The following is a 52,326-nucleotide window of genomic DNA, read 5'->3' on the forward strand; positions in this document are numbered from 1 at the left end:
CAGGTTGTAATGATGTGAGACTAACCATTTCCATGGGTGGATGACCACCTAGCAGCTCACCACAGTCATTGGGAGGGTAGATGAAATAGTGCGTCAAAGACTCACTGTCTCCATGGTAACAACGGCCCCAACTTAAGAGGCTCCACTCACAGGTTTAGAAGCGCTTCATTTATTCCCGCTGAACAACGGGCATGTCCCCGAGGTCACAGGGGCATCCATCACTTTAACTTACCAGGGCCTTGAGCAAATTCAGGCTCATCCACAGAAGCAGACTGAAGTTTGTGACTAGATGGAAGACTGCTTGTGCTAGCTACTTTTTATGTCAACTTGACACAAGCTAGAGTCTTTTGAGAGAGGAACCTCAATTCGAAAATGCTTCCATAAGATGTGGCAGTGGGTAAGCCTGTAAGATATTTTCTTAATTGGTGATTGATGGATGAGGGCTTAACTCTTTGTGGGTGGTGCCATCCCTGGGCTGGTGGTCCTGGGTGCTATGAGAAAGCAGGCTGGGCAAACCATGGGGAGTAAACCAGTAAGCAGCACCCCTCCATGGCCTCTGCATCAGCTCCTGCCTCCATGTTCTGGCTCTGTGTGAGTTCCTGCCTTGACTTCCCTCACTGATGGAGTGTGACCTGAGAGTTGTAAACTGAAGTAAACCTTTTCCTCTCTGACTTGGTTTTTGTCATAGTGTTTCATCACAGCAACAGGAACTCTATCCAAGACACCACTCAAAAATTCTTTCATGAGCTATCACACTTGCTTGTCCCATCTACCTTCTGGCTCGCTTCAAGCATGCTAGCAAGCCTTCTCTTCCTCAGGGTAGCCTTTTCTCTCTTCCCATCCAACACACCAGGAAGCTGTGCCTCCCTAACAAGGGCTGTTCTTTCTTAGAGGGATAGCTGATGATGCGTAATCACTCTATCCTCTGTTTCCCAGTCATATTAGTTACGTCTGGCTCTGTGGACCGCTAGATTATATGTCTCCATTGCAGACATCATGACTTTCTTATGTTTACATTTCCAACACCGACCGCAACACTGACCACATAATCAGTTAATAATGACTTGGAGAAATGATTGCAGTGATGGCTGGGGGTGGGGTGGGGTGTGCAGAGAAGAGAACACTGATAGTGACCATAAGGACTTTTATTCTGGTGTTTTTTATAACAATAAAATGCTATGCATTGGCAATGAAAATGTACCAGAACCCAACCCTTTCTGAACACTAGTGAAGGGAATGAGAAAATTCTGTGTAGGAAATATTTGTCCTACAGTTGCTTGAGGACAAGAGAAAAATCTGGTTTAAATAGGAGAGGATGAGGAGGGACCACCGGAAGAGAATCCAGCTCAGGCCAGTGAGATGGCTCAGTAGGTAAGAAGACTTTCCACCAGTCCTGGCAACCTGAGTTTGATCCTCAAAACTCACATGGTGGAAAGAGAGAATTGACTCTCCAGACATGGTGTGTCCTTGCACATAGGCACCCATCTACACACCCCCACACAAATAAATACATAAATAAAATAAATGAAATAAGCTTTTAAAAGTAGAAGCCCATATCCTAAGTGATTTTAGGCATTCGTTGCTCACACCTTTATCCAGGTATGGCTGAATTTCAAAGCACATGGCTTCTTGCTTCTTCCATGTTCCTACCGTAGATGAGGTCCTGACACAGGGAGGTGGAGAAGAAGCAGAGGCATAATGAAGATAAAAGATGTCTCAGCATGTGTGCAGTTTGGAAGAAGATGAAATGAAGCTGCTGTGGGTTGAATTGTGTTTCCCCAAACTCGTATGTGGAGGTCCTAACCCCCTGCACCTCATCATGTGGCCTTATGAGGTCATTTGGGAGGACCATAATCCAAGAGGAGGATCACCTTAATAAAAAAAGAAAATTTGGACATAGTTATAAATATAGAAAGAAAACAACTTGATTATGATGAGGGTCGTTGATAATCAAGGAGGGAAGCATGGAGCAGATCCTCCCCTCAGGATGGTGGGAAGGAACCAACCCAGCGATCTCTGGCTTTCAGGCTCCTGCCTCCAGACAGGAGACAAAACCGTCTTCTGTGGTACTTTGTTAGGGATGCTCTAGCAAATGAAAAGAGGAATGGAAAAGATCTGTGAGCATGTGAAATAACGACTTCCTGAGACGAAGTCTTTGAATTATGTAGATGTATCTGAAGGTGAGAGAGAGGGCATTGAGTTAGTTCCTGGAGCTAGCCAGCAGGTGGGGCTGTTGATTGGAACAGTTTTCTGTGGCAGAAGGGCAAAAAAAAAAAAAAAAAAAAAAAGTTAGTCTGGGTGGATCTTTCCAACCTGTCAAGTGTTCTCAGGTGAGAGAGCCAAGGAACCAGGATGTAATAATCACGGAGCATGTAGACTATTGCGAAGCTGTGGTTCAGCATCTCTCTGTGATTCCCGGAAGGCTGGAAAAGCAGGGACAGAATTTAAACGTTTGCCATCTCCAGCTAAAATGTAAACCGCCAAAGGGATTGCGGCCAGATGTGCTGTTCTGTTTGTGTAGCATCTTAGACAAGGTTGAGAAATGGTCTTTCTGGTTTGGCATGGTGACACATGCCTGTGATTTCAGTACTCGGAAGGGCAGGGGAAAAGGGTTGCCTGTCTGAGGCCTGCTTGGGCAAATTTCTGCATGCATTTTTTTTCTTTCTTTAAAAGGCTAATAATGTTATCCTTTTAATCTTACTTAAAGGAGATGTACTGCATTTTCTAAGTCAAAATGTGTACAAAGTTTGCATTCATGTCTCCTGGGGATGGAGAAATGACTCCGTGGCTAGAGAATTTGCAGTACAAGTTTAAGAGCTGAGCTTGAGTTCTCATTAATCATACAATGCCTAGGTGATTTTATTTTATTTTTATTTTTAAGTATTTCAGATGTATGCATTTTATTTTATGTGTATGCATGTTTTGCCTGTGAGTATGTATGTGCACTATGAGTATATCTGGTACCCATAGAAGTCAGAAGAAGGAGTTGGGTCCCCTGGAACTGGAGCTACAGATGGTTGTGAGCCATAGTGTGGGTGATGGGAATCGAATCTGGATCCTGTCAAAGAGCAACAAGTGTTCCTAACTTCTTAGCCATCCCTCTAGTCCTCATTTTTTTTTAAAGACAAGTTTTCACTATGCTGCCCCAGCTAGCCTGGGACTCACTATGTAGATCTGCCTGTCTCTGCCTTACCAGGGCTGGAAATAAAGACATGTGCCTCTGTGTCCCACTGGTCTATGAAATGTTACTAGACAGCAAGGTATTAATTATGAAATTAGTTTTGTGAGTAGAAAAACTCTTAAGATGACATAGAACTGATTTGAGTGTCTCTAATTTGGACATTAATGCAATGAGAACATCATCAAATCACAACCCTCTCAGCTATGAATAATAGATGCTCACTTTACCCAGTAGCTCCAGAGAGGATACGTTAAGAGCTAATGTAGATCCTTGGAGCCAGAGAAGCCTTAACAAAGAGTAGCTCCGTTATTCCCAGTAAATGAGAATATTTGGAGGCTTAGCACGCAATGAACATGTTTTCTCTCAAGCAAATGTCTAGGTTCAAGGTCACAGCTATGAACTGCCTCCACACCCACGCAGGGCTGCCCTCTTGGTCAGAGAGTGCCCTCACTTCCCACTTGCCTGTTTGAAATAAATGGAGTAGGAACATTCCTTTCCCCAAAGGGGCACATTTCTCTGCCTAATTCGGCCCCCTCTTAGAGCTTTGTGCCCTTTGCCGACACAGAGTTTGCGTGTAGGAAGAAAGAACAATTTGCTATAAAGATTCCTGGTGTGGATCAGAGGCTATTTTACCGTAAAAGGAACAAAATTGCACGTCTTCTTTAATGTCAACCAGATGATTTTCTCCTTTGCATTTTTCAGCTTTTGCTTATAATTCCAAAGCATTTCTGAGCAGCACAGAGAAATCTTGGCGCTGTCCATGGCTTTGCCACAGTCAACAATGTTTGCTGGCATGAGTGTTCGGCTGCACCTTTTTACATTTCAGAATTTCATTTTCTGTAAAGCCCTTACACATGGATGAAGGCCCTGTAGCTCCCACACTGTGGCGTGTATATTAATTGACAGAGTTTTAGAGCTGGATGCATTGACTAGGGCTGACAGACTGTCTCTGTAAAGGCCGAGGTCATTTAAATTAGGCCTGTGGGTCTCACAGCTTTCATTTGCTAAAACTTGGATCTGCCCCTGTTGCCGGAGAGGAAGGATAGCTGATCCTGCATGTGCTCTAATTTGCATGTGTTCCCCAACAATTCCCATGCAGCATATTAACAAGCCCGACCTTTGGGAGGACTCAGATCATGGAGCTTCTTCATAGAGCAATGAACCAATGGGGTATCTCATTACGACTTTGTTATAAAATGAGCTATCTCACTTGCTCTGCTGCATTCTAAGTTGTTCCTCCAGGCTACGGCGTAGCTGAGAAGAGGAAGCTGCTCTGCTCCTGGACTTCCCAGGCCTGTGAGCAAAGTAAGCACCTATCCTTTACAAACCAACAAGTCTGCATCTCACTTCTGGTAACAGAAGACAGGCCAAGATGGCAAAGTGTGTTTCAATAAAATGTCATGGTTTCTGGGCTCACGGGGACCTGCACACAGGTCTGTGGCTGCTAGAAGCATCTCATAGCAGAGGTCCCTCGGCGCAGAGACTTACAGCCTCACCCAACTGTAAACCCACCAATGTCTGCTCAGCCCATTAACCACAGCGAAAGCCCCGTGTAGTCCTACTTACTGGCATCTTGTGGGTGGACAAGCCCATTGGAACCTGGGTGCTGTGGTTGCCGTGTATGTGGAGTGTTGGTTTGGAGGTGAAGGAACTCGTTTTTTCCAGACTGATACACACTATCGCTCTTTGGCACCAGAGCTATTCTGAGGTGTGGGTCAGGATGAACTATTAACGACAAGTGAGGTAGTATGATAAAAAGGTTACAAGAACAACTTACCCGGTTGCAACTGGAAACATTTCTACTTTCTTGTCCTTCATCTTTCTCAGGAGACACTGACTTTGGCACTGTATGAGCCTTTGTGTGACCTGGACAGTAAAAATGAAACACATTTCTCACTTCTTGTCACCCCCTACCCACTGAGAAAAATTCTCCATGAGCCTCGGTTAGACTTATGGTTGATTTGGGTGGTGGAGATGGGTATGAAGTGTGTGTGTGTGTGTGTGTGTGTGTGTGTGTGTGTGTGTGTGTGTGTGAGAACATGAATGTGGAGGCCAGGATTGGCATCTGTGTCTTCCTTTACCCATCTCCACCTTATTTGGGGCGTGGTCTCTTACTGAATGTGGGGCTAGACTGACATAATTCCACCCCATCCCCAGGACTGAAATTTTGTATGCATACCACTATGCTTGGCCTTTTTGTGGATGCTTGGGAACCAAATTCAGGTCCTTATGCCTGCATGGTAAGCACTTTATGATTGAGCCATCAAGTCCTTGGGGTTGACTTCATTAGGGACCATTACCTGAAGGGTCTGCTGTTCAGTGTTCTCTGTGCCTTCCTCTTGGTTTTCCTGGAGTTCCGTGGTCACTGGCATATGAATCTATGTATGGTCATTAGGATAAACCTAAGATGTTCTGACTGGTCTAAAGGTCATGCCACTACTCTTTAGAGAAAACACCAAGCAAGGGCTCTGTGGCTTGAGTGTTGTCATTCTGGGGCACAGAGCCTGTGGGAGTCAACAGTGACCAGATTCCCCTGCTCCAGCTCCAGCTGCTGGAGGAGCCCTCTGACTCTCCATGTTTACACTGGAGATACCCACAGATCTCAGACATTTGCTTCCAACTGAATCATCAGAGTGATCTTTTCTAAAGGGACTGTCCCCTGGGATTTGTGGAAATAAACAGAGACAGATGGACAAACAACACAGACTTCAGTAGAACAGAAAGAGAGAAACAAACCTGATGTGGTATCACCTGCACATAATTCCAGTACTCAGGAGACAGAGGCAGGGGATGACAAGTTCCAGGCTAGCCTAAGCTACACAGTGACACACCGTATCAATTAAAAAAAAAAAGCAAGCAAACAAACAACTCTCTCTCCAAAAGTCTACAAGGGCTAGGAGCCAGCTAGATGGCTTAGTGGGTAAGGGTACTTTCCACCAAGCCTGACAACTTGAGTTCAATCCTCTGGATCCTCGTGGTGGAAGGAGAGAAGAGGGACCACACGACGCTTATCACGTGACCTTCATGCATGTGCCATGATACTCATGTCCCCTGCTTGACACAAACACACATAAAATAGACACATAATATAGGAAAAGCCACGGCCAGGGATGTATTTCAGTGGTAGAGAGCAAGGGCCTGGGCTTGAGCCCCAGTACTTTAAAAATATTAACCAACTGAGCTGGGCAGTGGTGGTGCCTATCTTTAATCTCAGCATTTGGGAGGCAGAGGCAGGCGAACTCTGTGAGTTTGAGGCCAGCCTGGTGTACAGAGTGAGTTCCAGGACAGCCAGGGCTACACAGGGAAACTCAGTCTTGAAAAACCAAATACATATGTTAACCAATTGTACTTTACCTAGAATGCTTGCTTCAGCAGCACATGTACTAAAATCAAAATGAAACAGATCGATTTGTCTCCGTGCAAGAGTGACATACAAATCCATGAAGCATTTTGTACTTTCCTGGTGCTGGGGAAAGTTAGTAGCCATGTGAAGAACAATGAAAATAGATGTAGATCTCTGAACCTGAACAAAAATTAATTCAATTCAAAATGGACCAAAGACTTTTATGTGAGGTTTGCATCCACCAAACTGCTAGAAGGAGATGGTGGTGAGCACGTTGCGGTGTAGAGCCAGGAAAGGGCTCTTGAAAGACTCCAATAGTTTGGGAAATAATAGCAAGAATTATGCCTGCCAGCATTCGGTAGGCAAAGTCCTAAGAGGCAAGACAAGTTTGGAGCTGGCATGATCTACATACTGAGGTCCAGATCTGTCATGGCTACATGGTAAAATTATGTCTTAGAAAAAGTGTGTGTGTGTGGAGACTCCACGAAATTAGAAAGCTTCCAAACCAGGTGTGGTGGTTCATGTCCATTGGTCTTGCAGTTGGGAGGCTTGGGCAGGAGGGCTGGCCGAAGTGTGAGCCCAGGCTGGGCTACACAGTAAGTTTCAGACTTGGCTAGGCTACAACGAAGCCTAGTTCTAAGCACTCTCTTAGAACACTAAGCAAGCAAAACAAAAACCTTGAATTACAAAACCAAACCAAAACATCATCCACAACAAAAACCCTTCACAGTAAAGGAAACTAGTCAGTAAGTGGTTGCCTTCAGAAGGAGAGAAAGACTTTGGTAATTATGTGGCTGACATTAATACCTAAAATACACAAAGTACATTCATCTCTGAAACTAAAGTCCCTCCAATAATCTGTGTGCATCATAATTTAATTGATAATTGATAGTGAGTTGGGTGTCAAGTTGGTTTTTGTTTGTTTGTTTTTGTTTTGTCTTAGGGCAAAAAAAAACCCATAGCTTATAGTCAAAGACATCTGGTATTCCATAAACTGTGTCACAGAAATCCATGAAGTGTTGTGCCTCTGATAAATGGCCCCAAAGTGTGTCAACTATTCTATGTGTCACCCAGCCTCAAGAGATTTTCTTATACCTTTCATAGCACCCTGACTGCTTTTAATAAAAGTCATTATTCCGTTTTCATGACTGAAAATTCAAACCTTTTATTTTTATTTGTTGCCTTGGTGTGTGTGCACATGTGTGCACATGTGTGCATGTGTGTATGTGTGTATGCAAGCCTGAAGCTGACAGTGAGTGTATGCCTTATCTGCTGAGCCATCTCCTTGGCCCCCAAACTTACATTTTTAATGCATTCCAGCCTCTTGGGAAATTATTGGTATTTTGATTTCCATATATCCAATTACAGTGTTCAGCCAATGCTTCCTAATGTTACCCATCTTTATTTTCCATTACCATCTCTTTTCACTATCCCGTCCAACAAACGGCGAGTTATGAAAGAACCTTTGGTGCTTTGGAAAGGGCAAGTTTGGTTCCCCGTCTGGTAAGTCACTAATAAGCTGCCTGTCTAATGTGTCTCTCAGCTATTAGATGAGGGAGATATTTGCTTCACAGTTATAGAGGATCAAATGGAGCTGTACAGGTGGCGGTCCCTTACAATTACTGTGCTCTGGAAATCTGATGGCACAGCTAGGTCTCAGTTTCCCTCTGTATTTTTCCCAGTCTTGGATCACCCCCAGAGACAACAGACAGGAAGTTACACTTGATTACTTCCTGTTCATCCAGATGATGGTCAGGGTGATTTCTGTCCTTCACCTGCACACACAGCAACACAGCATGGAGAACAAAGTGAGTCACTATTATGTCCAACTGCATGCAGTTTCCAGTGAGAACGTGAACAGTTTTGCTTTAAATGTCGTGGCCCCCGCCGCCCCCTTTGCTGCTGTGTGGGCTGTGGCTTCCTCGAGAAGGCTAACCTTGATGCCTTCAAGGCTGCGAGATTCTTTGAGTGTTACCAGAGATAAGCTCCCCTTTGCTTGCTTTAATTATTGATCATTTATTTGTGGTTTTCTTCCTTTTGAAAAGTTTAAGCTTTGTGCTTTCCTGGGCGTTGCACACTAATCAAGCTACATTTGTCTTTTACTTGTCTTTAGCCTGAAAGTAGGGCAGGGAGTGGACATAGTCACCAGTAGATACTTAGCACCCACTTTGCGCCTGCCACGGGATTTCCTGCAGGCTTCTCACAGAGATTAGGTTAGTGTTCTGGGTAAGATGAGGATGCTGAGGTGACTGTCAGGGACAGCAGCACCCAAGCCAGACCCAAGTCCTTTCTACGTTCAAAGCCCACAGCTCCTGTGTGAACTCCAAGCGTGTGGGGTTGAGCACTGCTGATGGTAGAACCCACGGCCTCATGCATGGCCGACAAGTGCTCTGACCCCGCACGGCAGCTCCGGTCCATTTCTAGCCTCTTTCCTTTCGACTTTTGCTTTTGCCTGGGCCTAAGGGGAAAGGGAGTGAAGATGTGGTATTTGAGCAAGCATTTGACATTATGCTTTTTGCTTCTCTGTTTTATTTCTGTGTGTGTGTGTGTGTGTGTGTGTGTGTGTGTGTGTGTGTGTGTGTGTGTCCTCTGTGGCCAGAAGAGGGTGTCTGAGTGCTGAGAACCAGACCTGGGTCCTCTGAAGAGTGGCAAGCACTCTTACCCACCGCTCCGCCATCTCCCAGCTCCGCTTTTCACCTCCTCTTTCCTGTTACCGTTTCACTTCAGTTTTCCTTTGGAAAATGAATTAGTCAGTGAGTTGTTTGCTTTTTACACCTTCCTGGCACTATTCCAGGTTCTTATGACATTGCAGAAGCATCTGCCCAGAGGCACACCATGGAGAAGACAGACTCGAGAAGGCGTGAAGATAAATTACATGAATGTGTTGCTACAAAACTGCTAATAAAACCTGCCACGGGGGGGGGGGGGGGGGGGGGGGGGGGGGGGGGGGGGGGGGGGGGGGGGGAGAGCAGAGGGCGTGATCTGTTGGCAAGACTATTTAGCCCCAACTATCAAGAACTAAAAACACAAAGAAATGCATATTATTTCTTTAAACTGCAAAAGGAAGAGAGACCTGCCAGAAAGGAAAATTAAAAAAAAAAAAGTTTTCCAATGCTGAGAACTTATTTGTATAAACTCACAAAGAAAGATTTTCTTTTTTAATACTTTAGAGTATATTTTCTTTGGACAATCAAAGAAAACTGTTTTCTACACTGGTCGAAGTAATCTAAGATTAGGGTTTATCAGATACAGCCCTTACAATGTAGTTATTTTTTCCATTTCCTGACATGCCTAATTTTTATATTTGGCTGCTAAATTGCTTTATCACTTTTGTAGTAAAGTTTAAAATTTTTACTTTCAATGCTTTTCTCTCCAATGAGAAAGTCCACTTTGAGAAGACCGTGTATGAAGGAAGAAATTAGACTCTGAATTTAATTTGGTTTCTTAAGTTCTCAGATATAGAAAATGTTTCTTTCCAAAAACCATGCTAATTAAATGATTTAAGATCACAAAGGAAAAGTGGGACCTCTGGAATAAATTTTGATGAATAAAGAATAAAGTGTGTAAAATTTAATATATTCAGAGAAAAGAAAGAACACGCATATAAAAAGTCGGGGGCGAAGCCGGGCGTAGTGATGTATACCTTTAATTCCAGCACTTGAGAGGCAGAGGCAAGGGGATCTCTGTGAGTTCGAGGTCAGTCGGATCTACATAGTAATTTCCAGGACAGCCAGCACTAAGTTGGGGGCGTGATATAACTCAGTGGTAGGGCCTTGTGTTGGACAGGGTCTGAGTTCCACCCTCAGCACCGCAAGAACAAGCGAGCAAGCAAACAAATGAAAACCTCCAAAGTTAGACAAACACTTTAAGAGTGAAAATTATTTTTAAAAACGTTATTGGTGAGGATTCCCTTTGGGAAGTCAGCTTTCATAGAAAGCAGGACACAGTTTCTACTTCATCATTTCCTTCATATTCATTTATTTGTCCCTTAAGTGAAGCAAAGTAGCATTTTCCTGGGAGAGAAAACACCACTATAAATGCTGCAGAAAGATGCCCCTAGCTCCTGTGTGCCCGACAGAGCCTGCTAGAGTTAACGAAGCAGTGGTTTGGGAAAAGCCTCCGGAGGGTTTTCTAGAGCGAGCTGGGGCGCCCGGGTGCACCTGAGCGCCGTTTATCTGATGGCTTTCGGCTGCAAACACGCACTGGCTACCGCATCCCCCAAAGTTTGGTGCCTGGTAAAGTGGCCGACGGGGCGGGATGTGCGAGCACCTGCTTGGCGGCTCTCCGGGGCGGGCTGGCGGCCGGGAGGAGAGGCTCGTCCCACCTGGGCCGGAGCGCCACCCGCCCAGAGCCCGCCGGGCGAGCAGCCAGGGCGGCCGAGGGGCGGTGCGGAAGGGCGGAGGGCCGGGGGCGGGGGCTGCGGCTGTCGGAGGAGCGGAGCGCTGGCCGGAGGCTCGGGCTGGGTCGGGTCGCAGGTGCCGCAGCAGCTCTGGCCATGAAGACCCTGTGGATGGTGCTGTGCGCGCTGGCACGGTTGTGGCCCGGGGCCCTGGCTGGCTGCGCAGAGGCCGGGCGCTGCTGCCCTGGCCGGGACCCAGCCTGCTTCGCCCGCGGCTGGAGACTGGACAGGGTCTACGGAACGTGCTTCTGCGATCAAGCCTGCCTTCTCACCGGGGACTGCTGCTTCGACTACGCCAGGGCGTGTCCAGGTGGGTGGCAGGGCCCGGGGAGGGGCCGCCAGCCCTGCAACCCCAGCCAGCAGTCAGAGGGCAGGGCTCAGGACCGCTAGGAGCCGGGAGCCTTCTGGTTGCTTCTAGTCCAGTCCGGTCTCAGCCTCCCTAGTCCCAGGACCCCCCCAGCTCTATCCCTAGGTTTCCTAGTCCTCTTCATCTAACATCTCCGAAACACCCCTCTTGGACATTTGTGGGCCACCTCTAGGGATGGATTCTGTGACTCAAGAACTCCAGCTGCATAGAGTCACCTGGGGCCTGGAAGGAAGGGCGTTGACAGTTTTCAGGGGCGTGTCTCCGGGCCAGCCTTCCCTACACTTTCTCTGTCAACCCCATAGATTAAGCTTGGGGATGGAAATGGTGATGAGAACAGAAGGTGTGACTAGCCCACTTCGTGCCAAGCTTGCCCTTGGTGGGGAGGGGGGAGCTTAAAGTTCTCAGAGGTCTGAGGTTGTGTTTCTTGGTGGGCTCCAATATGGACCACAGCTGCTTCCCGTGAGATTTTCTGTGCTCTCCAGAGCTATCCTTAAGATTTTCCCGCCTCGGGTCTCTACCGTGTTTTCATCCACCAGCTTTCCTTTGCAGTGAGGCCTCTCCTTATTTAAATTTCCCATAGCATCTCCAATCTTTACCCCTTTGTAGGGTTCCGTCAACAGCAGTGGTGGTTTAAATTGAATTTAAAGGTAAAGGAAGAAGTGGGGAACGTAATCCTGAAAAACAAACTGTGCTGGAGAAATCAGCTCTGAAAACAAAAGCAGCTGTGATTGTCGCCAATCACGTCAGTCCAAAGCCGCACCCTGGAGCTCCGTCACTCAAGTCCTCAGCATCTTCTGGGGAGAGGACCTCAGGGTCCAGCAGGGACAAGACCTCTCTTTCCCCTTTGCTAGGAGTCTGTCAGCCTCCAGGCACGCCAGTCACCCCTGCCTGATGCTGGAAGAGCACAGCTGGAAACCTGAAAGATTTACTGACTGACTGAGAACTAATTGTTTACCTGTGACTAGGGATGCCCCTTTTCATAAGTTTTTCCCCTCTGTTCCAGGACATCTTGCCTTAGACTAAAGAAAGCTGGAAATACCAATTACTCAGGAACTGTAGTGACCCTGAGCCATGTGTCCCCACCCCTGACAGCACCCTAAACTGTATGTCTCAGCTACTTGAATAACTCAGCAACAGAATTTGGTTCTGGCCAAATCACTCTTCCGCAGCAGGATTACCTATGTATTAATTATGGAGTTCCTGTAGCCTAGGTTTGTGGTAAACGCAAAGATGGACGGCACTGAAGATGTATGCAGTCTCTACTCCCTAGGAAGTCACTGTGTACCCAGAAACACCCAAGAAACCACACGCGACAGTACAGCAAATTCCCTCTTACACGCTCCATGATGACAGGGATACCTAACACCCTGATTTGTTTTGCTTTTTCCTGTGTGCCCTGTTATACAGTACCAGGTTCATTTGTCCGTTCATGTTTTGTGCTCTAGCACTTCTTCGGTATTTTTACTTTTGCACTTCGTGGCTCTATTTAAGTGAAATAAAGGCCTATTATTAATTAATTGTGGTGATATTAATTACCACAGTGGATCTGATAACTGAGAAGGCTACTACATGGCTGATGGGCAGGTAGTGTGCACAGCATTAACGTGATGGACAAAGGGATGGGTCATGTTCTGAAACACAGCAGCAGAGCAGTGTGAGATTTTCTCATATTATTTGGAACTACATGCAAGGGAAACTTTATTGTTTCCAGAATTTTCCATTTAATACTTTCAAACAGTGGATAACTGAGATCCTGGACAGTGAAACTAGGTGGAAGGAGGGGACAGTTTCCAGGTAATCTGGAAGACAGTCTGGAAGAAACACTTCGAAGACCTGTAAGAAGCCTCATGGCATCTCTGCCCAGTTGCCTGTGGGGATCAGGATGCTTCTGCCAGGCCCTAAAGCTAACAGAGTGAACATGGCTGAGTGTGGACACAACCGGATATAGAGATCAGGCTCTCCAGAGGGATGGGGAGCAGAGGGGAGCACAGTGAGAGAAATTTCTTTCTTTACTTCTTTCCTTTGGTTTTTGAGGCAGGGTCTCTCTATGTAGTTCCTGCTATCCTAGAACTTCCTATGTAAAAGAGGCTGGCCTCGAACTCACCGAGATCTTACTGCCTCTGCCTCCCCAGTGCTGGGTTAAAGGTGTGTGCCTCCACACCTGGCAGTAATTGGTTTCTAAGAGGCCTGGCAGTGCTAGGCTGAATCACTTCCCAAACCCCACCTGCCCCGTCTTTATGTGGCCTCAAAGAAATGAAATACCCTTGTTTTAGTCAGGGATGTAGAAGTAGTAAAATCAATTATTTTGGACTGGGGATTTATTGGATAAATTCAGGAGATTAAGTGAGTTTACCATCTTGTGAGGAACTCTAAAACAAATCACAGAAATGGAGGCACTAACGCCAGCAAAGGGAAAGGTGTGTGGTAGAATTCCAAAGCCCATCCAAGAGTCCTAAATGTACTTCCCTAGGGGTCAACAGAGGACTTGCAGACTAAAGAGAAGCTGACTTGAGACCAGTAAGGCCGCTTGCTGGTACATGCTGTAGTCTGAAGTTTCCTGTGAAGAGAAGGAGGAAATAGAGGCCATTGGAAGCTGGCCACTTGGTGAGACTGAGCCTGCTGATGCATTACAGCTAAGGATGAGAGCCAAGGGCAGGGTGGAGCTGAGAGGCCCAGCCTCCTCAGCCCTGGGCAAGCCGACTTACAGTAGGTCAGGATTGTTGGGCCTGCCTCCACTGGCCAGAGCTAAATTTGCTGCTCGAAACTGCCTGTGAGAGCAACTCTTTGGCAGAATGCCTCTATTCTCAGGAATTTTCCCTCCAAGTATTTATTATTTACTTGTGATCTCCTCCCATCTGAAAGAGCCATAATGCCATGATTTTGTGCTTAGACTCAAAGAATCCTGGGTTTAACCTTTACCCTGCCATCTACTGGCCTTACGACTTTGGAGAGTGCATGCCAGTCTCTTGGAGCTCAAAGTATCTCATGTGTAAAAGAAAAATGGCAAGACTACGACAGGGGACTGGCAAGTGGTTACTAGAAGGTAATACCTAGGAAGCCCAGAATTTGGTATGTGGCAGCTCTCAGCCACACTGGGCACTGCTGGATATTTCAGTTAATTAAACATTTCCACACTAATTTCAGGAGTACCTAGCATAGTTATTTCTAATTGTTAATATTGAGTCACGTGTCTACCCAGACATGGTGGCAAACACTTAAATTTTCCAGCACGCAGGAGGCTGAAGCAGGAGGATCAGAAATCCAAGGCCTACCTAGTCCACAGAATAAATCTGAGACCAATGTGAGTAAATTAGTTCAAAATTACATTCCTGGGGTGTCATTTAATGGTAGAGCACTTGCCTAGTATGAGCAGGTCTCGAGTTTGATCACCAGCACCACAATTTATTTTTCTCTTTTTGCCAAAATCTACCCCAGACCCTGGGGAGAGAAGACATCCAAATAAAGTAAGTGTATGTGTTGAAGTTTATCTTACGTACATCTACGTAAGATCAGAGAAGTCCTAAAGGCTGAGACTCATCAGACTCAAGGATGTTGGAAAAAGTGTGGCTGCCCTGTGTTACCGTTTGACAAATGCCAAAGCTGAGGTATGCAAGGACTCCCATCACCCAAGTTCACCTGAATGAGGGTAGAGCTAAGGCTGGATCACAGACAGGGCTTTCTGACCTCAGGTTGCTACCAGCCATCTCTTTTTATGGAATTTCTAGTGACTACATACACATTCCTGAATACAGCAAATTCCAGTAGCCTAGAGTCCCAAGTTCCTCAGTACTCAGAACCATCTAACCTTTCACAATTTCTTCTTGCCCAAAGTTATGCTTCCTACCCTTGCTTTCTGAAGCCCTTCGGCCTGACAGTGTGTCCAAGGTGATGAAAAGTGTAACTGCGTCAGTATATGACTAAGCATCCTGATTCCTCCATCCTGGTATCACATTTGGGGGAGGTGTCAGAAAGAGATGGAATATTGGCATTTCTTTATCTAAGCTGAAAGGTATTCTTTTTCAAAGCTGAAAGGTTTCTTTTTCCTCTTATGTAAAAATTAAAACTATTTTAACCCTGGAGACCCTTAGATAAAAGAAACATCTTTACTGGGCAAGTAAAATAAAAAAAAATGTTATTGCACTTATAGAATTACTGAGTTGCCAAAGAAATCCATTCTGAGATGAATTATTTCAAAAGGTTGCATTTTGGTGATGGCGTGGGTTTAATACCAATAATATATCATAAGTCTCTTTGTTTCCTACAAAGAAAAAAATAAGTAAAAAACAAAACAGTTGCCGGGTGGTGATGACATATGCCTTTGATCCCAGCACTTGGGAGGCAGAGGCAGGCAGGTCTCCGAGTTTGAGGCCAGCCTGGTCTACAGAGCAAGTTCCAGGACAGACAGGGCTACACAGAAAAACCCCGCATCCACCCCAAAACAAAGCAAAACGAAACGAAAAACAAACAAACAAACAAACAAAAAACCACCAGCAAAACAAAACAATCTCCATTGGACATATCTAAACTAGCAGGAGAGCGGACAGACCCAGTTCCAACGCACTCTGCCTGGAATAACTTATTGGGAGTGCTGTTTGCCCAGTGCCACTCCCAAGTTGCTAACTCAGGTTCCTGTGGATTTCATGCTAAGACCACAGAAACAGGGGGCTGTATTGCATCCTTCACAGCAACCTAGGGAAAAGGTAGAGATATGCATAGCAATTAGGAACTCACACAGGACAGGGCAAAAGGTGAGTAGGCCCTGTGTCTTCTCCTGGATCTCCAGGAAGTCCAGGAAACAAACTGCCCGAAATCCAGTGGGAAAAGGGACACTGTGCATACAAACATGGGCTCCCACCCAATCAAGAAGGATGGCTCAGATCACGAAGACTGAGAAAGCCGAAGCTTTACAAGAGACAGCACAGTCTGAGAGGTAGCCTGGACTTAGCAGTGGTGGCCTAGAGTCAAGGAGGGGGATGCTGTTAACACCCAGGTGGTATTTACCCTGGGTCAGCACCACACACACACACACACACACACACACACACACACACTCCTACCCCCAGCACAACTACTTTACGGCTATTGTCTCCCTACTGGCATCACAACCTGCTGAAAGTTACACTTCATTTCATCTCATTTAACGAACAAGATAGCATTGAAAGGTTGGATAACTGTCTGAGGGACCACCACTCACGGGTGATGAAGTCTGGCTCCAGAGCCCACAGCTTTTAAACATTCTGTTGTGCTGCCTCTAAAAAGTAAGAGTTTCTGGGAAGCTGAGTACTTAGCAGGGTAAGACCCAAACAGACACTGGTGGACTGTGAGTGTTCTGGCAGCTCACTATGTGCTCTTTGTGGGGTTCTGTGTTCCGACATTTGTTATTCCTCTACATTCATCAGCCTCAAGTCCGGTGCTGAGGCTGAACCCCCAAGCCCATCCATGCTAAGAACAGGCTCTTCAACTCAGCCACACAAAGCTCTCTTCATATTCACATGATGATCCATCCAATTCACTGTCTCAAAAGAATGAGTGTGGTCAGCACACCTGGGTGTTATCCACGGCTTCGGAAAGTACTGCTATTGGAGCATATTCCTATTTCTTTTATAAATATTTTCTGACAGGCATGGTGATGCAAGCCTTTAGTTCCAGCACTGGGAGGCAGGGGCAGGCTGATCTCTGTACGAGGACTGTCTGTTCTATATAGCAAACTCAAGACCAGCCAGAGATACATAGTGAGACCTCCTGTCTGTGTCTCACTCTGTGCTAACACACTTACACACACACACACACACACACACACACACACACACACACACACACACTTACAGAGAGAGAGAGAGAGAGAGAGAGAGAGAGAGAGAGAGAGAGAGAGAGAGAGAGAGAGAGAGAGAGCAAAAAAGAAAGGATTGTTTTTTCCTGGACTGTAGAATATATATCTGTTGAGAGGAATTTGGAAAGCACAGAAATCGAAATCTATTTCTGGAGATGTACTGTAGGACTGTAGTCTGGGTGTGTTCCCCAGCATTGCGGAAAAGGTGGGGGGCCGGAAGTACATACAAGAATGCCATTCTCCTAGAAATGCTACCCAGAAGAAGACATCTTTATCTTTCTTGTTTGTATTTTCTTTTCCCCCACTTGGGTATACAGGATCTCTAAAATCCTGCTTGTTTAACAAAGTAGCTCATTCCATTGTTTTGCTACAGTTTTATAAACAGTCCACCTGATGTCTCAAAAGACCTTTTTAAAGCCGGTTGAGGAAAATGACACTTATTAGCAGAGGAAAACAAAACAGAACAACAGAAACGGAGTTTTTTGAGGTACCAACAGTCCCCTGGGCAAGAAAGGCTTTGACAAGGCTGCCCAGAAAAGGTTGTACATGCCTAGAAAGGAAAAGGAAGATGACAGGCATATAAAATAACACGAGATGTGCCTACCCGTGTGTGCTGTAGCTGTGAACAAATGCTACTGCTGCAATGTGTGCAAGCAGAGGATTCCACAGGGATATTAGGATATCTGAACTTGACGTGAGGGGGGAAGCACGTAGCCTTTGACTTTCAGATGGCAGAGAGCCAGCAGGCAGGGCTGGGTGACAGAGGAGTGCTGTGTCTGCGTGATGAACCCAGGCGAGGTTGCTGCCTAAGGACGAGATCAAGATGCTGCACCAGAGAAAGACCCCAGGGGTACTGATAAAATGAAGGACTCTTCTCTTGCTGGCAGTTTACTTTGTGATGTGGTGGTGGTGTGTGCTTCCTTGAGAGAGCATCATCAGGAAAAACATTAGGGTTTTGTTGTTGTTGTTGTTGTTGTTTTGTGTTTTTTTTTTGAGATAGGATGTCATGTAGCCCATGATGGCTTTGAATTCACTGTGTACTTGAAGGTTGCCCATAGACTTCTGACCTTCCTACCGCCAATTCCAAAGTGCTAGGATCACAGACATATACTACAACACCTCACTGGAAAAAAAATTAAATGAATTTTGAAGACATCTTGGTGGTTCATACTTGTAATCCTAGCACTCAGGAGGCTGAAGGAGGAGGATTGCCATTTTAGACCAGTTTGGGCGAGATGATGAGTTTGAGGTCGTCTTGACTGTACATTGAGGCCTTGTCTCAAATCATAACCAACCAAACAACAAGTTAAAAAAAAAATTACCCTTGGGAGCCTGTAGAATTAATCCTAACTGGTCTTGTTAATAAAAACTCAGAGTCAGATATCAACTGAAAGATCAGAGAAGCAGAGCAGCAGTCACTAGAAAGACGTCTTACCTTCGGGAATCCTCAGCTGAAAAGGACCAAGCTCCTGTCTCCTCCCACCTTATATTCCTTTCTGTGCCCAGCCATATCACTTCCTGTCTCAACTTCCCTAGTGCTGGGATTAAAGGCGTGTGTGCCTCCCAAGTACTGTGAGCAAAGGCATGAGATCCAAGTGCTGGGATTAAAGTGCGGGCCACCACTGCCTGGCCTCTATGGCTAACTAGTGACTGCTCTGCTTCTCTGATCTTCAGGCAAGCTTTATTTCTTAGATTATACACAAAATATCACCTAGAGACCTAGAGACCAAGAACAGTCATTTGTCATAACTCAAAGAACTGTGGTCGACATAGAGAAAGACCATGGTAACCCAAGATGGGAGGTGTCTTCTCCACAGAAAGCCGGACTCAGAACTGGGTACTCCATGGGAAAAGTCCACACTGAGCAGGCAGGAGACATACAGAAAGAGAAAGAGACCATGAGGGGCTCAGGCAGGAAACATTTTTCACTATATGCTGAAACCTCCAAGTCAGGAAAATGGGGATCAAGTAAAAGGAAATGTCCTTTCAAGCCACAGATGATAAAATCGAAGGATCTCGTTACTTTCCAGATGGGGTATGTTGATTTATCCTCCGCACAGTGGCTCACTTTAATCTACTGCACTTACCGGCCTGCTTCTCTGGCAGGGGCCTGGCCGCTCAGGCCACGGCCTGGCCGAAATTCTGTTCCTGCAGGCACTGGCTCTGTCATTGCTGCTAAAAGTGGCTTTAACTAAATCTTTACCATTCTATTTATGAATAAGACTCAAGATTCAAAAGCTGGGGTGAAAACCTGCGAGCTCAGAGAGGTTGAGTAGCAACTAGCTGACCTTCTCTCCTTGCTGGTGTCTCCCAAAAAGCACCCCACTCTGCCAAAAAAAAAAAGTGCCACTCAAAATCCCTCCCTACTACTTCCGGTGTGTCTCTCCATCTCTACCAGGTACCCTCTGATGCTCTACGATTGCTTTCTGTCAACTAGTTGCTAACCCAGCCTCCTGACCCTAGGTTAATTTTATTTAATTAACACAAATGCAAACTTGTAATTCACAGTGTGCTCAAATACTCCCCAACAGAGGTACTGTCAAGAGATGCAAATAGACTAGAAAGGATTAAGACCCATGGTTGCCAGCAGGGGCCAGATCTCCTAAACTTTAAGACATGGAGAGAAAAGGACTCTAAAGAGGAACCAGTCTTTCTGAGACTTGAGGATGAGCAGTGCTTAGCCATACTCAGGACAGGAAGAAATTCAAAACCAAGTGAAAATGTGGGTAGAGGCCCTAGAGGCTTGCTGTGTTCAGGGAATTAAGAAGCAGTGTAGTTGAAGCTTGGTGCGTGCATGCGTGCGTGTGTACGTACGTGCGTGCGTGTGGTGAGGAGTTTGGATTTCATCTCATATGAAATGAGGGTGGCTTGAATAGAAATGTCCCCCATAGGCTTGCGTATTTGAGATACTGTTTGGAAGAGGTTGTAGAAGCTTTAGGATGTGGGGCCTTGCTGGAGAAACTTTTACTGGGGACAGGCATTGGAGGTTTACAGCTCTACCTGTCTTCTTGCTCCATCTCTGTTTGCTGTGTGCGGTTGAGATGTGGTCCCTGTTTGCTGTGTGCGGTTGAGACATGGTCTTTCGGTCTTTTAGCAGCTGTGCCACGCCTTCCTGTGGTGATGGACTCCCTGAAACCATAAGCCAAATAGATGCTTTCTTCCTTATGTGCTTTTGGTCATGGTATTCCATCACAGCCACAGAAAAGAAACTAAACCCCCTCTGTGAGTTCGAGGCCAGCCTGGTCTACAGAGTGAGTTCCAGGATAGCCAGGGCTGTTGCACAAAGAAACTCTCAAAAAAAAGCAGAGAGAGAGAGAGAGAGAGAGAGAGAGAGAGAGAGAGAGAGAGAGAGAGAGAGAGAGAGAAACTAAACTCCTTCCAACAAAAACCAAACAACAACAACAAAAAAACCAAAAAGCAAAAAAACCAAAGAGAAACCAGGTGTGCCAACCCACACCTTTAATCTCAGCACGTGGACAAGTCTCTGAGAGTTCAAGAACAGCATGGTCTGCATACCAAATTCCAGGCAAGCTGGGACTGAATGGTGAGACCCTGTCTCAAAACAACAACAACAACAACAAAAACCAAACAGTGATACAATTTTTAAGGATATTGAACTTGGATATGACTGGCTGTCCCTATCAGAACATGTAAAAATGTACCTTATCCTTGTGTCCAGTATAACTACTTTTCTGTTCTTGGTCATTCTGTGCCTGGAGGTAGAGATATCTGGGGCCAACTAACCAATAAGAAGAACTGCATCATTCCTCACTCTCTGGACGATCCATCACCCTCACTCTCCAGTAAGGAGAGCCAGAAGTGTGCTGGGCCAACAGTAGGAACATAGATGTGTATTCTGTGTCTATTCTCCTCTGCTCCCTCATGGTGTTTGGTGGACTCACTTTCCAAATCAAGGCCTTGCATTCAAGTCCACACCCCACAGGCTGCTTCTGGAGAACCCAACCTGAATATTGGGTTGAGTTTAAACAAATTTCCTGTACCCATTAAATCTAGGCTTCCTTCCTCAAAAGGGAATGGGATGATGTCATCAAGTCCTAGCTGTTAAGCAGTTGACCAGCATGGAGTCCAGGGCCATCATGTACCATCTTATCAGGTAACACAGTGACAGACCCCACTAGCAGCTGGTAAAAGCAGATGTGAAGAAAGAATATTCTAGCATGTTGTCTGTAAAGATAAGTTTAGTGGGAAAGGGGCAGGGCTGCTAATGAAATAGTTCAGAAGGAAATGCATGTCACGCAGCTCTAATATACGACCTGCAATAAATCTGTCAGAAGTTCCTGTACTTCTAGTCTCTGGGACCAATGATCTCTTGTGGTCTATAGTGAATTCCAACTCAATCAAAAGTTCACAAGAGAATCAAGATTAGAACTTCCTGTGGAAGACAAATAAATATCCCAGACTAATCTTCTAGCACAAAATCATAAGGAACACATTTTTATTCATATAATTATATTTCAACTCCTCTTCCATTTTGTCTTAGAATGAAGCTATGGAGACATTGTCTTGGAACCTAGAACTTCTGTGTGTCTTTATGAGACTTTTATTTTATATATCTATTTATTTACTTTTGAGATGGGCTGCAGTCAACTCTGCCCAGGCTATGGACGAATTCCTGAGCTCAAGTGATTCTCCTGTCTCATCCCTTGAGTATCTGGGACTACAGATCCACCCTGGCACTCAGCTCTTTATGGGGATTTATTTGAAAGTCAGATTGGAAAAATAGCAAATAACATTTTTGTCAAGGACAAATCTTAGACAAAAAAATCTTAGTTGGCACAGTGATTCTGTGACTCCTGAAGACTTCAATCATGGTACCAAACCAACCAAACAAATGCTGAGCATGAGACACAGATCTAGAGAATTCCTGAGAGGTTAAATTCTATCAGAAAGTACCCTACGGTGTCATCTCTTAATATTCGGCTAAAGGCGAACTCAAGGCCACATTACTGAATTCCAAGAGAATAACACAGCCAAGTTTTGTGTTAGGGTATTGTCCAAAATTTAAAATTTGAAATAAATGCATTTTAAAATCCACATATTAAGTGCTGCTCAAGTTCAACACATGGAAGGACCAGCTAGACCCAGGGATGAGGAAGTCTGAGGAGGAAGTGAGGGAAAGAAAAAAGGAAGAGCAGAGGCAGCCTTCATAGCCAGTTACCAGCCTGGGGGTCTCTTCAGAGTGACTTCTGGAGAGTCGTTCTCTCTGATACCTTGATCACATGATCTAGGCTGATCCATTTGACCAAACTCACCCCACTAGATAGGTAGAAACCTCTGAAACAAATTTCACTATCTAACCAAGAATGACCAGGAATTCCCAATCCCCCTGCTTCAGCCATCAAGTGCTGGCATGGTAAGTGTGTGCCACCACACCTGGCTACTGGTCAATGAACTTTTGACAAGTATGCTAAGGTGATGAAAAGGAGGAAGGATGGTCTCTTTAAGTGGTGCTGGGAAAATTGGATATCCAAATGCAAATGAGCAAAGATGGATGTTTATTTCCACAGACAACTACTAAAGCTAACAAAAGACCTAGCAAGCTGTAAACTTGTAGGAGAAATCATTTGATAAAATTTTCATGATGTTGGAGTTGCATGTCAAAATACACCCCAGTACTGAGCCCAAAGCCCAGGCCATGGCAGCAACAAAAATAGGTGAGTCAGTCTTCACTGGAGTACAAAAACACTTTTTCTCTTTGCATGAAAAGACACCATCAAGAAAGAAAAAAGACAGACCACAGGGATAGAGGAAAATAGGGAAAATTATCAATTTGACGAGGAGTTACTATTCATTCTACAACTCCATGACAACAGAAAGCTAAAACTTCAATTCAAAAATGGCAAAGGACTTGAATAGACAATTTTAAGTGGTCCACAGATTGCTCAATATCTAAGTCACAATGATGAGGCCATCAATATGGGATCTATGGAGTTTCCTCCTTTAGACACATTATTCAAATGGAGAGGGGTCATCAGAGATGAGCAGAACAAGAAGTAACAACATATTTCTGATTTCCCAAAGGGTCTGTCTGTGGTGGATATGGGAGTGAAGACCAACACCGCTCATCTTGTGTCTGAAGGTGGTTGACCTGGGATACCAATGGGATTTTAGATAGTAAATGGAGGACGCTTTAACATAGTATAAAAATTTTTGAACTTTGGAGTGTGTGCACTTTTCACACTAGGGATAAGATGTATGTTACCAAATATGTCCTTTCCAAACCAAGACTTCTCAACTAGCATACACTGGGAAACAAAGAAGTTGTCATGTGGGGACTGTCAGAAGCTTTCAAAAGAAAGAGGGATTATATGTAAAAAGCACTATGGACTTGAGTATCAGAGCAATAGAGGAAGGGGGTCTTGTTTGTAAAAAAGAAAGTTTTGGCATCTAGCTCAGGGACACATCTATAATACCGTGACTACAGAGGCTCAGGTGGGGGCCGGCAGTGTGGTGGCACATGCCTTTAATCACAGTGCTTGGGAGGCAGAGGCAGGCAGATCTCTGTGGGTTCGGGGCCAGCTTTGTTTGCAAAGTAAGTTCCAAGACAGCCAGGGCTATGCAGAGAGACCCTGTTTTAACAAAACAAAACAAAAGAGAGGTCCAGAGGGAAAGTGTGCTCTACCTTAGGAACTGGAGGCAGCTGAGTGGTGTAGCTGGATAAAAGGGCCGTTCTGTTTTTAGACTTTTGAAGGAACCTCCACAGTGATTTCCATAGTGGCTCTACCCGTTCACCCTGAGTGACAACAGTGATAAGGGCTGCCCTTCCCCTGGAACCTTGCCAGCACGTGCAGTCATTTGTTTCCTTGATAACAGCCATTCTTACCGGAGTATGATGACATCTCAAAGTATTTTTAATTGGCATTTCCCTGGCAGCTGAGGATGCTGAACACTTTTTAAAGTATTTATTAGTTATTTGTGCTTCTTTCGAGAACTCTTCAATTTTAGAAACCACTTTATTCATTATTTATTTATTTTGCCCAAGATCCAGAGCATTATTTAATTGGGGTGGTTGTGCAAAGGTAAACAAGATGGGGGAAAGGGGATAGAAAGGCAGAGGAAAGCTGACTAATGAAAACAAATTCTTCTTTCATCTCCTATGACTCCTAATGAGGGCGGATGGTGCATGGACCATTCCTAGCAATGGTGGATTGTTCCTAATGAGGGCGGATTGTGCATGGACCGTTTCTTAGTGCTGTTGTTTGTTATCTTGATGTTTAGTTTTCTAGGCAGAAGTTCTGTCAGAAGTATCATTGGCAAAGATCGTCTCCTGTTTTGTAGGCTGCCTCTTCGCTCTGTTAACAGTTTCTTTTGCAGTACAGAAGCTCTTAAATTTCGTGAGATCTCACTTTGTCAAGTTTTGGCCTTATTTCCTGGAGTCCTATTCAGAAAGTTCTTGTGTGTACCCATATTTTTGGGCACACTCACTACTTTGTCTTGTAACAGTTTCAGAGTTTCAGGGACACCACTGAGATCTTTGGTTCTCTTGGAATTGATTTTTATTCAGGACGAGAGATAAGGATCCAGTTTCATACTTCTATACGGAGATACCTAATTTTCCCAGAATCATTTACAGAGCAAAATGATGGCAATGCAAGCAGATTTTGTACGACAGCCAGCAGGGTGAGGATCAGCGCTGACACAGCCTGTCTTAATTGATCCAGTACTGGGTGCCCTTGCCAGAGGTGGTTGACCTTTGGGGGAAGGTTATGGGTGGTTCCTGGTGAACAGAAACATTTAGGCTTGTTTACCCAATAACACTCCTTCTGTTTACCCATCCAGAGTCCTTCTGGTTAGGACACTGTCACCAGGACTTTTGGGGAGGGGGGCAGGAGGGGGAGCTTTCGGACTTGGCAGTTATCTTTTCTCCAATGTGTACTTCTGCCTTCTTTAGAAAAAACCATGTGGCTATAGTGAGGTGGCCTTACAGCAGGGTCCTCTGTTCTATCCCACAGTTCTGTGTGTCTATTTTGTTTTTATTACTATTGAGTCACATCAATGTTACATTTTCTCTAAGGTAAGGATTGACCAGTAAGTACTGGGGTTATTGGTGGGTAAGGTACATTTCTTGTTTTTATAATGATTTCCCTGTTTTCTACGGTGAATGTATATGACTGTTAATAATGTTCTGGGGAAGGAGGAAGAAGGGATGGAGAAAGGATGACTACAGGTATAGTGATAGAGTTAGGAGAAATAACTCCTAATGTTCCGTAGCACAGCTGGGTGATTGTGGCTGTTAACCAGAATGGCTATTAGTTTGAAAATTGATTTACCAATGACTACTCTGACCATTACACATTGTATGCATGTATTGAAATAGCATACCGTCTTCCACAAATATGTGCAGATGAAAATATAATCTGGAACGAAACTCGTGTTATGATCAGGGGTAGGGATAAAAGTTACTATTAAGGACCAAAAAGAAAAGAAAAGGAAAGGAAAGGAAAGAAAAAGAAAGTTTTGTAAGCCCAGAAGTATGAGGAAGTATCCTGTAGCAATTTGCCTGGGATGTGTTCCTGGCCAACCCTGAGGATCCTGGACCTCCTCAGAAGTACCTGATTATCAGTTAGCCATCAGGGTGGGTAGAGTTCATGTCCCTGGGACTTGCTGTGTTCCCAGATTCGCGCCATGGCTGAGTTTATGAAGTTTACACAAGCTAGACAGACTGTGCTGTTTGCGTGGGCAGGAACAACCTGGCAGGCTGGGTTTACTCAGGTGAGCGCGCTATCTTTCTGTTTTCCAGCTCGCCCTTGCTTCGTGGGAGAATGGAGTCCCTGGAGCGGCTGTGCGGGCCAGTGCCAGCCCACCACGCGTGTGCGCAGGCGTTCAGTGCAGCAGGAGCCGCTGAACGGAGGGGCACCCTGCCCACCCCTGGAAGAGAGAGCCGGCTGCCTGGAGTACTCCTCATCGCAGGGCCAGGACTGCGGGCACTCCTTTGGTACTGATGTTTTCATGGCTGCTGCCTTTGTTGCTTTTGACGACTTTTGGTCACTTCCTGAAAGGTCATGTTCTGGGCAGGGAAAGTTCCATGAAGTGGAGGGAGCGGGATGGACCAGTCTGCCTAAAGTAGATAGGAAGCTCAGGAAATGCTTATTGAAGGGGGACTAGCCAGCTGTACACATGTCTCTCTTTCCCTTGCTTCCCTTGGTGTTTTTGGTTTTCGTGAGTGTGTGTGTGTGTGTGTGTGTGTGTGTGTGTGTGTGTGTGTGTGTGTGTGTTTAAGGGGATGGTCCTTTCCATCTTGCATGGACTCAGTAATAAACCACATGAGTATGCACCCAGCTGACTGGCCCTTCCCCCTCCTCCTGGGCACTGAACTCAGTAAGTACTCTACCACCGAGCACCACTCCAGCACTCACACGCATGTGTACCGTTTTCAGCACATCAATCAAGCTGGTGACAGAGGACATCAGACAGAGTGATGATATTTCACACAGCATAGCAATCATCTAGCGGTGGTAACCTCTTCACTTCCATTGTGATTTCCGGTTAAACAGAGCTTTTAACTTACACACTAACAAATATGAAAAATGGAAGCAAAGTGATACGTTTCTCAACAGCGATAAAATGATCTTTTGAAACAAGGGCCTCTCCTCTCAGGATGACTGATCTGGGGCTGAAGTGGTCGGATTTGTGAGTCAGTTGGAAAGGTTGTTTGTCTGGGTGCAGTGGCAGGCTCATGGACTCTGAGATACTCCAGGGCAGAAAGCAGAAAGATCATTAAGTCAAAGAGTTCGAGGCCACCTTGGACAACATAATGAGAGCCCATCTCAAAAACAAAAGAAAATAAAGAAAAGAAAAAGAAAGATGGATCTGGTGTGGAGTAGCTGATGAAGGGGACTAGGAAGCTGGCTCACTAATGTACCAGGAACTATGTGAGTATCACGAAGAAATAAACAGAGGCCAGCACCAATGTGTTGATCTGGACTGCAGCAGGGCAACATGTTGACTTTCCTGGGTAGAAACGTCCATATGTTTTTCACAAGAACCTGGGAAATTTTCCATCAACGTGATCTTTATCAAGCAATTTCATTCTTCATTTTTTCCCCATAAATATGTGTTTATTTGCTGAGAGTCAACTTGGTGCCAGACGTGGGGAGGAAAGTTAATGTGAGGCCCAGAGTCTCAGAGATTGCAATTTAGTGGGAAGGGACATAATCATCAGATGACTCTGGGTAAGCGGGAGTGATGTGGTCATTCCCTTTAGTCTTGAGGGACAGGGGTTTCCTTGCAGGTGAAGCTAAGGAATCCTGAGCTGCCCAGAAGAGAGGCCAGCATGCATAAACCTGATGGTCAGTTGTAGACAGTTAGAGGGGCTGATCAAGGCCAACACAGGACCACAAGAGAGAAATCTGAACGGGCAGTGCTTGAGCAGAGTGTAAGAGGGAGTCCTCACAGCGCTGCTCACCTTGTTCTGGAAGGGTGGGGCTGCGATCTAGAGGGGAGGGGGGCACAGTAACGCCCAACGTAGAGGGACCGGAGAGTGCTCTTAGTGACGTAACTCCACAACACTCTGAGGTGACCCTGGACTAGGAAAGTATGAAGGGGAGTGGCAGCCCGGAGTCTACAACATAAGGCTCTGTCTCATCAATGGCCAGTGGACACTGGGTGTAATGCCACAGGTAGGCAAGCAAGCCAGCCCTAAATGACTAAAACGCTGCTTGTTTGACTGTTTAAGGGGTGTGCATCTATGTGTTCAGGTGCACATGTATGCATGCTTGTGAAGGTCAAAGGTCAACCTCAGAGGTCATTCCCTAGATATCGTGTTTTTTTTCTTTCTTTCTTTTTCTTTTTTCCCCCCAATAAGATCTCTTACTGGCATGGAACTGACCAGTTAAATTAGGCTGGCTAGCCAGTGGCTCCAGGCGTCAGCCTCTCTATGCTTCCCCAATGCTAGGATTCCAAGTACAGCCCCTACCCCCCGTGTCTGGCTGTTGTTATGTGGTTTTGGGGGATCAACTCAAGTTCTCAAGCACTTCGCTTACTGAGTTATCCCCCCAAGACTTTGTTTTGAATGTGAGAAATTTTGGGGGTTGGTGCCAGCTTTTGAGCTAGAGAGGACTCTATTTTTAGATTTTTGTCTTTTCCTGAAGAGCCTAGGAACTCTGCTGAGGTGTTTTCTGTAGGGACCATTGTGATCACATCTGTGATGGCGGAGGATCACAGTGGAGGGCTTCAGTGGAGGCCTCTCACTGATGGAGCAGCCACATTAAGCTCAGGGAGAAATCCTGTGCAGCTCCAAAGGGGCTGCTCACAGAAGCAACCCTAGGGCATAGTTCCTGCTCAGTCTAGGCCCTCTACAGAAACACTGCACAAGTCCTACAACGCTGTTTTTGGTGGCTTTTAGGACCCATAGTCCACTTAGCAGGAAGAGCATCTGCTCTACCTAGTCATAGTATTTGGCTGCTAGAAGGGTTTCTTCAACATCCAGGCTGTTGCATACTACTTCCCAGTCCTGAGTCTCTTTAGGAAAGACAGTGTGGCAGAGAAGTTAAGAAAAGGAGATAGAACACAAGCTTTGAGCACCGGGAAGTGTGATTATTGTATATCCAAGGGACAGTGTGTCCCCAGGAAAACCTGGCCCATACTCAGACCCCTGGATAGTCTCTTCTGCTTGGAGATTCCTGTTCCTTTGTCTAGCAGCTCCAGATGTTCCTCCTTTAACATCCTCATCCACACTGTCCCAAATCTCCCTTCTCACAGCTCCTGCCACACACCCCAAGGCGGATTTGATACAGCAGTCTTTTTCTTTTGCTTCTTAAAGGGCTAGTGGCCTTGGTTTAACACTTGAGTAGACTTTGTGTTTACACTCCCTTCTTAAACTCATAAGTAACAACCTCACAGTTCACAAAGAAGAGGGCAATCTTCACATTTTTAGTCTTAGCTTAGGTCCTCAAGGTTACCTTCCCCACTGAGGGGGTATGAATTGTAGTGATGTCTCACAGGCTGGCTGGGGAGCATAGAGCCCATTGAATATTCCACTGCAGTGCTTCCTAACATGAGATCCCGGACCAGGGCTATCTGGACCACTTAGATACTCCTTAGAAGTGTAAGTTTCTGGGGCCTGAACCAGACCCATGAGATCAGCATACCCAGGGTGGGTCCAGAATTCTGTCTGAGTTGTAACAAACCCTTCTGGAGTGTCTAATGCTCATTAGTTTCAGAATATCCTCAGCATGGCCTCACACCTCTGCCTGCATCACGGCTGGCAAAAGTTTCCCAAGCGCATCTTCTTTTGTGATAATAGTGAGAACAAAAGGGAATTGTTTTCTCTACCAAAGAACTTTTCAGAACTAATGATGATTGAGACATGTTCACTCTGCAAAGAGGGAGATAGAAAATGCAGGGTCCCCCCCACTTGTTTTAATTAAACAAACCTCCCCGACCCCAGAAGAAACTCAGTAAAATCACTAGTGTTCATGGAGTATCCATTAGAGAATAACTCGGGGGGGGGGGGGGGGTGGAGATGGACGTGAAACAGTAACGTGAGCGTCTAGTCTGGAGGATTCGTCAGGGTTCATTTCCCACCAGCTTCTGGTCATCCAGACTCTCTGAGCTTGTGTGGAGGTCCCAGCAGGGAAGCACAGCTGCTCTCACAGCCTTGATGACTGATCCTCCTCTATCCGGAGAGGTCCTCTTCTTCAGCTCGACACAGCTAAAGAAAGGGTGCCACAGAGGGAGGAAGGGGACACATGCTTAGCAAGCCAGATCAACCAATCCTAGTGATCAATGGGGCGACACATGTCATAGCCAGATCTCTCTCACATTCTCATTCACTTGGTTGTCTCTCATTCATTAAACACTCACCAAGTACCTGCTGCATGCCGTGACTGTGGTAGGCTTTAGAGATCCAAACAAGTACATCACAGCTCATCACAGCTGAGGCTGACGAGCACTGTGCTGGAAAGGTTCTCCAGCTGGGGTTCAATTTCTGGAGTCCACCCAGTAAAGGGAGAGAACCAACTCTTGCCAGTTTTCCTCTAATCTCTACACACACACACTCTGGAATGCACCCATCACCACCCACAATAAATAAGTAACTAAATGCATATAAAAAGGTTGTCAGGTTGATATGGGAGCATGGAAGGGAGCGCACCTCAATCTAAGTGCATTTGTCCTGCTATGTGGTCACACGGGTGCCTATTACTACCTCCTTCTCCCACTGCCAGAGTTCATACTCATGGAGCGTGAGCCTTAGCTCATGGCATAGTTATACCTCACTTTTGCGTGGCACAGATTTTTTTATTTTGTTTTTATGAGACTGGATCATGATTATATAGCCCAGGCTGACTTCAAACTCTCTATGTACCTGAGGATAACCTTGAACTTCCGATCCTCCTGTTGTTAACTCCCAAGTGTGGGGATCACAGACATGCACGACCTACAGACATACACATGCCTACTTCAGAGAGATTTCATAAACATTCTTGAGTCAGTCTTCAGAGAAATCCTACAAGAGATCATATTCATTCCTGTGACTGCCGTAACAAATCGCCAGAAACTTAGTGGCTTAATATGATATATTTTTTCTTACAGTTCTGAGGGACAGAGTTCAGCACAGGTCTACCCAGATTGAAGCTAGTGGGTCAGAAAGGGCATATTCCTTTCTGAAGACTCTTTGGGAAAACCATTCATGGCTTTTTGTGGATGACAGGAATTCCTGACATGTGGGAGCAGAAAGTGAAGCGGTGGAGCCTCCAGTTACCTGGGAAGTAGAAGTTGTAAGTGACAACAGAGCTTGCACATTTAGCCCAGGGGAACTCTGAGAACGGGTTGAAGGCGCGGCCTTGATTCTTCTTACTGCTCAAAGTAAGAAAGTTGTTTAATGTCAATGGAATCAGGATTACGAATTGGGTAATTCTCAGTTTACCAAGACGGCAAATGGATGGTAAAATGAAGATACTTGCTCTAAGAAAGCAGATTCCAGAACAAAACCATTAATGGTGTGGCTGTAAACTCACTTAATGCCTCAGAAAGTTAAGTTGCCACCAACTTAGTGACCTAAGCAATACCAATTATTATCTTCCAGTTCTGTCGGTCAGGAATCTGACACGGGTTTCGATAGGCTACAGTTGAGAAATCAGTGGGGCTGCATTTTGTTCTGGGACTCGAGGAGCCAGTTTGTACCATCACACATTCAGGCATCCATACCTTCTGGAGATTGGGATTTAGATATCTTGAGGGTATGGGGATGTCTTATTCTGTTTTCCACAGGGAATAGGACAAGCTCGTTATCTTGTGCTTACACACGAAGACAATAGAGTTCTGGGAGGCAACTGATAGTGCGGGGCTACCAGAACTAACGCTTGGAGCCCATGGCTACAAATCCTGTGCCGATCCCCTCCACATTGTCATCGTTAAAATTAGGATTAGGGAGTCTGGTGACTAAGACAAAATATAAAAGCCCCAGGAAGCCAGTGAATAAGATTACTCTTTTCTTAATGAGTTTTTCTTGTTTGACTTAAGGTATATGATTATATTTTTTCCTAAAAACAAATATTAAAAAACCGAACTGTTGCACATTACTGAGGTTTATGTGTGTTTTCCTCCCCACAAAAGACCAATGTGCATTAATATAAACTGTGTTTCCAGGTAGGGGCTATTTGCCAAATTTCCCTTTTATTCTTCTCTGCACTGTATGCACAGAGGAGCCTGCTTTTTTTGTGGCATGCCCTTGTGTCAGAGGGCTTATGAAATTCTCAAAGCAAATTTCATTTACTTTCATGTTCAAAGGAAATATGTGCAGTGCCGTGCTTTTTTAAAAGTGAAACTTGTTGTAAAAGTGAACAATGGTGGGTTCATAGGTTGCCAAAGAGTTGGCAAATGGTCTCTGAACAAAGACTATATTACATCTGAGTATTGCTGCCAGCAAGGGAAAAGGAAGGGGGAACCATCATTTATGGAGAGACTGTGTCCTGAGGCACCAGCTATGTGTGCGCTTCCACACAGAAGCAGAGGTGGGGCTGAAGGCAAAAATAACTTTTAAATTATTTACAACCCTCGAGATATGAAAATTAAGCTTGTGGGTTATTATTAAAGAGTGACTTTGGTTCAAAGCACTGCAGGTCCTCCGGCTCCTGGGCTGGGTGCAAAGACGCATGTGTGGGGGAAGGGTAACCTGGATCCAAACCCTGCAGCCGCTGGCTGGCGTGGGGGCAGGCAGGATCCCGAGGAGGAACTGGTTTGCTTTTAAGCTGTGCCATAAGCCGGGGGTGTTGAGGCTCAGGCAAGAGGATTGGGAGTTCAAGACCAGCCTGGGCTACATAGCAAGACTCTGTCCCCAAACAAACAGTAACACAGACTACCAACATAGAAACTAAACATAAATAGTGGCTCTCCTGTTGTCCAGACTAGTCTTGAACCTCTGATCCTCATACATCTATCTCCTGAGTGATAGGATTATATATATATATATATGAACCACCATGCATGTTTTTCCCCCAGTGGTAGGTATAGAACTCGGGACCTCATTCACGTTAAGAGAATGCTCTACTAACTGAGCTACACTGGCAGCCCCTGGACAGTAAGTCCTAAAGACCAGAAGGTGAAATCCAGGCATGGTGGCATGTGCTTATAATGCCTGTGTTAAGAAGATGAAGCCACATGGTCTCTAAAGATCAGTGGCCATAGTGAGCAGCCAGCCTCAACAGAGACCCTGTCTCATGAAACAAGGTGGACAGCTTCAAGGACTGACATCTGAGGTCCCCGACTCCTCTGGCGTGAGCACACACATGCACATGCTAGGCCTGGCTTCATCTACGAAAACTTAGTAGACCTTCCTATTTGGGAAGGTCAAAGCCTTGTGGGCTGATGCATCTGCGTTTGCCGCTGCTGCTGCTGCCGCTGCTGCCACTGCTGCTGCTGCTGCTGCCGCTGCTGTAGCCCCAGCCAGACTTGGAGCCAAGGAAGAGTCTGAGGAGTCAGGTAAAGATAGGGAATTTGATCTCCGACCAGTGCTTCCAAAACAACCAACTCCACTGGTTTTGTAGAAGGAACATGTCAATAAAGGGTTACTTCTTTTAAAATAAAAAGAAAGAGGGGGAGAGAGAAACAGAGGAAAAAAGGAAAAGAAAATCTGAAAAAGAATTAAGGCCTGCCATCTTGTGGCTGTCATGGGCCAGGAAAATCAACATATAGTGTGGAGCCTTTCTTTTCTTTTCTTTCCTTTTTCTTCTTCTTTTCTTTTCCTTTCTTTTTTTTTAAACCAGTGCCCTCACACCAGTTTGCTCATGTTAATGATTTTAGCATCTCAAAACCTAACACCAGCTTGTATCTGCCCTTATCTAGAAATTTCTGAAGCAAAAGGCAGAGGGGCTGTTGAGTCACTCAGGCTCTGTCCATACAATCTGTAGATTCACCCAAGCAGGACTGGAGATATTTTGGGAAAAATTGTCTGTTCTGAACTTATACAGCTATGCGTGCGTGCGTGCGTGCGTGCGTGTGTGTGTGTGTGTGTGTGTGTGTGTGTGCACAGAAGGCAGAAGTTGATGTTGGGTATATTCCCCAGTCTGTCTCCACCTTAGTTTTGAGCCAGGGTCTCTCACTGAGCGTGGAGCTCGTTGATTTAGCAGGACTGGCTGGTCAGCGAACCCAGGGATCCTCCTGTCTTTTTCTCCCCAGTGTTAGGATTCTATAGGAACTCCTGCCATGCTTGGATTTTCCTTTTTAATATGATTGCCAGCCTGGAGGCCCAGCTTTTTTCTTGTGACATCTTTGTGTGTTTGGTTTTTGTTTTGTTTTTTTGAGACAGGGTTTCTCTGTGTAACAGCCCTGGCTGTCCTGGAACTCACTCTGTAGACCAGGCTGGCTTCGAACTCGCAGAGATCAGCCTGCCTCTACTTCCCGAGTGTCGGGACTAAAGGTGTGTGCCGCCACCACCAGGCTAAACCAGGACTTCTTAACCTTTTTCTACTTGTGACTCCTTTTCACCTTCCAATTTCCATCCACATTTACCCTAATGAATAAGTATATAAAAAGGTAAATAAATAAAATGTTTACTGTCATAATGAAATTTATTTTAAAACAATTCTTTTTTTTACATATAATTTTACCCCTTATTAAAGGTGAAAGCAAATCCACATACTAATGAGATAGATTGGGCATATTTATTTTTATGTAAAAAGCAAGTCCTGGTTGAATATTTGGTATACAGGACACAGAACATCTTTGACATTTTTCAGAGTTTGATTGACATTTTGCTTTTATAATCATCAATTTTGAGCATACCGCCTCACAGAAATATACAGTACAAAGAGGCAGAAAGATGTTTAGGGCCATTTCAGAAGTTGTTGGAAATTTTGTCCTAATCCCAAGTCAAAATCACTGAATGACTTAATTTTTTTAAAGGAAAGTCAAGTCAGTAACTCAAATAGCAATTTTTAAGTTCTAATACAACACTATATAAAGATATACTGATTTAATGCTTCTATGAAAACATCAAGGCCTTGTTTACCATAGTCGAGTCATTGTATTTCAATAAGGGCAGAGAACTTTGCATCTACACTAAAAACACTACAAACCTTAATCCACCACAGCCTCAAAGCTGAGCCAGTGTTCCAGCCAGCATTTCCTGATGTGATGGCCATACACAGGGCAAAGTGTACATATTCAGAATCACGGCTGTGGTGAAGTCACGCGATGTACGTGGGCGTGCGTTGCCAGAAACAGCTCACATTCATTGTGCATCTGCACATCCAGAAACGTCTTACTCTTGCTCAGTTTTCACAGCCTCCACATTCGGTTGTAGGGATTTAGGGGGGCAAAGCTACCAGGCTGTGGTTCCCAAGAGGCTTGGGGACACCCGTATTTTCTTGCCTTGCTTTTTCTGTTCTTTCTCATTTTTTCCTGCTTGTTTTCTCTTCTTTCCCTTTTCTTTCTTTCATCTGTCCTTGAACTTCATTTTCACTGCCTTTCCCTCTCTTCTCTTCTTCTTTTTCTTTCGTTCTCTTTCTCATGCTCTAATATCCATTACCACTTTCTTTCCCTTGCCCCCTCCCCATTTTTCTTTTATTTCTGCCAGCTTTTTGTTTTGGTCCCTCTCCTTCCTTTACACTTTCATGCCTGGAGGTCGATATGCTCAGCAGGGGTCTGTGGCGTCCTCTGTAGCTCTCTAGATGCATATAAATACTGATTCAGTTTGCTTCAGAAGATGCTGTAACAGTCTCCCTTGATGCTGTGCCACTAAGATCTTTGGATTTGGAAACAGAGGCCTCAGATCGGCACAGAACCCAGTTTGGGAAGCCTTATGGAGTACTGGACTGCACAAATACAGTGTAATTCTCCCTTTTCTAGTCCCTGCATTTATAACTAGTTCTGCATTCAACAAGAAGAGAACAATACAAGCCGCATCTCCACAGTGGTCTACACACACCGAGGATGCTGGGTAATTTGTTGCTTTAAAATTACTGTTACGTTTTCCCTGCTTTTCCTTCCTCCCTCCCTCCCTCCCTCCCTCCCTCCCTCCTTCCCTCCCTTCCACTTCTCTTTGGTTTTTCAAGACAAGGTTTCTCTGTGTAGCCCTGACTGTCCTGGAACTTGCTCTGTAGACCAGGCTGACCGAGAACTCACAGAAATCTGCCTATCTGGGATTAAAAGAGTACACTACCATGCCTGCAACTTCTGAGAGTCTTCATGAACTGTTTTGTGAATTTGAAAGTTGACACACTTTCTTTTGGAGGGCTTCTCATTGACACTTCATGCACGGGCTGGAAGGCATCATCTCCATGCTCACCTGGGTCCACTCTTCTTCCATCAGATAAGAGAGACCTAACAGCCACATGCTCAGATCCCCAGGATGCTTACTAGTGATGAGTTATTGAATCTCAGATTTTTACTCTTAAAAAATTATAATGTTTAGTTAATCATGGTGGTGCACACTTGTAATCCTCACATTTAGGGTGGGGTGGAGTTAAGAGGATCAGGAGTACAAGGCCAGCCTCAGCTGCATTGTTGAGTTTGAGGCCAATATGAGGTATGTGAGCCTCTATCTCAATCACATGTATGTATGCATATGTATGTATGCATGCATGCATACATGTACCTATGCTGGGCACAGTAGCACATTTGTAATGCCATCACTTAGGAGACTGAGGAGAGAGGATTACTACTAGGTCAACTTGGGCTACCCAATGAAACCTTGTCTAAAAAGTAAAGAATGAATAATCTTTACCATGTGGGGTTGACATGGCCCCTTAAGACTTCCTACAGTGTTGGGCTGCTTCTAAGAATGGTAAATAACCTCTTGACTTCTTTTGCTCCAGATACTGTATGGAGTTCAGGACAGAGTCCCTGACTCCTCATTGTGCCCTGGACAACCGTCCCCTCACTCGATGGATGCAGTATCTCCGAGAGGGATACACAGTGTGTGTGGACTGTCAGCCTCCGGCCATGAACTCTGTGAGCCTGCGTTGTTCCGGAGATGGCCTGGATTCTGATGGGTAAGGACAGGCCACTGACCGAAGGGCTTTTCTGCTCACCCTGAGGACCCGTCCTCTGTGTCCTGAAGAGCTGAGCAGTATGCAGCATTTCAGCGCAGGGCAGGATGTGAGCAGTGAGGAGAACCTATCCAGGGACCCCTATCCAGGGCTTTGGTTCCCACTGTAGGACTCAGAAGCTCTCTGGAGCAGAAGTACACAGGCCAGCTTGGTTATTGGCGTTCACTTCAGATGAAGCTCCCCAAAGACTACCAAAACTCTGGTCACTCTAAAGTACTATAGACGACTTGACTCTGAATCTCTTGGGTTGGAGAATTAGAATACATACATATTCTTGGTCCTACTTCTTAGGACCAGGTGAACCAGAGTTTTAGTAATCTTGGAGGTCTGGACCTAAAACTTGTCCTATAAAATGTCAGAAAGCAGTTATTTTTGGCTTTTCATCCAATACATCTTTTCTCATAACGACTGTACTCTGGCATTGGTCATGAGAGCAGCCGTTGATACTATTTAAAGCTTGGCTTTGTTCTAACAAAACTCTATGTGTGAACCCCAGAATTTAAGTTTTGGATGATTTTCATGTGTCATGAAATATTACTCTTTTGGTTTTTCCTTAACTCTTTGTTGCTGTTTGAAATAGGGTCCCACTCTAGCTAAGGATAGCCTGGAACCCACGACACAGGTCACGGTGGCCTGGAACTCATGGCAATCCTCCAGAATCAGCCTCCAAAATATTGGGATTGCAAACATAGATTACCATACTTGGCTTCTTTTAATTCTTAAAAACACAGAAGTTGTGGCCGGAGAGACAGCTCAGCAGTTAAGGGTTTGTGCTGCTTTCCCAGAGGACCCGAGTTCAGTCCTCGGCACGCAGGTTGGGGAGCTCACTTCTGCTGCTAACTGCAGCTCGGCTTTTTGGGTTCCTCAAAGACTCACACACATATGCACATAACTAAAAATGAATAAAATCTTAAAAAAAATAACATTCATCCTTAACCCACAAGTCCCATTCAAAAAGATGGAGTGGGCAAATAAGGGGTCATAGTGTGCTGGCCCTGCCAAGTGATTCGAACCCCAGTAATGTTTCCGATCTGCTGTGTCTGAGGTGGGTTTTCTGCAAACAGTGACTCCAGACATTGTGTCTCCCCAAAAGCCTCTCCCGGTCCTGCACTCACTTTCAGTTAGACCCACTAAACGCCTTTTACAGCTAGAAAAAAGGAATCACTGGAGACGCTATGGATAAGAACCAATTTAGTCACACCATAATGGTTTCCAGCATGTCAGGTGTAATTGGTAAAAATAGATTAAAAGTAAAATCCTGACCTTTCCAGTTAATCATTCATTATTCCCATCATGTTTTAATATTTAATAATTCGGTTCGTGTTTATTAGTCACTTGTGCCTAGTGGTCTCTATTGAGTTTGCCATATGAGCAATAAAGTGGGTAAGGAATTCATATCAAATGAAACCTAATATTTGGATTTAATGTTTTTCTGAATACCTCATCTCTATTTTGACTTTAAATGAATTTATAATTCAATTTGTACCCAATAAAGAGAGCACTTAAACCCTGGTTACTATTTGAGTGACTTAATGAATAATATTTTTAATTCTCTGGCTTTGTTTTCTGTACTTTTTCCATTTTTCATTATGAAATCAAAGAGTTGGAATAGGACGAAAGTGGTCATTTGGCTAGACCCTCCTAGCTTAACCATACACAGAACACCATTGTCTGTGTGCAGCACCTACGTTCACCTGGGAGAAATGGGCAAGGAAACCCCAGGCAACTCTGAACATGAGTGTCCTCGAATAGGGATTAATCGGTAACTTATATTGGCAGAACCCAAGAACGTCTTCTCTGTGACTGTAGAAAGGGGTTTGGGGTGGTGGTGGCTAGAGATGGCTCTGTGGTTAAGAGCACTGGATGTTCTTCCAGAGGACCCGGGTTCAGTTCCCAGCACCCACATGGCAGCTCACAACCATCTATAAACCCAGTCCCAGGAGATCCAATACCCACAAGCATACATTTAGGCAAAACACTCATACACATAAAATTTAAAAAAAATGAATACATAATTTAAAAAACTGATTTGTAATGTATTTTGAAGCTGTGTGATTACTATCTATCTTAGTTATGGTTTCTATTGCTGTGATACAGTACTATGATCAAAAGCAATTTGGGAAGTAAAGGTTCTATTTACTCTTATAGACTGTAAGTCTTTCACTGAGGGAAGTCAGGGCAGGAACCTGGAGTCAGGAACTGGAGCAGAGGCCATAGAAGAATGCTGCATATTTGTTTGCTCCCCATGGTTTGCTTAGCCTTTCTTACAGCATCTAGGACCACTAGCCTAGGGATGTCACGGCCCACAGTGAGCTGACCCCTGTCACATCAAACATCAATTAAAAAAAATGTACCACAGGCTTGCCCACTGGCCAGTCTGGTGGAATAAGTTTCTCAATTGAGATTCCCTCTTCCTGAATGGCTCTAGCTTGTATCAGATTGATATAACACTAGCTAGCACATTGTCTTTAAAAACATCAACAAACAGCACATTAGGGCTGGAGAGGTGGCTCAGCCGTTAACAGCACTTGTTGCTCTTGTAGAGGACCTGGATTCAGTTCCCAGCACCCACATAGAGGCTAACAACCCAGCTCCAGGGGATCAAGTACCCTCTTCTGGCCCCTGTGGTCACTAGGCATGCATACACTCACATATGTGAGGGCAAAACAATCATACACACAAATTAAAAATACATAGATCCTTTTCAAAAAGTTATAACCGTGTAGATTAGAATTTCCTTTGGTTTGCTTTTAGTATAACCTACGTTTCTATAATATCGTTTCAGAAATCAGACTCTTCGCTGGCAAGCCATTGGCAATCCTCGATGTCAAGGGACCTGGAAGAAAGTGCGGCGGGTCGACCAGTGTTCCTGTCCAGAAGTGCACCGCTTCATTTTTATATAGAGCATCTTGGAGTCACTTGGCAGAGTGCTTGCCAGTGGGTTGGGTATTATTAAACTGAGTTCAACACTTCAGAAGCCTCCAAAAGCTACGTCAAGTCCCCGGGCACTCTCCATTGTTTTTGAGAAAGAAAACTTAGGGATAGTTCTCAAGGATCACAATCTCTTTGTTTTTATTTTTACTGAGTTAAGGACCCACACTCAAAGCTCCTATGGCTATGACCTTGACCTTACCTCTGGCCACAGAGTACATGTCTGTTTGTACTAGAATCACTACCATGGGCTCAAGTTTGGGGTAAGTTTTTGTCTAAGGGCATCTATGTATTCTTTGTCTTTATTGGTTTTTTGTTTTGTTGTTTTAAATTAAAGACAAGGTCTCACTATGTAGACCAGGCTGGCCTCTAATTCATAGATACTCAACTGCCTCTGCCTCATGACTAAAGGAGTGTGCCACGATGTTCGGCTATTCTTTGTCTCTATTCTTTTTTTGGAGGGTGCGGGGGTATGCAGGGTTTCTGTATAGCCCTTGCTGTCCTGGAACTCACTCTGTAGAGCAAGGTGGCATCGAATTCAGAGATCCACCTGTGTCTGCCTTCCCAATGTTAGGATAAAAGACACGTGCTACCTATTCTTAAAAGTTTCTCACTTAAGCCGGGCGGTGGTGGCGCACGCCTTTAATCCCAGCACTCGGGAGGCAGAGGCAGGTGGATCTCTGTGAGTTCGAGGCCAGCCTGGTCTCCAAAGCGAGTACCAGGAAAGGCGCAAAGCTACACAGAGAAACCCTGTCTTGAAAAAAACAAAACAAAAAAAAAGTTTCTCACTTAAAAAAAAATACACATACGTGACTCTCACACGTAAAGCTCCTATATATTACTTTATAAGTTATAAACTAATTTCAAGTAAATTGTCACAAATAATTTTTCATAGGGAAAGTTATTAAAATTTCATTTGGTGTTTTGTGATGAAAAGCCAACACCCATGCTAAAAACATTTTTAAAGAAGAAATTTTCTTTGGTTAGTTGAAAAGATTAAATATCCATGCTAGATCCATAGGAATTACTTAAAGTGTTACAATTTTCTTGAGATTTGGCACCAATGAGTGAGCCAAATGCTTTAATTCTAAGCACTCTATCATCATTCATAGTTAAGATTGTTTCCAACGTTTGGTGCCTGACACAGGATCAAACAATCTTGTAATGTCCGACTTCACATTTAGTTGAAGTGCACTTACACATTTTCTTTCTACAGCACATGTTTAGGGTGAGACGCAGAGGTACATCTGATAGGAGGCATGGATCTTCCTGCAAATGTCATAATCTCATACATAGGCAATAAAATATTAGCTTTACCTTATGGTTGGAAGATAGGTGTTTGTAGCCACATGGCATGGTGTGCTTTCAGGTCTAGGAAAGCAAGCTGTCCTGTAGTCATCTGTGGAGCCTCGTCCAGGTTCTTCATCCTGGACTCTACTTCAGTAAAGGTCATCCTGAGTATGCCCAAGACTCCAGTATAGGACCTCAGCCTGGTTTCGTTTTGAAGTGGGTTTTCAACTGAGGATTATTTTCTTTGAAGAATTGAATCAATATTTAAAAGCTATAATTCCTTTGGTCTGGATTGAATTGCATAATTATTCACTAACATGGTTAACTAAAATATATATATTTTTGGTACTGGACATGTAACAACAGAAGGCCAAAAACAAGCTAAAAGGGTGGCAAATGTCTCCAATGGTATTTGTGATTATATTTTCATTTAACTGCTAAGGTTGTTTTCATGGAAAATTAATAAAAAAACAACTTCAATTTTGGGGCTGGAGAGATGGCTCAGCAGTTAAGCGTGTGCTCAGTACTCTTGTAGAGGACTGGAGTTTGGTTCTCAGCACCCATGGAAGATGGCTCATAACAACCTGTAGCTCCAGGATGTTTGGTTGGGCACTCTGAGGCATAAGTAACCAGTTAAGTGTATTGAAAGAGACATGCAACTTTAGGTCTAGGTGAGAAATACAGCTTACTTCTCTTCCTTCCCAAATAAATTATGCAGATAACATAGGTGAGGATATGGGAGGCAGCCTCAGCTCAGTAACTTTGAATGTATCTCCCCCACCCCCACCCCCAAGACAAGGTCTCATGTAACAGACTGGCGTGGAACCCACTATTTAGTTGAGGGCAGCCTTGAACTTCTGATTCCTCCCCAACATCCCCCAGGTGCTACCATTACAGGTGTGCATCCTCACTCTAGTTTTTGGTACTGAGGATTGAACCTAGGACATTATGGATGCTAAGAAAGCCCCCTAGCCAACTGGGACACACGTTTTTAAGATTGAAAGAAAATGAGATTTTACTGATGGATACACAAGAGCTGGATGAGGTAGAAGGAACTTCATTTTCTATCATTTAGAGAAGATGGAATCAGCAGTAAGAACCTTTCTCCCGAAAGGCAGGAGGACCCTCACAGTGCAGGGTGACTTTTTGAAGATCCCTGTTTGCTGAGAGAAAACTAGGGCTCCTAGAGAGGAGCAAAAATCCTTGAGGAGGCTGAGACTCTCTTCAGCATCAGTAGGTGCATTACACCAGACACAGAACGATGTCTGGAATATCAAAACACAAAAGAATCCAAACTATGCTAGACAGAGAAATCTGGTTCACATGTATAGGACCAGTAATTAGAACAGTGTAGGACAATTTATAATGAAACATTTGAAGCTAAAAGACAAGAGTGATACCTTTGAAATTGGAAAAGGAAATTTTTCAAAATAAAATTCTATATCCAATAAAATTATTCACCACATACAAGGGATTTTTTAGACATGTAAAGCACGAAAGTTTCTACTCTATGCCCCTTTTCTGGGAGGACATCAGAGGGGTGCTCAACCTAAACTGGAGTGGAGTGTAAACCAAGCAGGACTACCCAGAGACTAGGGAACAGGCCCTGGAAAGACAAGTGGGATTCTCAGGGTAGAGAGACAGCCCAGACCAAGCTAGCCACACGACTCCCTGCAGGCAGGACAAGAAGGCAATGCGGTGACAGAAAGTCTGTCACATGGTGACAGGCTTGGAGACTTTCAATTTGGTTAGAGGAACTGGGCATATGGAAATTACAGACACACAGAAACTATAAAGCTCAGGTGTAAACAACAGCCATAGAATTATGATGATATAAACATTACATCATTATACAAAACAATGAAAAAAATCATGACTATTCGTTTAGCATGAGGATGACAAGTTCTTGACAGTGGAGACACAGATATAGTGAGGAGTGGAGGTGTTGCAAGTGTGTGTGTGGGTGGCTGGTGTATAGACGGGTGTAAGTGTGTGGGGGGCTGGGGGTAGGGGCTGGTGTATAGACGAGTATAAGTGTGTGAGGGGCTGGGGGTAGGGGCTGGGGTATAGATGGGTGTAAGTGTGTGGGGGGCTGGGGGTAGGGGCTGGTGTATAGACGAGTATAAGTGTGTGAGGGGCTGGGGGTAGGGGCTGGGGTATAGATGGGTGTAAGTGTGTGGGGGGCTGGGGGTAGGGGCTGGGGTATAGACGGGTGTAAGTGTGTGGGGGGCTGGGGGTAGGGGCTGGTGTATAGACGGGTATAAGTGTGTGAGGGGCTGGGGTATAGACGGGTGTAAGTGTGTGGGGGACTGGGGGTAGGGGCTGGGGTATAGTCAGGTGTAAGTGTGTGGGGGCCTGGGAGTAGGGGCTGGGGTACAGTCAGATGTAAGTATGTGGGGGCCTGGGGGTAGGGGCTGGGGTATAGTCGGGTGTAAATGTGTGGGGGGCTGGGGTAGGGGCTGGGGTATAGTCAGGTGTAAGTGTGTGGGGGCCTGGGGGTAGGGGCTGGGGTACAGTCAGGTGTAAGTATGTGGGAGCCTGGAAGTAGGGGCTGAGGTATAGACGGGTGTAAGTGTGTGGGGGTCCTGGGGGTAGTGGCTGAGGTATAGATGGGTGTAAGTATGTGGGAGGCTGGGGTATAGACGGGTGTAAGTATGTGGGGGGCTGGGGTATAGACAGGTGTGTTTGGGGGTCTGGGGGTAGGGGCTGGGATATAGTTGGTTGTAAGTGTGTGGGGGTCTGGGGTATAGTCGGGTATAAGTGTGTGGGGGCTGGGGTATAGACGGGTGTAAGTATGTCGGGGGCTGGGGGTAGGGTCTGGGGTATAGACGGGTGTAACATGCAGGAGACCTAACACTTGTTCCTATAGCTCATTGGTTCTCATCTTCCTGATGCTGTGACCCTTTAACATAGTTCCTCATGTGGTGACATCCTGCCCATAAATTATTTTTGTTGTTACTTCGTAACTGTAATGTTGCTGTTATGAATTGTAATGTAAACATCTGTGTCTTCAGATGGCAACTGTGAAAGGGTCATTTGACTCACCCAAGGGTCATGACCCACAGGTTGAGAACCACTGCTATAATGAGGTCAATGAAAAACAACGGAAAAGCATGAGCGTATTTTTAAAGATAAATATTAAAATACCCGAGAAAAAGTGAAAGGATTGAGAAGGGCCACTTGTAGGGAGCACTAGAACTTGGTGGAGGGGATCTTCATTTGTAAACCACGGCAAGCAATTTTAATTTTAAAATTACGAAGATGTATTATTCTCGTAAGAGTTAAAAGAAAGGCTTCAGGAAGGAATTGTAAGTAAAAAAAATCAAAATACAACATAAACTGAACACAGCGTCATTTCGAGCTGCCAAGAATGGTCGACAACAGAAAGGGGATGTACACTTTACCTTGGCGGTTATATCGCTCACATTTCCTGTTCCCATCACAGCTAACTCACAGAGAAGCGTTGTTTTGGCCCAGAGTTTTGGGGAGCTCAAGTTTCTGAGTCTGTTGATCTTGGCCTGTGGTGAGGCAGAGCATCAAGCCAGTGTGAGCTTGCTTCAGAGGCTGCTCAACTCAGGGAGCGGGAAGAGGGAGGCAGGGACCAGGAGCCAGCTCTAACCTTCAAAGGCTCAGTCCCAGGAGCCTGCCTCCTCCAGTTAAGCCCCACTTCCCGACATCACCTCCCCAACAGCACTGCCTGCTGGGGACCTATGCACTGAAAACATGAACCGGTGGGGGAAAATTCAGTCAAAAATATATTACTCTTCTCTTTCTGTGACCAAATAGATGACTGGAAGTGGTCTAAGTGAGAAAGGTTTATGTTGGCTTACAGAAAAAGAAGGGATGCCATGCATGATGGGGAGGGTGGAGCCAGGCTATAGAGTCTCAAAGCCTGCTCTTAGTGACTCACTTCCTGTAGGAAGGCTCCACCCCCTAACAGTTTCATAACCTCCCAAAGCATTGCCACCAGCCGGGGACCAAGAGTTCAAACACACGAGCCTCCTGGGGACATTTTACACCGAAGCCACAGCAATATAAGAATATTTTCCCCGAATTTGATCAATTCTGTGACAGGGACAAGGTACAGCAGGAGAGACCTGTGGTCCCAATTACTGGGAGAGCTGAGGCAGAAGGATCACATGTTCAAGGCCTAGCTTGACTACGGAGAATTTTGTGACACAGCATGACATTTGAAAGAGTTAACCCTCACTCTAGGATCCACTGTAAGTATCACTTGATCCTAACGGATTTGTTTTCTTTTTTTATATTTATTTTTATTTACAGTTATGTATGAGCAGGTGCACAGGCATGCAGGGGCCAGCAGAAGCTGGAGTGACAGGTGGTTGTAAGCCACTGGATGTGGGGACTGGGAACTGAACTTGGGTTTTCTGCAAGAAAAGTATATGTTCTTAACCACTGAGAAATACCTACAGCGTATTTTTAGTTAAAAATTATTTTATATGTATAGCTGTTTGGCCGGCATGTGTGTCTTTACCACGTGTGTACCGTGCGTGGCCACAAAGGTCAGAAGAGGGTCAGATCCCCTGGAAGTGGAGTGACAGATGGTTGTTAGCCACCATGTGAGTGCTGGGAATTGAATCTGGGTCCTCTGGGGGGAAACCTAGTGCTTTCAACTGCCGGGCCTTCTCTCTGGCCTTTGTGTTTTCAGACAAGGTCTCACACTGTAGCCCAAGCTGGCTTCCTTGCTTCAGCCTCCCAAGCAATCAGGCCAGAAGGCGAGAGCCATCATTTTGGTCCTGGGTAGTTTTTTTGTTCATTAGTTTTGTTTTTTAAGAATCAACTTATATCTAAAGCACCAATACTAAATTACAATCATTTGTCAGACTGAATGGCAAACTAAAACCAAAAACACTTACCAACAAAGTCGCTGACACATCCAAGATCTGAGGGACCGGGGCCTGCCGAGCCCGCCTGGTGTGCATCTCACATCTGCAGCGCTAGGACCGGGGTGGGGGTGAAGAGGAGGCTGCTGTGAACTAATCCGGCCCACAGAAGAAACAAAGAAAGGAAGAATGAGATGAATAAAGGCAAGGAGTACAGGGATGTGAGGGAGTTGTGATGAAGGCTTCAGCCAGGTTTATCCACAGAATGAAGGGAGCTGAAGCCTGTTATTCAGTGTGAGGGTGAAGAGAACCACCTGGGAAGGTACCTACTAGCTGCTGAGTAAAATCTCTGTGGAGGAGGACAGGGAGAGGCAGAGTGCACCTTTCATTTAATATAATTCGGGGTTCTTAAAACTATAAATAAATTCCTGTGAAGAATGATCTGGGAAGACAGAAAGGGCTTTTAGATTTATTTTGTTTTCATTCGAGGCCAGTTCTTGCTACATACCCAGGCCGGCCATGAATTCATGGCGATCCTCCTACCTCAACTTCCCAAGAGCTCGGATTATAGGCCTGAACCAATGGGAGTTGGAATAGGTTTGGGGAAGCCACCCTATGACCTTTGGAGCTCCTGCTGTGCTCTGCACACGTATAGCATGTGATCCATCACACTGTATCACAGTTCTGTTTCCTGGGATTCAGAAGGGTGAAGCATACATTTAACTTACTTTCTACTCAAAATTCCAAGTTTGTAACAGATACATTTTCCACAAAATTACTCATCATAGGATTGCTATTCCTTATCAGCTTTCAGCGATGCCAGGCTTCTCACCACTTGGTAGCAGGAGAAAGGCCTGGAACATCTATTGATGTCACTGCTAACTGGGATCTGAGAGGGGAAGAGACACCATGAGACAGACATTCGCAAAGAACACACTCCATCACAGATGCATTCTGGGCAATTCCCATGCCTCCCTCAATCTGCTGCAGCCACAGACTTCCCCTGACCTGGGCTTCCTTATGCTAGTGATATTGACATGCTGGAATAAAGGGGAGAGATCCGGGCTGGAGAGATAGCTCAGCGGTTAAGAGCACTGGCTGCTCTTCCAGAGGTCCTGAGTTCAATTCCCAGCAACCACGTGGTGGCTCCCAACCATCTGTAATGAAGATCTGGCACCCTCTTCTGGCATGCAGGCAGAACACTGTATACATAATAAATAAATCTTAAAAAAAAAAAAAAAAAAAAAAAAAGGGGGAGAGATCCTGCCAGAACAAAGAAGTTTGCATTGTCGGATACTGTTCTGTGATGTGCATATACAATTTAGTGAGAGTCAAAATAACTGCTTGTGTTCTTCTGCTCTCTGGCATCCAACAGTTCATACTATCGTGCCTATCAGAGATTGCAAGAAATGAGATATTCCATGCAGTGTGAAGTATTATACATATTTATAGAGTTTAATATAGATGTGAGCACTTCAAAGACTCAAGAGGAAAGGAAAAACCAATTACCTTTAAAAAAGTAAGCATGTAAATAGCTGAAAAAACCTACTATAATATCCTTCTCATTTGAGAATTATAGATCATATGAAGCCACCACATTTACTGTGTTACAATGTTTTTTAGAATTCTTGGTATTTCAACACAGACATACTGAAGTGAAGACCCACCTTAACAATGAAGTACTGTGACATGAATGCATGTGTATAGGGTGCAGGCTATGTGGGGGGTGGGGTGGGAATTAAAGCATTTTATGTACCAGTTATCATTTTGTTGGCTTTGCCAGACCTTGTGATCTCTTGAGCCTGAGGCTAGACTCTGTTATCATCTTCTGACTCCAGAGCTGTTAAGCTTAATGTTGCAATTATCTTCAGTGCTATGATCTGGCGTGGGAGCCCCAAGATGAGATGGAAATGTGTTCTTTATTCCATATAGTCCAGTAAGATGGACTGCCATCCACACTGGCACCATCTACACCCTCCAGCCAGCTTTCACCACTGTAGGCTGCTTTCTCGCCTTGGGTGGCTTGTCTTAGAAGTTCTGCTTAAGTTGGAGGAGAGGGAGACCCTTTTCCGTTGCATTCTCTTCTTCAGCAAGAGGGCCAGGGGTCAAAGTCTAGCTTTGTAGGCCTAAGAAGCTGTGATGAGTTAGCATCCTGTAGATTAGATGCCCAAGTTCTCATCAGAAGGCTGGGCTTGGATATAAAGTTTCAGATTCAGAAATGACTTGTGGCTGGAACAAAGGTCACCCCATTTGTAAACAAAAGGAAACCTAGATCTCAACAGGAAGGGCAGCAAAGCACGGGCTGTGGGCTATCCTGACCTGCCACTTGTCCCTGTGAGTTTGAGGGACACAGGCATACCTATCTACCTGTGTATTATCTGACCAGTTCCAACAGAGTGCATTCCGGCTTGGATGGCCTTTATGGCCCGAATGCCTGAAATAGTTGCTGTCTGGACCTTTACATTAGAAATTTACCAGGACCCTGGTCCTCTGGTGCTGAGATGTGACTAGTGTTGGTGTTGAATTAAAGTTGCCTTCTTGTTATTGTTTCTCTCTCTCTCTCTCTCTCTCTCTCTCTCTCTCTCTCTCTCTCTCCTTCGCTTTGTTTAAAGATTACTTAAATACTTGTGAGTACCGCGTTTTAGAACCTACATACGCATTCTATTAATGGCTGCTCTTGAAATTATATTTAGCTCTAACTTTTCCTGGCTCAAGAGTAGAGTTATTATCCCTAAGGTTGGGGAGATGGCCCAGTTCATAATAAGCTTGCCATGCAAGCATAATGACCTAAGTTTGATCCTCAGCACCCACCTAAAAAAACAAACAAACAAACAAACAACAACAAAATGCTAGCTAGCGCCAAGGAGAGAGAGATTAGGAGAATCCTCACATTAGGACAATCACTCACTGGCTACCAAGTCTAAATTGGCTAGGCTCCAGGTTCAGTGAGAAACTGTTTCAAAAAAACAAGAATGATTGTGGAAGACACTTGGAACCAAACTCCGATTTCATCTCCACAGTGTACCTGCAGACAGACAGACAGACACATGTACACACACACTCATACTAATATTACACTTTTGAGTGGAACACAAAAGCATAGCAGCCAGACTGGAAGCAACTCCAAGCGACTGGATATTGGAACAAACAGTGGGTGGAATCCATATGACAGAACTCTGGCCACAGTCTGAGGCAACCAGTCCTAGAAACCAAACTTCTGGAATAATCTGCTTAGAATGTGAAGGGGATGAACCTACAGATCCAAAGCTGCAAGATCTCCATGACACAGGATATCCAAGAGGAGTTCCAGTGAGAGTACATTATCGGTGGTGTCGCAGAAACCAGAGGCCTCCGGCGATGAACACTTGCAAGTAAACATGATCGGACCAAAGGGTGAACTGTGTGTCTCGGTGTACCACACTAGAGCTTTCACAAGATTCTTCTTTTGTTATTTTATTTTATTGTTGTTTTTGCTTTTGTTTTGTTTCTTTGTTTGGTTTTTGGTTTTTCTTTTTAAATTTGGTTTTGATTTTGGAGTGGGGGTTGCAAGGGCAGAGGGCAGATGTGAGGGGACAGGGAGATAAGTGGGATAGGAATGCATGATGTGAAATCCACAAAGAATCAATAAAAGTAAGAAAAAGAAAAAGAAAAAAAAAAGAAAATCTGCTCGGAACAGCCAGGACCTGCTAACACTCTATTGTCTTGCCCCACTTCCTACTCGGGTCTGAACAAAAAGTGCAAAAGTTATACCCAGATGCTGCCTGGTCACTTTCCAGTTTCTTATTCAAGTTTTGTTTTCTTCCTCATTTCTCCTCCTCCTCTTCTGATTGAAAGCTGACCCAGTGCGGTCTAAAGGGAGCCCTAACCCCCATTCCATCCCATCTTCTGACTTTCCATCCCAGGTTCTTTGCTGTTTGCTCAAGTACTTCTTTAAAACATTAAATTTGCATGATCAGCATAAAAATAAGCCAATTTCATAAGGTACTTCCATACATGTCCTTATAACTTTGTTCTCCTCATATCCCTCTTCCGACTCCCACCACGGTCCCCAGCGTCGTCTCACTCACACTCCCTTTCACTTTCGTGTAAAGTCCCATGCATCCCATTAACGCTTTCCTCCCTCTCATAGTATTCTTTTCTGTCCTATACTTATGTATACATACTGTGGTGGTTTGAAAGAAAATGGTCCCCAAAGGGAGTGGCACTATTAGGAGGTGTGGCTTTGTTGGAGCAGGTGGTCTTGTTGGAGGAAGTGTGTCACTGTGGGGGTGGGCTTTGAGGTCTCCTATATGCTCAAGATACCACCCAGTGTCTCAGTTCACTTCCTGTTGCCAGTATATCAAGATGTAGGACTCTCAGCTGCAGCACCATGTCTGTCTGTACACTACCATGTCGCAACATCATGATAACGGACTAAACCTCTGAAAGTGTAAGCCACCCCAATGAAATGTTTTCCTTTGTAAGAGTTGCTGTGGTCACGGTGTCTCTTCACAGCAGTAGAAACCCTAGCTAAGACACATACACACATAGATAGATGCAAACCTTAATCTGGACTCCACCTATGCAGTGATAACTTGTCTGAGTCTTGCTTGTTTTGCTTAACTTCATCTCCAGCTCTATCACCTTTGAAAAACCAAAAACTGCCCATTTGAAATTGCTACAGCCTAGATGAAGCAAAACAAAGACAAATCTGAATTGACTCAAGGAACAAACACGTCAGTACACACAGCCATGTTTTTGTGAAAACCTGCATTGCATTGCATGGTTTAGCACCAAGCTGTCCCAGAAGCACAAGCTGTTACTACAGCAACTGCTGAGGTGAGCAGTCAGGGACAGAAAGTAAGCAAAACACCAGCCTTTTATCAAGTTATTGCACCAGGGATGGTGGTATGGCAGAGGCAGGGGAATCTCTGTGAGTTGGAGACTAGGCTAGTCTACACAGTGAGAAGAGAATGTGCTGTAGGATGGTATGTCAAATTACTCTGATTGGTCAATAAATAAAACACTGATTGGCCAGTGGCTAGGCAGGAATGATAGGCGGGACAAGCAAAAAAGAGAATTCTGGGAAGTGGAAGGCGGAGTCAGAGAGTCACTGCCAGCCACCGCCATGACAAGCAGCATGTAAAGATGCCGGTAAGCCATGACCCTCATGGCAAGGTATAGACTTATAGAAATGGATTAATTTAAGGTATAAGAACAGTTAGCAAGAAGCCTGCCATGGCCATATAGTTTGTAAGCAATAGAAGTCTCTGTACTTGGTTGGGTCTGAGCGGCTGTGGGACTGGCGGGTGACAAAGATTTGTCCTGACTGTGGGCAAGGCAGGAAAACTCTAGCTACAAGACTGTCTCAAACAAAATGAAAGGTCCCTGGATTTTCTTCACTAGGCACTTCTCTGACTCTATATTAGACATGGGAGCTCCACGGAGCTGACCCAGCAGTAGGTCAGCTTGTTGGTGTCACAGTGGCAGAATGCATCTTTGATGGCCTCACTCTAACCCTTTTATTTACTGTCCAGTGCTGGGGAGAATCCAGGGTGTTGCACATACCTGGTGAGTGCTCTACCTGAGCGACAGGCCTATCTAACAGCTTAAACAATTACATTTTGTAAAAGTCAGTGGCTGCCAGGGGTTGGGGAAGTAAGTGCAGTTTGTAAGAATTCAATAAATCTTCCTGTTATTAGGACTGTTCTGGATCTTGCCTCTGAAGAAGAGGGCAGATTAATATAAATAAAATTGTTTAGAACTCAATATGGAGACAGCTGGAGAATCTTGACAAAATGGACTATCACTATTAATTTCTTGATGGTGATATACTATAGTTTTGTCAGATATTAGCACCAGGGGAAACTGGGCAAATGCTTTTTATAATTCTTACAATTGTATATGAATCTACAATTACCTCAATAACAAAAGGTTTTTTAAAAAATAACTCAAAGGATTGAGACTAGGAGACAATGTTTTATAAATATACTGATCAATTTATTTTCCCTATTATTCTTTGAAAAAACCTATTTTACATATATGGACACTTTGCCTGTATGTATGTCTGTGTACAACATGCATGCCATATCTCCATGGAGCCCAGAGGTAGGCACTGCATCCTCTGGAATTGGATACAAACAGTTGTGAACTGCCATGTGGGTGCAGGAAATCAAACCCATGTCCTCTGGAAGAGCAGCCAGTGCTCTCAATCATGGAGCCATCTCTGCACCCTACCTATAATTCTTTTCACATTTCTACAAGTTATATGAAAAAAAAAGTTGCCTAAAGCAATTTAAAATCGCTTTTGGGGCTGATGTCTAAGTGGATGAAAGTACTTGCCACCAAGCCTCACAACTTCAATCCCTGTCTTAACTAGGTTTCTATTGCTGTGATAAAACACCACGATCAAAGGCAACTTGGAGAGCAAAGGGTTTATTTCACTTACACTTCGAGGTTCCCAGTCTACCATTGAGGGGAGCCGGGGCAGGAACTCGAGGCAGGAATAAGGATGAAGGAACTGATGAAGTCATGGAGGAATGCTGCTTGATGGCTTATTTGGCATGGTTTGCTCAGAATGCTTTTTCTCACACAACCCAGGACCACCTGCCCAGGACTGGCACTGCCACCTGGGAGCTGTATCTTCCTACC

General features: G+C 44.8%; 1 protein-coding gene across 1 annotated transcript; it reads left to right on the forward strand.

Annotated features, from left to right (window-relative positions):
* Nucleotides 1-10,939: 10,939 nt before the first annotated feature.
* Sbspon (somatomedin B and thrombospondin type 1 domain containing) lies at nucleotides 10,940-41,337 on the forward strand. The gene is made up of 5 exons (XM_052718380.1): nucleotides 10,940-11,233; nucleotides 25,882-26,076; nucleotides 35,430-35,520; nucleotides 36,398-36,574; nucleotides 39,417-41,337. The coding sequence occupies exons 1-5, from the start codon at nucleotides 11,020-11,022 to the stop codon at nucleotides 39,532-39,534; spliced, it is 795 nt and encodes a 264-aa protein (XP_052574340.1). The 5' UTR covers nucleotides 10,940-11,019; the 3' UTR covers nucleotides 39,535-41,337.
* Nucleotides 41,338-52,326: the final 10,989 nt, after the last annotated feature.

Source organism: Peromyscus californicus, unplaced genomic scaffold (assembly GCF_007827085.1).
Source record: "Peromyscus californicus insignis strain IS unplaced genomic scaffold, ASM782708v3 Scaffold_5__1_contigs__length_169319896, whole genome shotgun sequence".
NCBI lineage: Eukaryota > Metazoa > Chordata > Mammalia > Rodentia > Cricetidae > Peromyscus > Peromyscus californicus.

Coding starts and splice junctions, on each gene's coding strand:
- Sbspon (XM_052718380.1), top strand. CDS start 11,020: ATGAAGACCCTGTGGATGGTGCTGTGCGCGCTGGCACGGTTGTGGCCC. Junction 26,077..35,429: donor GGACTGCGGGCACTCCTTTG/GTACTGATGTTT, acceptor TCCCTTTTCTAG/TCCCTGCATTTATAACTAGT. Junction 36,575..39,416: donor GATGGCCTGGATTCTGATGG/GTAAGGACAGGC, acceptor ATATCGTTTCAG/AAATCAGACTCTTCGCTGGC.